The 72,089-nt window shown below is 36.5% G+C and overlaps 1 pseudogene; it reads right to left on the reverse strand.

Moving 5' to 3' along the window:
- Positions 1–15,465: 15,465 nt before the first annotated feature.
- Positions 15,466–36,900, reverse strand: LOC131758172 (kinesin-like protein KIF3C; annotated as a pseudogene).
- Positions 36,901–72,089: the final 35,189 nt, after the last annotated feature.

Below are 72,089 nucleotides of genomic sequence, written 5' to 3' on the forward strand. Positions count from 1 at the left end.
TCTAGGTAATTCTCAGAAAACATATTATTATTTATTAGTTTTTACTTTTATCTAGCCAGGGCACTAGATATGGAATGAATAACTGAATAAGCAATGCTGTGATGAAACATAGACATGTGCAGATTTACTCATTAGTTAAGTGAAACAAGCCTATAATAGAGTCTCAGGTGTTCTACCAAAATTTACAAATATATAAATATCACAATACAAATATACAAGGGCACTTAAACACACATACATCCTAGAATTCCTTAGTCTCTGCTCAATACTAAAACAGTTGTTTACAATGTCCTTGAATACCAAGAATGTAGTGTATTTGGATTTAACATATTCTTTTAATACAGGTTGGGTAGATTTCAAACTATTCTCATCCCTCTAGCAGAGAGCGTAAGCAAGTAGGCACTTGTTTCTGTTCCCTAACTCTGAGTCACACCAACAAAAGCTGGACTCTACTTATTTTACATATTTCTTTTACATAAAGAAGAAGATACACAATAATTACTTAAATATGGAACCCACTTGATTGAAATAGCAAAGGTACTATTAGTTTTTAATTCATTTTGGTTCTATATTATTAAATATTAATTTAAAAAGTAGACCCTCCTACCCCCAAATTTGATCACCAATGAGACAGTCATAGAACTCACAATTAGTTGAAGAATAGCTTTTTTGAATATTTATCAAGATTGTTTTATGCCCCAAATCAGGACTAGCAATATCTTTAAGTTTCTTAAAATGGAAATTAAATATGTCAAAGTTTCTAACCATATATTTTATTCTAAGCTCTTTTTATTTTGAAGACTCATATAGAGTAGGTTTGAAACTGTTCTTTTGCAGTCAAATGTTTTCAAACAGATTTAATTAGGTTATATTTCTGTACAGTATCAGCAAATATGCTCCAAGGAATCAACTCAAACCTTCCTGGTGAGGCTTCTAAATTTTTCCTCTTGTGCAGGGTAGTCAATGAGCTGAGCAACCAAGCATCTATTGTACAATATCTCTTCAAAATTTAATAAGCTAACAATCCCATTACCCATGTACTATAATAAGAACATCTGTCAAAGTGCATGAGTATATGAACTAATGGATTCCTGAGTATTTTTGTCATTCAGTTGAAGACTTGTCCTGAGATTTGGGGGTCAATTATTGGCAATATATTATTCAGTCAGATATAGGTTACAAATTTGTGTCTTGGCAAAGTCATTCTCTAGTCTAGACAATGGTCCTCAAATATAAACTTGTATTAGAATTATGTCAGAACCTTTATAAATATTTAGATGTTTCCCTGATTTACTGTGGTTTTTATTCAGCAGTTTGGGAGCTGTTTCACTATTTGACAAGTTCTCTCAAATGATTAGTTTGAATATAAACATTTGAGAACCTTTGCTCCGAAAGAAATGTTAACTATATGAGCTCCATATCAGGAGTCAGAAGAAACAGAATCAGCATAACTAGTCATTTCAAGTTTTGTTACTTTGCATGTATCTTAGATCCTCTTTTATCTTTTTTCCCCATGGGCCACAGTCTGGCAGTTTGATCAATAAGCAGTTTCTGGTCACTTGCTTCCTCCCACCCTCAGTTAAGAAGCTTGAGTGGGGTCCAAAATATTCATATATTACAAATTCCCCAGGTGAATCCTTATGATTCAAGTCTTCCAATGTTGAGGACAGGGTAATTTTTATTTATTCATTGAGTATTTTGACTTATCATTCTTAATATTTCCCTTGATTTCTCAAGGCATATAATTTTAAAAATCGTGTTAAGGGCCACATAAATTAAAAGGGTACATCCTTTCTCAGATTTATAAGGGCTCCTTATCCCAGTGAAGAAAGTAAAAGGGAAGGGAAATAGACACACTTTCATGCACCATCTGCTTCACATATTTAATCCTCCACATAATCTAGTCTTTATTAACCATGGTTTGCATTTGAGGAGACAGATCTCCCAAGAGTATGAGTAACTTGATCACGTTCATAAAGTCAATAAATGGCAGAAGTGGGATACTAATTGAGATCTTACTGATGCCAAGTCCCAAGAACTATTTACTACACTATGCTGCCCTCCCAAAATATGGTGATAACAGTGAAAAAATGAAAACTTCTTATGTAATGCTAGACTGGATTCATCATTTGACTATTCTCTTGGTAAAATTCATGCTGTAAATATCTGGAATATTTTAAAATACCAACATTAAAATCTGCAGCTATTTTATTTTTAAACTATATCCTCACTTTTGGATTCCATGTCCTAAAAAATTTATTATTTTATTATTATATTATGTTCCCAATTTCTTAGTATATTGAAATAAGAATTTTAATATTTTAGCAAAATGCAGGGTTAGCAGTAATTCAGGAAATTCTTGAGAGATGAATTTCAAGGGAAAGAATGAAATAAATCTGTAAAGGATTTTTCTAGAACATTTAGAAGAAAACCTACTAGCTTTTATCATAAGTATATAAGATCAGTCTCATGCTCATCCTTCCTTTATCAGATAGGCATATTCAATGTAACATAACACAAATGTATCAAATTATACAATACTTATGCTATAGTTTGATATAAAACTTGGATTGCCTTGATAAAGCACATCCTGACATTGTGTTTAATACTAAATTTCATCTAGAACCTAGTGCTACGCTTGAGTACATCATTTAAGATATCTCTAAAGGCACATTTTAGAGGATTCTTCTTTAAGGAAATGTTTCTATATCAGAAATGTTCACACTGTGTGTAAGTCTGCTCAAACCAATACTTTCCATTTGCTTGCAATCCACATTAGACTAATATAACTTATGCAGTCTTATGGCAGCAATTAGACCTTGAAGTCCATAAATCATTTGCTTCATTTTTCCTAAGAGGAAGAGCTTTCATTCTCATTTCTTTTCCTTTCTCACTTTCTATTCTATTCTCCTTATCTCATTTGCTTTTCATATTTCTGTCCTTTTTCCCAAAGAACTATGCTTAAGCAGAACATTATGCTACATTGGCAACATGTAGGAATCTCTATCAGCAGACACAAAATGTACCCTAGCTCTTGTCAGCTCTAATCACAATGACACTGTCAAGTGCAGTGAAGTTACAATAATTTAGTTTAGACCACTTCAATTATAAATCCTGACAGTGGTATGAATATTGGTTTACAGAAGAAGTCTCTAAGTAGATACTCTGTCATATAAGGGAGAAACCTTTAAAAATTAAAGCTAATGATAACTTTAATGAAAGAAACTCCCTGGATACACTCTTTAACCATATAAATTCAGTTTAGGTTAAATGTGAAAGTTTAGAATTTTTTTATTTTAGGTTAAAGTACTCTAGACTCTTTGTGATTATTGCTACATATATGCCAGGTTTGGTTTCCAAACTAACTTCATCATGACTAATTATTGTAATAATTTTAATAATGCATTTTATCACTATAATCAAATACTAGGCTCAATAAACAGGCAAAAAAGAGAAGCACATAGTATGTTGAAAAACTAATGGCTATTATTTTGCAATTAGTAGATTATTTTAAATATATTTTATATTAATGTTTAGCTTTTTTAATATACAATTTAAAGTAACTTATTCTTTTAGATTAACTATTCAATATAAATAAGATTCATTCTAACAAAATATAATGTATAGAAATATAATTTAAATTTTTGTTAAAATTGGGAACAGATATTAACTTTTAGAGAAATAAGAGGTCCTAGGTTCTATTACAGATTACAGTACTCTCCTCTCTAGTAGAGATTTTGGGAAAGCCATCATATATTATTTTCTTCTAAATTCTACAGCAATAAAATGAGGTATATTAAACCTTCTTAAGCAAAGTTCTATAATTTAAATTATAAGCAGTTTGAAAAAAAGTTTTACAATGCAAATAAATCGGCCTGAATAGCTAATTTTTGTTGCGCTATCTTTTGCTATTTCATTTTAACCTTTTGTTTACATAGACAAGCACTGTTTCTGTTTCTTTTTCATCTAACGAGTGTCCATTATTGGCATAGATTTGGAACAAATCAATTGTGTGAGAAAAAGTGTAACAGAAGGAAAGACACATAAGAGCCAAAATTTGCTATGCCTATTTTTTTTCCCTCTAGCACCTGGAATATAAGCATTGGTTTTTCCATGGGATAAAAGGGGCAAAATACTTAAGACCATAATAAATACGTTGTAACTTCTGACTGTTGCCTCTTATATTCAGATGTCTAATACACCATGTTCTCTCTGCTTTTGCTTATAATACCCAGTAGGGCTGTGCTCCTTTCTGGAGGCTCTAGGGAAGAATCTGACCCCAGGCTCATTCAACTGGCAGGATTCGTTTTCTTTCACCTGTAGTAGGAACCCATTTCCTTGCTGGCCTTCAGCAAAGGGCTGGTCTTTGCTCCTAGAGGCCACCCACCTTCCTTCATGTTTCCATATATCCCCACTTCCTCCAACCATGGCAGGTGGAATCTTTCTCATGCTTCATATATCTCCCCTTCAGGGGTACACTTCTGATGGATTCCCCAAATAAAAGGGAAAGTGTTGCCTTATTTTTTTCTTACCAATATTTAGTATTTTCAGTGTACAGTACTTGCATCTATTTTGCTACATTTATTTTTTTAATTTTCTATTTAAGATAACCATTTTCGCACAACAACTATAAATTCGACATGCTCTGCTCTTTTAAGCCACCACATTTGTGGTGATTTTTTTACAGATGCCTCGGGAGATTAATACATCATACATATAAAATTCTAGAGGAAGCAAAACTAATCTATAGTCACAGCAGATATCATCTGAGTCAGGGATAAGGGAAGGGTTGCCTGCAAAGTGACATACAGAGACTTTTTGGGGAGATGGAAAATGTTATGTATCTTGACTGTGGTTATGGTTACATCAGTATGTATATTTGTCATAACTCATGGAACTACACAATTAAAATACTGTTAATTATACTTTAATAAATTAGAAATATGATTCATCAATTCATTGATCATTTTAATCTTATAGGCAAATCATCACACTGCCTCTAGGCCATGTGGGTAGGACAAAATGCACAGAGGTGAAAGTCAGGTTTATCCTTTCACTATGGTCAAGTCCTATAAAGATATCATGGTCTCACCCTATTTATGCCTGAATATATGATACATCTCAAAGAGGTGCATAATCTGGGAAGCAGTGAGATAGCAACCCTTGGTCTCAGAGATGTTCTTTGTTGGCTCCGTAGTCGTTTGCTACCTTTATTTTGCCTTACCATTGCTGAAATTTGATTATAAATCACCCCAGTTTCTGAACAAATGAAAAGTCACAAACAATAATGAAACAATTTTCTTTGTTTTGGGTAACAAAAATGGTCAGTCAAAGCAAGTCAGTGGAGCAATAATCACTGCCAGCCTGTATTATTTTGTTTTAATAATGTTTCTGAGCATAGCTGAGGAATCAATTTACTACTCTAAAAATTTTGCAAGGGAGAGTGAACAACTGATTCTATCAATAATTTGAGGAACATTTATTAACTCCTGAGTGGGTGAAATGTCAGGATATTTGCTTATCTCTAAATCAGGAGGACATTGAGTTACTGTGATTAACTTTAACATGTGGGAGGGAACTCTTACACTGGATTGTGGAGGATATAAAAATAGCACAAAGACATAGATAACATTGTTCATGAAGCACTGTCAGAATGAAGAGGAGATCAGAGCAGGCAACAAGGAAATACTAATTAGCAAACAAGCCTCTTGCTTCACTTTAAGCATCTCTCCCCACTACCTCTCCCTTCACCTATCTTGATTCTGTTACTTTTGTGACACTAAACATTGCATTTTGGCATAACTGGAAAAATATCCACCCATTTATATAATTTTATAAGTTAAAGCAACTACATCATTGACCAGAATTATGAGAGATAGGGAAGTTACATAGTTTACCTTACAGAAGCAGTTACCTAACTGCTTCATCGTGTAACTTCTGCTAATGATTACATGAAGACCTTTGTCCTAAACTTTTAGTATCTAGAGTTCAGACTTGGGCATGTGGTCATATTCATAGGCATTTTAACCTCTTGGCCCTAATATGTGTTTTCGGTTTATTTTATAACGTACATATGCAATGTTGGGAGAAAAAAGGCAAAGGATCAGATTTAGAGTGTAACCGGAAAATCTGACCAATTGGCTGCCAGTTTTATTTTGGAGGAATGCACTTTCCAGAGTAAATGATATATGATAAAATAATACAAATGACTATATGTTAGCTTAGTGAAGACAAGGGGGCAGGTGATTCCAGCAGAGGGAAGAGCATATTCAGATGTCATGTGAAATAACATAGAATGAAGATGCAGACCTACTACAGAATGGACTTGAGAATACGGGGAGGGGGAAGGGTAAGCTGGGACAAAGTGAGAGGGTGGCATGGACATATATACACTACCAAACGTAAAATAGATAGCTAATGGGAAGCAGCCCCATAGTTCAGGGAGATCAGCTAGGTGGTTTGTGACCACCTAGAGGGGTGGGAAGGGAGGGTGAGAGGGAGGGAGAGGCAAGAGGGAAGAGATATGGGGACATATGCATATGTATAACTGATTCACTTTGCTATAAAGCAGAAACTAACACACCATTGTAAAGCAATTATATTCCAATAAAGATGTTAAAAATAAATAAATAAATAATGAATATGTAAAAAAAAATAGTACTTTTAAAGAACAAAATAAAATTCAATATTACTGAAGAATAGAGCTATGGAAGAAGAGTTTTTGAAAGATGTAGCTGGAGAGATAGAAGAACAAGAAAATAAACCAGAGAAAAGGATTGTGATTTGACTTATACTAAGAGCAATGAAGGACTCATGGGTTTTCATCAAGGCAATGGAATGTTCAGATCTTCCTGTACTGGAGAAACTGAGAAACTTTTAATCTTGGGACCTAGGGTAGACTTCTTCACATCTACTATTACTGAGTACAGGAAGTAGCAGAAGTAGATTGAGAGAGATCAAAGCTCCCATGACTGCCAGAGGTTATATGTGAAGTTTGAGGCCAAATCCCTGAAGGGGTGGGCTGAAGTCTGTAAGGCTAGAGAGTTAGAGTGTGGAAACTTAATATTATGAACTCTGAAAATTCAATATCCTTTTTCCTTATAATGAAAGCTTCTTTTTTTTTTTCTTTCACAAAAACTTACCTCTCATGACTACAGAGATGAACCTAAAACCCAGACTGACCAATCAGAGTATTCATAATGATTAGCTCTGAGGTAGAATATAAATTAAGCAAAAGCAGTTATCTGGGGCAATTAAGATACATACTGAGGGAGGAGATTAGCTCTCATTATTTTTTAATTGTCAGCTAAAAAAGCATTATAAGTCTAAAAGTTTTATTAGAAATTTCTGCCATAATATGGTGAGAAATTAATTGATTTTTTTAAGTTACTTTGAGATTTAGTGCTGTCACCACTGCAAATAACCTAACTGATATGTGTATTAATATATCCTAGCTGATATATATATTAATAGAAAAATAAGTTTACTTGGCATCAGAATGTAATAACATTTTAATGAATTATAAAACTATAATTTCATTAAATATATGTATATATGGTATAACTGAGGACAACTTATAATTTACAAGAGAAAATATAATAATCAGAGCATGTTAACTATAAACAAAGTAATTAAAATCATATACTGAGTATGCATTATGTACTGAAATGTAGAAATGAGATGAACTAATATATTTTAACAATTTAAGGTCACACCCTAATGGTATATACAAATATTTAAAGCACATGCAAAATCCATGAAATTTATTGTTGTATGTTTATTTAAGAACCTTCACTCACACCTTTGTATTGAAGTCCTGTTTTAGCATTAGGTCAAAAATATTTTGTCCTGAAGCAGAACAACCTTTAAAAAGTGTTATTTGCATTCCATACAACATTACTGCAGGGACCTTAGGATTTTTTTGAGTCTTCTGTGAAGACTGCTTTGAAGGCCAAAGTGCATATCATTGTATTCCAGGCAACATATCTTGCTCTCACTCACAAATTAAACATTATATGCCAACTCCGTAATGATGCATGCAGTGAATACACCTGAATAGTTCATTAATTGTTTGGTTAGAAGAAGCACATTGGGAAATGTATGTCATGGTATCAACATTATCTATTTTTTCTATTTCCCAAGAGAGTAAAATAAGAATATTATCTTCAGAGTCACCACCGCTGCCATCATGGGATCCAGAGGCAGACATGGGCCGCTGCTACAAGACAGGTAAGCAGGCGCCAAGTGCTGCCCCTGCTGTCCCAGAGTGCGCGGACAGCAAGCAGCTGCCCATATGAGACCGGTGAGCAGGATCCAAGCCCTGCCCCCACTATACCGGAAGCACACAAGGGCCACTGCACCTGCACACCCCCATATCAAGGGAATAACAGCCAGCACACGCTGAGGAGACAGCAAGCATCCAAACTAAAAGCAGCCCCTCAATTCCAGAAAAGATGGTGAAGTAGAAGGATTTGAGTTCACCTCCCCTCATGAAAACACCAAAATCACAACTAACTGCTGAACAACCATCAACAAAAAAGACTGGAACCTACCAAAAAAGATATTTTACATTTAAAAGACAAAGAAGAAGCCACAAGACTGTAGGAGGGGCGCTTTCACGACATAATCAAATTCCATCCCCACCATGTGGGCAACCCACAAACTGGAAAATAATTATATCACAGAGGTTCTCCCATAAGAGTGAGAGCCCTGAGCCCCATGTCAGGTTCCCCAGCCTGTGGATCTGGCATCAGGAGGAGGAACCACCAGAGCATTTGGCTTTGAAGGCCAGTGGGGCTTGAGTGCAGGAGCTCCACAGGACTAGGGGAAACAGAAACTCCACTCCTGAAGGGCACACACAAGGTTAACATACAGTGGGACCTAGCACACTAACTCTATATTGTGAAAATGACTATACTCCCCAAGGCAATCTACAGATTCAATGCAATCCCAATCAAATTGCCAATGGCATTTTTCACAGAACTAGAACAAAAATTTTTTTAATTTGTATGGAAACACAAATAGTCAAAGCAAACCTCAGAAAGAAAAATGGAGCTGCAGGTATCAGGCTCCCTGGCTTTAGACTATACTACAAAGCTACAGTAATAAAAACAGTATGGTACTGGCACAAAAACAGAAATATCAATCAGTGGAACAGGATAGAAAGCCCAGAAATAAACACATGCACCTATGTTCAATTGATCTATGATAAAGGAGGCAAGAATATACAATGGAGAAGACAAATTCTTCAACAAGTGGTGTTGGGAAAGCTGGACAGCTACATGTAAAAGAATGAAATTAGAACATTCTCTAACACCATACACAAAAATAAACTCAAAATGGATTAAAGACCTAAATGTAAGGCTGGACACTATAAAACTCTTTGAGGAAAACATAGGCAGAACACTCTTTGACATAAATCACAGCAAGATCTTTTTTGATCCACCTCCTCGAGTAATGAAAAAAAATACAAAAATAAACAAATGGGACCTAACTAAACTTAAAAGCTTTTGCACAGCAAAGGAAACCATAAATAAAACAAAAAAGACAACCCACAGAATGGGAGAAAATATTTGCAAATGAAGCGACTGACAAGGGATTAATCTCCAAAATATACAAACAGCTCATGCAGCTCAATTTCAAAAAACAAATAACCCAATCAAAAACTGGGCAGAAGATCTAAATAGACATTTCTCCAAAGAAGATATACAGATGGCCAAAAAGCACATGAAAAGATGCTCAATATCATTAATTATCAGAGAAATGCAAATTAAAGCTACAATGAGGTATCATCTCACACAGGTCAGAGTGGCCATCATCAAAAAGTCTACAAACAATACATGCTGGAGAGGGTGTGGAGAAAAGGGAACACTCCTACACTGTTGGTGGGAATGTAAATTGGTACAACCACTATGGAGAATGGTATGGAGGTTCCTTAAAAAACTAAAAATAGAGCTACCATATGATTCAGCAATCCCACTCCTGGGCATATATCCAGAGAAAACCATAATTTGAAAAGATACATGCATCCCAATGTTCATTGCAGCACTATTTACAGTAGCCAAGAAAAGGAAGCAACCTAAATGCCCATCGACAGAGGAATGGATAAACAAAGATGTGTTACATATATACAATGGAATATTCCTCAGCCATAAAAAATAACTAATGCCATTTGCAGCTACATGACTGTACCTAGAGATTAACATACTAAGTGAAGTGAGTCAGACAGAGAAAGACAAAAATCATATGATACCACTTATATGTGAAATCTAATTTTTAAAAATGATACAAATGAACTTATTTACAAAACAGAAACAGATATTGAAAACAAACTTATGGTTACCAAAGGGGAAATGTGGGGGGAGGTGGGAGGAATAAATCAGGAGCTTGGGATTAACATACACACACTACTATATATAGATAACAAACAAAGACCTACTGTATAGCACAGGGACCTCTACTCAATATTCTGTGATAACCTATATGAGAAAAGAATCTGAAAAAGAATGAATATATGTATAACTGAATCACTTTGATGTACACCTGAAACTAACAGAACATTGTAAATCAACTATAATCCAATAAAATTTTTTAAAATAATAAAAAATAAAATCTATTTCTTTTTGAAAGTCAAAAAAAGAGAATATCATCTTCAGTTCAATGAATTACACCTAACATGATATTCTAACAGCAAAATTCATTAAAAGTAATAAACACTGTCTGAATGTTCATGGATCTATTGAATCAATGACAGTGGGAGTCTATAAAAATATTTACTAATTTTACTCAAGTCTGTATGACACCAATGATGGTTATACATGTAGAAAACACAAAAGCAATATTAAGTATACTTTTTAATTTTTTTTTTTTTGTGGTATGCAGGCCTCTCACTGTTGTGGCCTCTCCTGTTGCAAAGCATAGGCTCTGGACGTGCAGGCTCAGCGGCCATGGCTCACGGGCCTAGCCGCTCCGTGGAATGTGGGATCTTCCCGGACCGGGGCATGAACCTGTGTCCCCTGCATTAGCAGGCGGACTCTCAATCACTGTACCACCAGGGAAGCCCTTAATTTTAAATAACCTAGTTATATTTATAAGAAATTACTAATAGAACTATTGCAAAAAACAATAACATTGTTTGAAGTTGTTTTGTTTTGATTTTAATGATCCATGAAATATTAATTTCAGTGGTTATGAGTGTTATCACACTCCTATGATTCAAAGTTCAATCAATCACAAATCAAATTGGGACATCCGGAATGTGCTCAGTTTTTTGTTTGTTTAGAACTTCGGTGTCGTTAGGGCCCAGACCACATCAACCATCATAAATTGCTGACCACCATGCTTCAGTTCATATTCATACATACCTTGGTCCTGGCTGGGGACCCTGCAGCTCCCTGTAAACTGGCTCTCATCCTTCAGCGTGGTCTGGGAGCCCCTGGAGAACACAGAGTTAGACCCAAGGATGAGAGCGCCTTTGTAGAAGTCCAGGAACCCTGTAGCGTACTTCCAGCATACTGTTGGAGGAAAAAAAAAAAAAGAGTTTGGATGAACTAGAGAGGGTAAAAGGGACAGTCTGACTTTACCTGCATAACCCCTCCCTCAAGGCAGCACAGATTAGTGCCAAAAGAGGCCATCTTGGCCCATGATTTCTCACATGGAGAAAGTGAAAGCATATGAATGAGTCCTCAGATTCCCCAGCCAAGTGAGATGCTGCCCAAGAGGCCCATTTCTTCTTCACCCCATGCAGAGAAGTGAGTCACGAGCAGCACTACTTGGGGTAGAGAAGATGCTGTGAGAGTGGCAGAGAGGAGTCTCAGACGGCCTTAGAGGGATGTGGATCCGGATCCTGTTTACTGCATCTTGGACTCCATCAAGAAGCCAGCCCAATAGCCACTGCGGAAGCCTCACTCGTGGATCTTCCCAACTGGCCCATGGACACCCCCAGTGCTCTGTGCAACTCACCACACACACCCTAAACTGTGTGGCCAGCTCCCTGTGCACACTCCTGATGGAGGCAAACAAGCTTTGGCAGATGGCTAGCAAGCACTGCAGAAAATCAGCCTCAATCTGCAGGCCAGGAAGCAACCACTAATTTGAGTTCTAGCATCACCACTGGGAAGGCAAAAGGGAGGCTGTTGGCAACCTGCCTGGTGTGCTGCAGGATGGAGAGAAGGCACATAAGCTTAAGAATTCTGCCACAAGGGGAAGCAAGAAGTGTGAGGCAGGTGTATCCACAGAAGGACTGAGAAAGCCTAAGAATCCCTAGCAGGCAGTGGGAAGGTATTTCTTTCCTAAAAATCGGTCAGTAAAGACTAGAAGTGACTGTTACTTCTAATGGAAGGACAGCAACTGCAAGAAGTACAAGAAACATAAAAAATTATGGAAACATGACATCAACAAGGAATCGCAATAATCTGCTAGTAACAGATCCCAAAAACATCCCTGATAAAGAATTAAAAACAGCTGGGTTTTGCCCTTGTAACGAGAACTTCTAAGATCCACTCTCTTGGTAACTTTAAATATACAATATTAACTCAAGTCACCATGCTGTACTGTTACATCCCTATTAGTAATTTATTTTATAACTAGAAGTTCGTTCTGGTTCTTTCCTGTCCTTGCCCAGCCACTCGGCTGCACAAGGTCAGAAGGGCCCAGCCAGCTGCTGACCCGCCACGCTGTCCCGCTTCCAGGGAGGCCAAGAAGGCAAGGACAAGGTTTTCCACTTCCCAGTGGCAGGGGTCCCGGCGTACTTCAACCGGCGAGCGCAGGTGCGCGCCCCGGCAGAGCGCAGCGTGGGGTCCAGTTGTGATACCCTTGCCCTCCCTCCGCACACCCCGCAACGCCCCGCAACCCGCCCCAATGCGGCGGCGCAGGCGCAGAGACGACCCCCCTCCCCCGCCTCGCGAGCAACAAGCCCGAACGCCAGCCCAGCTGAAGCCGAAGCCTGAGCAAGACGCCAGGCAGCAGCGAGCCCAGCCTCCTACAAGGGGACGGAAGGGGCCGGTGCCCGAAGAGAAAGCACAAGTGCCACTACGCAGGCTGCGAGAAATTTGGGGGGCTGAGAATTCACACAGGCACAGGGCCCTTCGCTGGTGGCTGGCAGCACCGCTTGCCTAAGTTCGAAGTCCGCGCCTCCGGCGAGCTGGCGCAGCACCGCCCCACTGCGCACGCGCGAGAAGTTGCTCGGCCTGGGAAGCTCTTCGGGCGCAGCCGAGGACCTCGTGAGGAAACCCGCGCGCCGCCGCACGGCTTTCAGCCCCGGCGGGACCCGTACCCTCTCTCTCCCTTTGCCCCGTCAGCCTCCTCTGCGAGCCCCGCGCTCCCCTCCCCTCATCCCGTGGGCCTGAGGCCTGAGGACCCTCCCCGCCTTGTTACTGCTGTGGGGAGGGGCTCTCCCTTCCTCTCGGGATTCCGTGTCTTTTCCTTCTGTAATGAGAAAGAAGGAGAACTTTATGAAGTCAACAACAATGAAAACAAGTTTCTTCACTTCAGGGGTCAAAGTAAACTTGTAAAACAACAGCGACGACCGCAAAAAACACCATGAGCAAAGAGCACAGCACACATACCCACGAAGGTGAGAGTCAGCTGTGTTGAACCCCACTTTCTCAGGGATGGACGTGTTCCAGGGGTCAGTAAAGACACTGTCCGCCCGCCCCCGCTTCCTGCTGCCTTACTGGGAACATAGAATGGCACTCCGGAGTTTCCTATTGTTTCGAGAACACACTGGGGACACAGCCTTAGGCCACTGCAGGTGGAGTTGCATGTCTACCCCAAGGGTCAGTGGATGGTCAGTTCGAAGGAGATATTTGTGCTCTCAGGGCAGATCCCTAAGCTGGGGGACCCTGTGTCTCCCTATTCTTGCCCACCTGCCCAGCCTCTAGCCACCACTCTCGTGCCCAGCCTGGCTCAGAATGCAGACTGTTGTGAGGGACAGGCCGCCTCAGAGGAATGCCTTAAACCATGGTGGGAAAAAAGAACACCCCCTCTGCCCTCCATGGCACCCTGCCTGTCTTCCTCTCCTGGACCGTCTCTCTGGGACCTTTCGGAGCACTGGAAACAGAGATGCAAACTCGGGTTGGGTAGACGATTGTAGGAGCCCATGTCCAATGTGGTAAGTCCAGGCCACCCACCTGACCCTCAGCCTACTTGAGGTTAAGTGTCAGCACAGGGACACCTGCTACTCTGAGTCCCTGTAGAAGGCAGATAGGGACCTTACACTATTATTCCACATGGATGTTGCCCTCATGGTCACCACCCACCCCTACATCAACATCAAGTTGGAACTTGTGTCCCTAAGCCGTGAGCACAGCCCTGCTTGTGCCCCTCCAGCTGTGTTCTGGGTTACCCTACCCCGCTCCCTTTTTGGTTGAAGTTTGCTTATCACCTGAGATACGTGGAGACATCTTGGGATGTCACAAAAGAAGGTGAGGAGTACTTACCTAGGGATCAGTTTGCACAATGCTGAAGAAAGGGTCAGTTTTCAACAAAATGATGCCCAACAAATGTGATTCAGAAACGGGTGATAAGCAAAGTTGTAGATTGTGCCTGGGTCTCAGACTCCTGTACTAAATGAGGGGGGAAAATCAACAGGTTTCAATACCTGTGTTTAGCCAGGGGGAAAATGATGTTGATCCATCCCGCTGTGAAGTGGGATCCAGGAAGCTGCAGGGAAAATAATCAAAGCAGAAAGGAGCAACATCTCAAACATGGGGAGTTGGCTTGATCATTTGTTGACCAAAGTTACTTCCTGGAGAGGATAGAAACAAAGGGACCTGGAGGAGGGACTTCCCTTTATGATTGTCCACATGTCTCCATTACTATTCCATTTCCAGGTCCCAAGGAGGCAGCAACTGGATGGTGCACAATTCCCACCCATGGGTTGGAAAGGTGAGCAGAAAGCAGTTTGGGAAGCTGTGAGTTCTTGCCAAGCATGGGCTGTGTGGTAAGGTCATTTAAATCCTTGAAAAGGTGCCTAAGAAGCTGAAAGAGGTTGTCTGAAGACAGGAAAGTTGAGAGTGACATTCTCTCTGTTGGGAGCACAGGCCCAACCCTGTCAAGATGTCACTTGTCCTAGACACCTAGATTTTTTTCTAGTCCCAGAAAGTGCTTAGGAGATGCTCACTGTCAATCTGAAGGAGATGGAGATTATGGAGTAAACCAGTTTGAAAAACTACTTTCTTCATAGACACTAGCCACCTTCCCTTCTGGGGGCAGATGGTGGGGAGAAGCTTAAGGTCTCACTGGGTGTGTCTAATGTCAGAAGAAAAGGAGGCTATGCAGTGACCATGGAAGGCCCAGAATGCTCAGGAAAGGACATCTTTTCCCACACTGAGCTCCACAAATACAACATTAATGAAATAAAGGGGGCTAAGAAGAACAGGTAGAGGCATGGTCTGCCAGATTTTCATCTTCTCAACCATATGCACACATACATGCACATATACACCAAGCAGGTGATGAGATGATCTAGGGTTGGCTGCCCCACCCCAAGAGTCTGTCAGATGGGCAGCCTGACTGCAGATTGTCATTTTGGTCTAGCACTGTCACAGGGTGCAGGGTAGCAGAGGCCAGTGAGATATGTGTGGTGGAGGGTGGAGGCCACTGAGGACTCTGGCACCAGGACCTGGACTTTCAGACTTTAGACCTGGATGTTATTTCCAGAAAGTTGTTTTAGCTGCATGAGCCTCTGCATATATAGTGCATGGGTTCTTGTTCTTAGTCATGAGAGGATTCCATCACAAATGCATCTGAAGAGGATATATCCAAGTGCATGGGTTCTTGTTCTTAGTCATGAGAGGATTCCATCACAAACGCATCTGAAGGGGATATATCCAACTCCAAAAACATTGTACTTTCAGGCATGTGGCTGGGGTGGGACCCCATTGCCATGGTAACTGAGTGTGCCAGCTGATAGGCCTCTTGTAGTCCACTGAAGACATGGGCTGCTGCTGCTTTGGGCTGTTGTTAAACACAGCTGGCACAAGTGGCTGGACCTTCTACTGCTCCTCCTCACAGTCTAGAAAAACCTGGTTTATGATCTTGTCCTTCTCCTCAAGGGAGATGAAGTTCTTGATGAGTAGGTACTTGAACTTGAGTTCCCAGGTCTGCTCATTCTGTGCCTTCTCCAGGTCCTGCTACATGCAGATATACTCATCATACTGGTCCTGGATCTCTGCCTTCACTGCCTGCTGATTGGCATGGAGCTCCTTGAGTTTCTTGGGTTTGACTTCTGCCCCAGAACTACATGGTCTCTTCATCTCAGATCATCACCTCCTGCTGTATTTCCTGCTACTGGCATTTCTGCTTGGCAGTCTCATCACTCTTCAGTTTCAGTATCTTCTGCTGCTGTTTGGTGTGATCCATGATGTTCTTGCCCCAATGGAGAAGCTTGCTCTCCATGGCCTTGTACTTGGCTGCAAGCAGCTCTGTGGCCTGCTGCTCCTGCTGTAGGTCTTCCAGCATCTTCTCCTTCATCTCCATCAGCTTCTGCTTCTCCTCACTCACCAGGCTGCAGTCATCCTCTACTACTTCTGCACCTACAGGTAATTATCCATGTTTTTATCCAAGGCTAGCTCCAGGAGGCTGGGTAGGTGGTGGTTGTTGTTATTGTTATCCTCCTCTTTGGCCTCCCAGACCTTGATTACTGGTCCTTCATGGTACCCCACCAGGGCTGACATGCTGCTTTTTATGCTGCTGCTTTTTATGGTATAGCTCTTTATGCTGCTGCTCTTCCTCCAGAGTCACATTTCCAGAATCTTCTTCTCCAGATGAGATTTCAGATGGGTGATCTCCTTGAATTCTTACAGCAGTGTGTCCTTGGGGTCCTCGTGCACTCAGAGCTTGTTCTTGATCTTCTTGGCCCGGTGGGCAAAGCTTGGTTTTGGAAAGGCTCTCGTTGTAGCCAGTAAGAAACTGGCCCCAGTGTGGCTGCCCCTAGCTTAACTTAGATTGCCTAGAAAATAGAACCTGAGACAAAAATATAATGTGCTAATACTTTATTAAGGGAAAGGTTATAGCTCCTGGGAGGTATCAATAGAAGCAAAGGACAAAAAGAAGTGAGGAAAGAAAGAAGGGAGAACAAAGAGAAGTACAATGCTAAACAGACTGCAGTTTGTTAAAAATTACGTTGTATTTATAGGTCTCATGTGGTATGTTCAGAGAGGTCATATTAACTACTGTTTCAGATGATTTCTTGCTATTAAAAAAAACTTCTAATGATTTGAGATATTGCCTTAATTATATCCTTAATTTTTATTTATATTTTCATTAGCCTCTTTTTTATTGTGTTCTATGGATCTGTCTGCCTATTTGTGTGGTACTTGCACACTTTTAATTACTAGTTTAATTGGATATATTTGGGCTAGTCCATCTAAATATTTTGTTCTTCTTTTGAAGAACTCCCTAAGGTAGTTGCTTGCTCATTTTTTCCCAGATGAATATTAGTATGGATTGTCTAATTCCATTTTCTTAAAGTTTGTATTTTTTTAGGATCACGTTCATTTTGGAAAATAAATATGAAGGACCTGAATCTTTATGACATTCTATTTGAAGGACTGTCATGAAAGTGCTATATGACAATTCTTCTCTATTCTCATTTGTTTAAAACGAAAATCATGTAGTCTCAGGATTCTTGTTTAATGACTTCAGACTGGACTTGCCTTGTGTGGCACTACACTTCTCATGGAAATCAACTATGGGTTGTTTGGGGTAACTCTCCTCATTCTCCTTAGATAACAGTATTACCAGGTGCTATGGTCTAAATGTTTCTGTCCCTCCGAAATTCAGATGTTGTAATCCTAACCTCCAGATGATGGTATTAGGAGGTGATTAGGCCATGAGTGTGGATCCCTCATGAATGAGATTAGTGCCCTTACAAAAGAGGCCCAGAAAGCCCCCTCACCCCTTCTACCATGTGAGGGTGTAGCAAGTAGATGGCTACCTAAGAATTAGGATGGGAACTTTCACCAGACATTCAATCTGCTAGTGGCTTAAATTTCCCACCCTGCAGAACAGTGAGATACAAGTTTCTGTTATTTATAAGCCACCTAGCCATATAGAAGCCCAAACAGACCAATACACCATGATATTCTATTCATGGGCAGTGACATGAAGTAAAGTAAAGCAAGTGGAAACATGTAAGATCACTTTATTTCTAGGATTGGAACTAGCATACTGTCACTTCCAGATATATGACGTTAGCCAAAGCAAGTCATAGTCAAGCTAGAAGTCAGATAGGGAAGTACACTATGACCACTTTGAGGCCATTGTGTGAATGCAGGAATAATTGAATATTGGATCAAAACATTCAATACACCACAGTCTGCCTCCTTGGTTTCAAGTATTCATGTCATTCCTGCATGTAAAACACACTCATCTCCATTCCATAACTACCACATGTCTCATCTAATCATGGCATCAAGTTAGAAATCTAAGATATTGTGAGTCTCATTGGGTGGAATGCAATTTCTCTTGGTCCATAGACCTATGAACTAAAAAAAATTATCTGTATTACACATACCCTATGTAAAATAGTGTACAGGGAAAGAATACACACATAATACACGCTCTCATTTTACAAAGGAACAGTCAGAGACTCATAACGGTCATTACTCTATATTAATTTTGAAACACTAGGCAAGTGTTACCAGGTACCCAGACGCTTGGGTAGTGGATATTTGCTTAGGCATTCAATTCTAAATCCTGGAATGATTTCCCAGATCCATATTTTTAAGGCTCTTGGCTTGACATCATGGAAAATTTCCTTTTCATCATTTTCCTTTTCATCTTACACAGCCACTTCTAAAGAATGCATCAGTGTGTGTGTGTGTGTGTGTGTGTGTGTGTGTGTGTGTGTGTGTCTTGGTGGCTCCCATCATCCCCTAATTCCTGACAGTTGAAATTTTGGGGCCCAGGCCAAGCATTTTTTGTTTTGGGGTCTAGATTGAAAGTGCTTTGCTTATAAAATTCTCTCTGAAACTTTGTAGGGTTTTATGTGTCTGAGCATACCCAGTTCTCTGCCAAAAGCCACATACACAATTTTTTTAAATGAGTCATTTTGTTGGACTTAGTTATTAGTACTCTGATAATATTATTCTTCTTTGGGACTTAATGTTTTTTAGGAGGCCTTTTGCCTCTCTAAAAGAAGAGAAAACTCATTCTTCTGAAACTGGTGTCTAACCAGAATATGTTCCTATCATAGTGTTCCTAGAGGGAAAGAGAAAGATATGGTCAAAGTAAGTTACTAGGCCAATCACAATGTGGAATGGAACCTTACATTCATGATGAGGCCATGACATTGATAGGAATTTAATGAAAGCTAAAGAATTGGTGCCAGTAATTGCATAAATCATAAAATCCCCCCCAGAGGTGGTAACTTTCCCATTTGTTCAATTATTCAGAGTCCTTTTTGAGTTCATTAAAATTTTACTTTTAAAAACATTACACATTTCTTTTTGGTTTTATCCTTAGACATTTTAACTTCTCGTTGCTATTTTAACTGGAGTTTCCTTTTGCTCTCTTCTACCCATTGTTTGTATAAATAAAAGTTGTTGGGTTTTAATATTAATATAACTTATCCTGCCTTTTATACTACCTTAAGGAGTTTCTCCTAGTAATTTTCAGTTTGTTGTCTTGGGGTTTCCAATCACATCTTTTCTACAGCGGATGTTCTCTGGCAGTCATTAATACATGAGACAAAGATCCTAACCTTTATGTCAACTCCTATTGGTTCAATTACATGTTTCTTCCCCAGATGTCCTTGAACTCAGTATTCCAATGTTACCTCTTCCATGCTCTTGGCCACATAGTCAAATAATTTTCCAATATTTATGAATCCAAGTGTGATGGTTAATTTTATGTGTCAACCTGACTGGGCCATGGCATGCCCAGATATTTAGTTAAACATTATTTTTGGTGTGTCTGGATGAAATTAACATTCAGATCATTTGACCGAGTAAAGCAAATTGCCATCCTCAGTGTGGATAGGCCTCATCCAATCCACTGAAGGCCTGACTGGAACCAAAACATGGATTAAAGAATAATTCTCTCTTTCTGCCTGTCTTTGAGCTGGGACATTGGTCTTTGAACTCAGATGAAAATGTACAGCTTTGGTTCTCATGGTACTCAGGCCTTTGAACTCTAACTGGAACTATACTGTGGGCTCTCCTGGATCTTCAGCTTGCATCTGCAGATCTTTAGACTTTTCAGTCTCTATAACCATGTGAGTTAAATCCTTATAACAAATACCTTTATATGTATGTATATATCACTAATATATATGTATATGTCATCTATATATGTATATATAATATATATAAGATTATACAATGATAGGTTAATTGTACAGTTTGAAAAAGGGGAGAAAAGTTATGAGTTATGCACTAAACTTAAAACCAAATCTTCTCTGATATTAGTGCAGGTCCAATTTTTTAAGTGTCCAACAATGGAAAGATACAGTAATATACAAAAGTTATAGACATTTAAAATTAGAAAATCCTGTGAAACACTTCAAATTACATAAATATTCAGAAAAAGTAATCATAGATTAACACCCATAAACACTTCAAGCATAACTTTTAAGGAAATAAAAGGTATCGGAAAGAAAATATCCTTCATTATGTATCCTAAGATAATATTTAAAGATAGGAATGACACTTGTAGAAAGCATAAAAAGGAGGTTATTAAAAACTACCATTCTGATGTGTACTCAGTGTTTGCTGGTCATTGGTGTTTCTGGTGCAACAATATCAGGCACTGTGTCCTAGATAATTATGCATTAAAATCTTTCACAGATGCTAATTATTAATAAGTATTCAAAATGTATTTTTGTCTCAACTAACTATATATAATGCTATGGAGATGTCTGCCAAGGATTTGTCTAGATTGTATGTGCCTTACTAATATTAAGAGGCAAGAGTTTAAAAAATAAATTTAAAAAACTTCCTCCCTGGAATCCAATAGAAAAGGATCGGGGCTCAAACCTTAAACTTTAGTGACAGGGTTGAAGGATGGTCAAATGAAAAAAGAAAGCATTGTCACTGTTTATAGAAACCATGAAACATACCAGAAAATAATTATTTCAACACAGTTATTACTGATTGTTTAGTGTTTTTGAGATTGAAGCCCTTCCACTGTGTTCACAAAAATTCTAGATTTTGGAATTTTGTCTTGAACAAAATCTACTGAGAATGCCTGTTCTAGAAATTTGAGCCAGTTAAGTTTTAAATGGTGAACATTTTATGATTAGGGGTAATAACATTTAATTTTCAATTAGAATGTTACCTTTTAGATGGAGATATAGCAGGCCCATTCACTGTCACTCAAACATCTGGCAAACCCTCAAATTATGCAGCAAAGATGCCAGCTGTAAAAATTCTCACTGACTAATTTGGAGAGATTTCCTTCACATTATTTAAGAAGTATGAAAGTAAAAATTGTACATCAGGACAGATGCTTAGTTAGTTCATATGTAACATTGTTTTCCTGGGATTATTCATAAAATAATTTTTGTTTCAGTTTTCAAATTAAATCAGAACAAAAATAAGAAGTTAAAAAATTTAAAAATCTGTGTATTATAGAATATATTTAAATTATTTATAGAAATTAAATCCTTTTAAAATTTATTAAAGTAAGACCACTGTAGATTAATTTTTTAATTTAAGAGAGAAAAAATAGCTTAGATAAAGCTTTACATTTTCGTGTTTCATTAATTTTCTGGGTAAAGATTTTTACCAGTCAAGAATATAAGCCTGTAAGTACAGGAATAAAAGTAATAAGATGAGTTTAATAAGAGTGTTGTCTCAAGTCAAATTAAAAAAGCAATAATTTTTCTTAATTTCCTTTTAACATTTACCTATTTGAGATTTTGCATTCATTTATTAATGGCATATATTTATTAAAAACTGTAATTCATGTAATGTTTCCCTCCTAATACAAGATCCTTGAGTAGGAAATGGTAATGTCTAATCTTAGCCAAAATTACCATTTGTGTATATTGGTGGCATCCATTGATACTTTATGAATTATTTAAAAATTTTATGTTTTTTAATATAATTTTCAAGGCTGATGTAAAAAATTAATTTTTCCCATAACTAACTGAAATCATTTGGTCTTACTTTGACTATATATCATAAAATAGTATGTGAGACTTACAGATAAGTCTGTTGTAAGTTATTTTTATTTAGAATTCTCTTCCAGAAAACGTATATTTAATTTGATGCTGACTTTATTTTATTTTGCTATATAGCTTAATTCAAGAAATGTTAACTTTAAGTATTAAAAATAACATTGGGAATTATGGAACTTTTGTAGATATTTTACCTTAAATACATAGGTGTAATGAGCAGAAGTCTGAAAAAGATTTTTCCAGTCTGTAAATATCAGTGAATTAGAGCTAGCATTGATTTATAAATGATAGTTGGTATTATATTTGCTTGTTGTTACATTTTATTTGTGTTCCAAGCCACAAGCTACTTGTCAACCCATCATATATGATATGTAATAAACAGAGCAAATGAAAAAGCCCATCTGACATAATGTCATAGAATCTTAAAATATATGTGAAAGTTTGGTATGTAGACCATAAATATTATTGTAGGAATGGTCAAGCTATACTTTTTTTTTTTGACACTGTGTTTTTTTAAAGAAAGATATAGTATCTCATACTGTGGGAATTTTCTACTTAACTTGAGCTATCTACCTGATATAATTATGCTGACTGGGAGTTTACATATTTTTACCTATGATGTGATACTTTGAACATCTTCTGACATGGCACGCATGCAGGACATCATTACTCCTTTTATTGTAGGGTAATCTCAGAAGGGTGAAAATTCTGGATAAGTATTTTAGAGTAACAATGTGGGCTTCCAGATAGGTTTAAAAGTACCCAGTGCTAATGATTAGAACCAGGAAAAAATTGTATTACAAAACCTATTCTTAAAGAAAGATTGTGTGCTTTCTCCAAATGGCTGGAGTTCAGGGCTATTTGGATTAATATGCATTATACATACTCTGTAGATTAAGCTAACGCCCCCGGGAAATGGATGGCCAATGAACCACTTAATCTGTACGCTGCAGGTACCTTGAGTAGTTTGCTACCTGCAGCATAATTATAATAATATTTTGATGTAGGCAGTGGTACAGTAGTTAAATCATTTTTGTTTCTTCCCAGAATTTCCCTCAGAGAAATTCAAGGTAATGAAGTCTATTTTAAAACAATATTGTTTCCCTGGATTTAAGCCATAAGATGTAACCATAATTCAGAACCAGCAAATATGTCCTTCAATAGAAAAGGGAAGAGTTATTGTCTATGTTGAGGAACAGGTACAGAATTAAATGTAGATATTGTGAGAGTCCCTTGACATTTCATTAATGAGATTGCTTTGGTGACTTTTTTTCTTTTTTAAGTAGAGGGAAGGATTATTTATTTATTTATTTATTTATTTATTTTTGGCTGTGTTGGGTCTTCGTTTCGTGTGAGGGCTTTCTCTAGTTGCGGCAAGTGGGGGCCACTCTTCATCGCGGTGCGCGAGCCTTTCACTGTCGCGGCCTCTCTTGTTGCAGGGCACAGGCTCCAGACGCACAGGCTCAGTAGTTGTGGCTCACGGGCCTAGTTGCTCCGCGGCATGTGGGATCTTCCCAGACCAGGGCTCAAACCCATGTCCCCTGCATTGGCAGGCAGATTCTCAACCACTGAGCCAGCAGGGAAGCCCGCTTTGGTGACTTTTTAAATCAAAATCATTCATTCAAAGATGTTTGAATTATTAAAATATGTTTTGATTTTTTGCACACACTTAAATGAAATGTAGGGTTGAAGCAGTTAGGAAGTAGATGGAAAAATATATCTTGGCATCAATGATTTAGACATTTGGGAGAAATACATGTGCACATGAATTTATATGAACATATGTATATATACATATGTAAATAGTTTACATGCACTCAAATTTAATTTGGGTAATTTTATTTTGTTTTTAAAAGTATACTTAGGAAATTTGCTATATGTATATATCAGAATAGACTTACAAAGGTGTCTATACCAAAATCCCTAGAATTTATGGATTATGTTACATTTATATGGCGGAAGGAATTTTACAATTGTCATTAAGGTTATGGACCTTAATATAAGGAGATTATTTTGGATTATCTCACTGAGCCCAGTCTAATCATGTGAGTCCCTAAAGGCAGATAACTTTCTAAACTGGAGTCAGATATAGCAAGATGTATATCAGAGATATTGAAAGCATAAGAGCAGCTTGATCCAGTCTTATTGGAGGCCACATGGAAAGTGTGAGAAAGACCACAGATAGCATTTAGGAGCAATTACAAATCTCTGACTGACAACCAGGGAGGAAAGGGGGACCTCAGTCCTACAATCACAGGGAAATGGAATCTGTCAACACCTTGAATTACTTTGGAAGCAGACTATTCTCCAGAGCCTCCATTAAGGAAGGCAGCCCTGTCAACACCTTGATTCAGCCTTATGAAACCCCACCCCACCCTAACTTCTGACCTACAAAATCTGTGAGATAATAAATTTGTGTTGTTTTAGTCCACTAAATTTGTGGTAATTTGTTACTGCAACAATAGAACCCTAATACACATGTTTTAACCTGACAGACAGAGATGTAATTTAGTCTGTTTTATTTAGCTAATTTTCATGTTAGTTCCTCAGCACTGTGGAAGTATATAGTTCATGTGATAATTACCTGTAGGAGCATGGCCCAAATGGAAGACCATCCATAGTCATTACTGTTTCTACCCTTCTGTTAGTTCCCCCATCACAACTCCTATACTGGACCAGTATAGGTGGCTGCATCTCTATACCTCTTTGCCTAATCATCTTGATCTCATTCTGGAAAATCTGTATATTTTTTTCAGGATGAGTTGAAGACTAACCCTCTCACCCCCCCCCCCACAACAACAACACCACCACCAACAACAAAGAAACAAAAATAAAGAAATGCATGCATTATTGGGGGAAAAAAAGTCTTTTTAAAATTTGACCTCAAGGAGAGTCCAATTACATACTGTTTGGATGACCCTGTTAATAGTTTCCAGGCTTAGTTCTTTTAATCTTTTTAACTTTGAGAGTGTGTGTGTGTGTCAGCTAAAGCCCAACCTTGGTTTGGGACATATGATTTCTACATATGATAGGCTTTCTAGGCCTCAGAATTTGTTTCTCATTACTCTCTTCAAATACAGTCATTTGATATACATCTGTTAGGATGGTACTGTTGCCATGCAAGGCTTATTGTGTCATCTTGCCCTAGAAGAAGAAAATTATTCCCCATATTCCACCCAAAGATATAGACCCTCAACTAAAATTTGTAATATATGACAGCCATAGAGGTGTGCCTTGCGATTGCTGGTAAAGAGAAAACCAGCGGGGATTGAAACCACGGTCTCCAGCTGTGATTGCCTTAAGGGTCTACCTCAGCTTGCCAGCTTAGGCCTTGTGCATCCCGGAAAGTCCTCGTCAATGAGTGAGTACCACAGTAGTACAAGGACTCACCATTTCTCGTCAGTTAAGAAATCCACTGTGGAGTTGCAAGGTGTTTTGAGGCTCTTGTACTCAATTCTCCTTTCCTCCCAGTCTCCTTTCAGTGATATTGGAAATTATTTGCTTTCCTTGTAATCATTTTTCTCTTTAATTTGGCTTAATCTGTATGATACTACTGATACTACTGATCATTTGTAAGATGCTATAGTCTGAATGTTTCTGACCCCCAAAATTCATATACTGAAATTTAACCATAAATTGATGGCATTAGGAGATGGGAGATGATTAGGGCGTGAGAGTAGAGCCCTCAGGAATGTGATTCGTGCCCTTATAAAAGAGGCTCAGGAGCTCCCTGGCCCCTTCCACCCTGTGAGGACACAGCAAGAAGGCTTTGTCTGTGAACCAGGAAGTGAGCTCTCACCATACACAGAATGGGCTGGTGCTTTGATCTTGGACTTCTAGCTTCCAGAACTGTGAGAAATAAATTTCTGTTGTTTATAAGCCACCCAGTCTGTGGTATAAACTGACTATGACAGAGGCATATTTCAGTTTTTCTTTCTGGGGGGAAAAACACTAAGTTGAAAATATATGTCTAATGATTAGGATTAATCTGTGCAAATATATTTTTCTTCAGGATTCATATATTCATTTCACCCATGTTTATTGAGCACCTGTTAATAGGTTATATGCTATTCTAGGTGGTGGGATATAGCAGTGGACAATACAGACAGAAACTTTGCCTTCACTGAGTTTATATTCTACTGAGTGAAAACAAAAAATAAATTTTCAAAAACGTAAAATATATTCTATTTTAGATGCTTTTAGGTAATATGGAGAAAAATAAAGATAGAGATTTGGTGCAGAGCATTTCCTTATTCTCCATAGAATTATAGGGAGTTAGAATTTAGAGGCTTAGGAATGCCTTGGGAGCCACGCAGTTATATTTTGGGATGGATATAATAAACAGAGATAAAAGGCATACTGAGATTAATAATGATGATTACAAATTAAATGGTGACCATGATATTACTAGTGTTATGAGGGAGAAAGGAGTGAAAGTGTAGACAGGAGCACACAGATTTAGTAATCCAGTACGAGTCTAAGCTTTCTGTGTATTCTAACCTGAAAGACTCTGAAAATCACTTTTGTTTGTACATGATATTACAATGATGCAAAACTTTTAAAAACCAATATTTAAATTTGATGTGTACTGAAAAACATGAGTTTTCTTGTATTTCTTATTTAGCTATTATCCCTAGGTCTCTTCAATTGAATTACGTTGTTCCAAACTCCCACATTCAGAAAGCTCTAATTCTAAGATATTTTGGCAATATCAAAAAAACAAACAACCCAATCAAAAAATGGATGGAAGACTTAAATAGACATTTCTCCAAAGAAGACATACGGATGGCCAAGAGGCACATGAAAAGATGCTCAACATCACTAATTATTAGAGAAATGCAAGTCAAAATTACAATGAGGTATCACTTCACACAGGTCAGAATGGCCATCATCAAAAAAATCTACAAACAATAAATGCTGGAGAGGGTGTGGAGAAAAGAGAACCCTCTTACACTGTTGGTGGAAATGTAAATTGATACAGCCATTATGGAGAACAGTATGGAGGTTCCTTAAAAAACAAAAATTAGAGCTACCATATGACCCAGCATTCCCACTCCTGGGCATATACCTGGAGAAAATCATAATTCCAAAAAATACATGCACCCCAATGTTCATTGCAACACTAATTTTTGCTGTTTTTGATTGTATCACCATGTGCTCAACTGGTAACATCCAAATGCTTGGCAGTTTTATTTCAAAGGTGCTTCAGAGTTTAAAATTTTTGAAGATATTATGTCTCATTAAACATTCATATTTAATTAAAAGGAAAATATCCTGTGGTACTATCAATACAAATAAATGAATTCAGATGAAAGATTCACATATAAATTCTATGAATTAATAAGTTAGCAAACACATAGGAAATTCACATATTACACCTGTGTCTGGAACATTTGTTTTGGCATCAAATGTAAGATATGTTTGGCTTTCATCAATATTAAAATATTAAAAACTGCATCTCTATATTGCCTCTATATAAAATTATTGCTCCAATTTGCATTTGGACCTAATCATGCTAATGGCTTATGTGACCTAAAAAAATGCCATTTTCCCTTTTAAGGCATAACTTTTTCACTTTCCAGTGACTAATTACAGAGTCCATGTGCATGTATTTGCAATGGGTTTGATTCATCTTAGACTGCATTCCTCTTTGTGTCTAAGAAATACCCCAATTCTCATTTCATTTCTAAAGAGAGATAGACTGATGAGTCCTAGTCAAATTAACAGTCAAGGTAATCACTTATTGTCTACTCAGTCTGTTTTTATGTCATATGATTCATCTGTTGGATGGAACCTCTTACCTAAAGGAAGCAAACTTCTGTCATTAAGTTATTATTTGTTTTAAAGGTTAATACTGCTACATATTCAATATCAGCAACAGACTGAATTTCTAGTAAAAGTAATGAGAGTCATTTTCCCCCAGCACCAAATATAATGTATAGATTGTTTATAAATATTCCATTAGTTTACTACAAAACGATATAGCTTGTGTCAGCTCAATTAGTATGCATTAAAATCTGAATGAATATTTGAAAAATGTGGCTTAGGGGCTTCCCTGGTGGCGCAGCGGTTGCGAGTCCGCCTGCCGATGCAGGGGACGCGGGTTCGTGCCCTGGTCCGGGAAGATCCCACATGCCGCGGAGTGTCTGGGCCCGTGAGCCATGGCCGCTGAGCCTGCGCGTCTGGAGCCTGCGCTCCGCAACGGGAGAAACCACAACAGTGAGAGGCCCGCATAGTGCAAAAATAAAAAAAAAAAATGTGACTTAATTGGTATCTAAACAGTATAATTCTTATAGCCAAAACTATTGTGAATATTACTAGTAATTTCCTCAATACACAGTGATATTTAGTTTTATTTTACCTGTAACTAGATCTAATATTTAGAATTTGAAATAATTAAATCATACAAGTAAAAACTAATGGGAAGTTGCATGTTGAAATTACAGATACTTAAATTATGAGATATCATTTGAGCATCACAAGTACTCTTACATATTTTTGATGAGCATACCTATGTACTGTGAAGAAAAAACAAATACATAAAAGGAAATCTCTCAAGCTAGCATAATTAAAAATACATTGGAAATGTTATAATTAATAAAATTAGAAATAAGTTATTGTTTAAATGCTACTTAAAATAGAAATTCCATAGAAAAATTAGGACTATAAAAAAGAACCTTTACAAATTATTATTTTTTGATTATTGAAATATATCTGAAATATAACATTATGCAAATTTAAGGTGTACAATATGTTGATTTGATATATTTATATGTTGCAGTATGATTTCTATTGTAGTGTTAGCTAGCATCTCTGTCACATTACATAACTATCATTTCATTTTTTGTTGTGGGAATAATTACAATCTAGTTTCTTAGTAAGTTTGAAGTTTATAATACAGTACAGTTGACCCTTGAACAACACAGGTTTAAATTGCAGGGGTCCACTTATATGTGAATATTTTTCAATAGTAAATGCTGCAGTACTGCCTGGTAGTGATTGGTTGAATCTGAGGATGTGGAGGAACTGTGGATAAAGAGGACTAACTATGTTATTTGCAGATTAAACTCCACATTGTTCAAGGGTCAACTATATTTTTACCTATAGTTGCTGTACTGTGCATTAGATCTCAAGGACTATTTATCTACTAATTGCAAGTTTTTCCCCTAAACACCATTTCTTCTATTCTCCCACTCTTCATCCCCTGGCAAGTACAATTTTACTGTCTTTAGGAGTTTTTTTTTTAGATTACACATGCTAGTACTACCATACAGTATTTGTCTTTCTCTGTCTGACTTCTCTCACTTAGCATAATGTCCTCAAGGTCCATCACTATTGTGGCAAATGGCAGGATTTCCTTCTTTCTCTTGGCTGAATAATATTCCATTGTATGTAAATGCCATATTTTCTTCCTCTACTTCTTTTTTTTTTTTTTTTTGGCTGCACTGTGCAGCTTGTGGGATCTTAGTTCCCAGACCAGGGATTGAACCTGGGCCCACAACAGTGAAAGCTCCGAGTCCTAAACCACTAGACGACCAGTGAATTCCCAATGCCATATCTTGTTTATCCATCCATTCATTATGGGCACTTAGGTTGTTTCTATAGCTTTGTTATTGTGAATAATTCTGTAATAAATATGGAAATGCATATATCTCTTCAATAACCTGTTTTCATTTCCTTTGGATATATATCCAGAGGTGGGATTGCTGGATTGTTTGGTAGTTCTATTTTTAATTTTTTTGAGGAAACTCCATATTGTTTTCCATAGTGACTGAACCAATTTACATTTCCACCAACAGTGCACAAGGGTTTTCTTTTCTCTACATGCTCACCAACACTTGTTTTGTGTCATTTTTTAATACCCATTCTAACATTCCTTTTATTTTCTTTTTTTTTGTAAAGCTTTGGTTCATGTTTCACCTGATTGAAATAAGACAGTGTAATGTCCTTTAATTCGTATAAGAACACACTTAACATTCATTAAGAAAACAAAAAAATGGTAATTCATTCTCTCCAATGCTGATAATTAGAAACAAATGTTTCAGAGGCAAATTAGCCCTTTATATCTAGCAATCAGGCCAACAATATTATAATAATTATTACAACAAAATTGAAAACTTTATTATGTAGGGTTTAAGGCACATACCATCTTTGAAATGGAAAATACCTTTCGTATATCCCCAAATCACTCTTTATGATTAATGAATCTCTTGAGATTTTTCTTATATTTGATTTCAGCAGATCACTAAGGACTTTCTGTTTATATCTTTCATTTAATGAATTCTAATTTCACTATTTCTTCCTATATTAAAATGAATCATCCAATTAACATATACTGCAATGCCACTTAGAATTAAATAGTCTGTAAAATCATCCTTGCATATATCAGGCAAGTTTGCCACAGTTTGTGTCATTTGTGATTATGCTTATATACCTGCATTAACATAGTGTATGTGTAGCCCACTAGAGAATGTTTTAATTTATTGACCCATGTTACCATTAACAGAAAGTGTCAGGATAATAAAGTAGCTACTTCTACATTTTTGTAGGGACCTTAAAAACAAGGTCCTTCATCTCACAATATGATTCATCTTACTCATCTTTTCGATAACATACACATTACCAGTAAAGTTGATTTCTCTGGGGCTTCCCTGGTGGCGCAGTGGTTGAGAGTCCGCCTGCCAATGCGGGGGACACGGGTTCGTGCCCCGGTCCGGGAAGATCCCACATGCCACGGAGCGGCTGGGCCTGTGAGCCATGGCCGCTGAGCCTGCGCGTCCGGAGCCTGTGCTCCGCAACGGGAGAGGCCACAACAGTGAGAGGCCCGCCTAGAACAAAAAAAAAAAAAAAAAAAAAAAAAAAAAAGTTGATTTCTCTGAATATAGTATTACAGTATTGGTGTTCTTGCTTGTTATGCTCAAGACACATATTAGTGGTTGGATCAGAGACACAAGACACATGAAATAGTTCAGAAACTGCACTGCTACACATAACTGTCTTTAAATTTGATGTGTTGGCCTATAGAGGTATTAATAACAAACAAAGGTAATATATTTAAAGTCTCTAATTATTGTGGTATCTACACAATACCAAAAATTCAATTTAAAAATTCATTTTGTAGGGACAAAGAAAATATTTGTTCTCTTCCTTTGTATTTAGAAATCAGGTAACATAGCTTTCAGGAAACTTGAAATAAAAATAGAAATAACAGTAAAAAGAAAAAATGGTGTTATCATAATATTGACTGTTTATAAAGTAAATACTTTATTTATTTTAATCCCATTAAGTGAAGGATTACTAATTCCATTTTAGAGAGGAGAACATTGTGGTTCATAAAGGACTAAAACTTGGAAAGGGACACTAAGTTAATAATAACAGCTGAGATTCAAGCCTTGGTTTGTGTGTATTAAATTATGCCATGCTACTTTGAAAATATTATTTACCTTGTCTTTAAGTAAATTTTATATGTTTTATTATTTATCACTTTATAGTTAGGACAGTTTTAGATCTTTAACAAATTGAGTTTGGACTCTCTCTTCCATGAGGAGTGTATAAGAGGATCAATGAATAAAGAACCTACCAGTCTTGTAATGAATGATACGAAGTAAAGGGCAGGTAGTCACAAATTTTGAGTATATAATTACTTTAAAGCCAGTTATTTGAGGTACATTAAATAGGAGTCAACTAGATATCTGATTTGCACAAATAAAACAAATCAAAAAACAAAAACTATTTAATATATAAAAACAATTTTAAACAATTTTTAAAATCTATTAATAAGTGTGGGGCCTTCTGCTAATGAATATGATGGCTTAACTACAACCAGATTTGATCTCCTGCAATACAACAGGCAAACAAACAAACAAATGTGTAATATAACTCTTTTCAGACATTGGAAAACAGGCAATGCAGGGCTGTGATCCCTGAGAGAAGAGAGACAATGGGATAAGACCTGTAATCATCCTGGCTTTCATCTGTATGGCATTTTCCAGGGCACAGTGCAAAGAGGGGAATCTCAAGCTGAACAAGAAAGCTTTACTGAGGGGACCTTCAAGATGGCGGGGGAGTAAGACATGGAGATCACCTTCCTCCCCACAAATATATCAGAAATACATATACATGTGGAACAACTCCTATGAAACAACTCCTGCAGAACCCCTGCTGAACATTTGCAGAAGACCTCAGGCTTCCCATAAGGCAAGAAAATCCCCATGTACCTGGGTAGAGCAAAAGAACAAAGAAAAAACAGAGACAAAAGAATAGGGACAGGACCTGCACCTCTGGGAGGGAGCTGTGAAGGAGGAAAAGTTTCCACACACTAGGAAGCCCCTTCACTGGTAGAAATGGAGGGTGGGCTGGTGGGGGGAGCTTCGGAGCCATGGAGGAGAGCACAGGGGTAACAGGGGTCCAGAGAGAAAAGCGGAGAGATTCCCACACAGAGGATCGGTGCTGACCAGCACTCACCAGCCCAAGAGGCTTCTCTGCTTACTCGCCAGGGCGGGCGGGGGCTGGGAGCCGAGGCTCGGGCTTCGGAGGTCAGATCCCAGGGAGAGGACTGGGGTTGGCTGCGTGAACACAGCCTGAAGGGGGTAGTGCACCACGGCTAGCCAGGAGAGAGTCCGGGAAAGAGTCTGGACCTGCCTAAGAGGCAACACTTTCTATTATTAAGATCTTAACAGCATGTGTATCTATGACTACTACTTTCATGATGGTTAAAAGAAAATATTAAAATAGAGCTGAGTCATTTTCAACTGCTGAGATAGATAATGTAATACTTCATTTCACTGGAGTATTAAATAAAAGGCAAGTTCCCACACCTTATTATACTACCCGACAATGGACACTTGTAATTATTTAGCACTATTATTTGAGTTTCTTCTTCAACTTCTGATTTGATTTCAAGAATAGCATATTTTCCACAGACATAAGAACTCTTTCTAGTCTAATTTTATGTTCCGATTCTACAGAGATAAATAATATGCTCCCCACCAGAATAACAAAGAGAAATTACTCTTTTCATGCACCATCTTTCTCCCTTTCTTCTCTTTTGCTTACATTTTTGTTTCTTTTTTGTTAAATTTGACACAATTATATGTTGTGTAAGATTAAGATAGATAGCATATTACTTTGATACATTTATGTGTTGTAATATGATTGCCAATGCAGCGATATTTATTGCATTTCATATTTTTCTATAGATGTTTTAGGCCTGATAATTCAGAGTTGAGGGAGCTCTTTAAAAGTTTATATCAGGCAGTCCATGGGGAAATATTTTCAATCCAGGGTAAAACCTCAATTCTACCTGCAAATCCTAACCTTAAGGAAATAGTTACAGAAAATAAGTACATGTATTTATTAAAGCAGAAAGATTTTATTAAAGCTTAGCATATCCCCGCTTAGCAACCCTAATATAGCAAATAAACTCTGAGGACCTAAAATTTTTCTCAAGCCTGAAGCCAAAATCAACTAATTGTAAAGAACTCTCTCCATGGCTTTTGTAACATTTTCATGTATTGAATATTCTATCAAAACATCTTTTTAACTTAGTAGAAACTTCTGTTGAAGATCTGTGGCTGTACAGATAAAGTGTTATATCTTGGAAAATATTATAGTTGACAAATTGGATGACATAGCTTGAAAGCTCCTTTAAAGATAGGCATTAAATATGATCTGTTTATACATTTCTATGTTTTAACTGATCTTGTTTGAATATTTGCAAATTTGATTGGAAAGGATGGATGACATATGCCTAGTTTATACCTTCTCCCCCTCTGGCTTGGACCTGGTTGGAATGGCTTGTCAAAGAATTTGTTTTCTGTACAAATTCTTCATGTAATGAAATTAGATTATTATTTTTAAAATTCTAATTTTCCACGTGACATATCATCTTTAGAGAAAGCAATTTGTATTCCAGGTTTTTGCCACTAGCAACAGATATTTAAGTCAGTAATCTAAACATATTAGATTGTGGAAAATAATCAGTGCTCTTTGGGGAAAATAAAGGAAATTGATATTTCTATAAAAATGAAAAATTTTGAGTTTCTACATTTTAGGGAGCTACACATGGCCTTGAGTAAATTATTTAACCTACCTGGATTTCAGTGTCTGCATTTATAAAATAAAAATAAAATTAATACCAGTCCCATAGCTTATTTTGAGGAATAAATTAGAAAATATTTGTAAAATGTTTACCACACTTCCCAGCATCTATTATATGCTATATAAATTTTAGCTATTATTGCTACTAACATAGAATTCTACTCAGGTTAATTATTCAAAAAATTAAACTTGCTATTCTCTAATGAGCCTACATTACTTAAATCTTTTGTTACTTTGATTTGAAGATAAGAGCAATTATGTTAAACTGTTAGTTAAATTGACATCTTGAGCAATTAAGACACTCAATTTTAAGATAGAGATTAATAGAAATTTATATTTCTATAATACTCAGTGTGTATTATGATTAATAAATAATATTTGTTAACTTAATAAACTGGCAAGTAGAACATGAGGCTTGAAAGTGAAAATAATAGCTGTTATATGTGTTCAAAATGAATTGTTCTGAAAATAAACTTGGATGGAAATAAAGTAGTAAAAAGACAGACTTACACCTACAATCTATCAACATTTATTTTAGAAAATAGTGCAAACGTTTATCTCAGTAGCTGCTAGCAAGCAATAAAATATAGAAAACAGTACCAGATTAGAGTAAGGAACTCAGATTTTATTCCTCATCCTTTCCCCTACCCCAAACTTTTCCATTAACTATCCAGCTTTGTCATCTTCTGAAAGTGCTTTGTTTTTCTAGGATTAGTCTCCTCACCTGAAGAAACAAAATGAAAGTATTAGTTCTAAAGGTTTCTAGGGTAACTTTCAGTCTAAATATCTATGATAAACTTTCTGATGAGTAATACTTAGGTCTAGGCATAGATACCAGGAGTTTGGTAAAAATTAAAGATAGATACCAGAACCAGAGAAAGACTTTCAGGAGAATTGTAATTAGGTAAGAATTGTGATAGGTACCTTAACTGACAGTTTTAATGTAAATTATTGAGAAAAAAATAATTCTTATGATTTCCAAAATATTTGGAAATTACAGGAAACAGCATCTCCGAAGCTGACTACAATTTTATATTTAACTATCTTCAGCCTATGGGAAATACATAAACTGAAGAAATTAGAATAGCTAATTGACTTGGGTAATGCAATTAAATAATCTGTACCTCAATTTCTTTTGTTTTTTGAAACATTTTTTGTACCTCAATTTATTCATTAGTAAAATGAGAGTAAAAATATATATCATTGAGTAGCATGAAATATGGTGATATAGATGATGCCAGTTGGTAACATATAAGAATTCAACAGATGCTAGTTATTATTCTCTCTCTCTAGACTGTGAACTTTTCGGTTATTTTCAGGGGGAAGGAGTGGGGGTTGTTTTCATTCACCATTGTCATAGGGTTTTAACCTGTCCCATAATAGGCACTCAATAAATGTTGCAAACTCACAGACTTTGCTCTCTGCGTTGGTAGATTTTAAATCTGGTTGTGCAGCCTTGATTTTCCATGATTCTATTTTTGTCTGTATGGAATTGTGATTGATACTGTCAGCCAAGACTATTGAGAATAAGGTGAAGAAGTTTTATTAACTTTTAAACAGGCTCTCAGCCTTTCTGGAGAGCCACTGGTGGTGAGTCATCATGCTATTTCTGTATGGTTATCAAGTCTGAGTTCAGCATAGAATCTCTGGTTGTGGCATGCCTCATTTTTATAACTTTTTATATAATGCTAAAATGATAATTAAATTTATATTGTATCCCATAAAAGAATACTCCTGAAGAAAAGAGCAAAAGAAGCTTAAAAAATGTTACTTCTGGAAAAGAACTACATAGCTTCATAAGATAAATGCAGTCTTCAACAACATGTTGTCACAGAAAGCTATAAATTAGGAGTTAGCAGACTCAGATTCTGGTCTTGATTAATTTAGTAACTATTTATCTTGGACAAATTGTTATCCTTTTAGAAGCTGAGCTTCATTAAGAGGAAGATTTTTGAAGCTGACAGTTTCCAATATCCCTCACAGCACTGTGAGTATAAACACTGAAAAGAATTTTCATTGCATTCTCTTCTTGATATTCATGACAAGCTGTTTGGTTCAGAAAAAATTTAAGGCTTACAGTAACATACATTCTAAGGTCATACCTTCTAATTTTTTAATCTTTATTTATCACCAGTGAAAAAAATTCAGTTTGTTTATTGAGAGATTCTGTTTCAGGGCTTTTAAACTTTAAACCATCATAATAAATGGACTCTTTTAGAAATATATTAGGTAAACATAATTTATTCATTTGTTTTGTGGGTAGTGCTGGTGGTATCATGTAACAGTCATATAAACACAGACTAAATTCCCTTTTTGTAGGAATTTAGGAGTTATTCCTATATCTTTTTGTGTGACACACTTGACCTCTGGATTAAGAGCCTCTAAAAAAATGCAACTTTTATTTCAGGATTTAAACCAATGTCAACATTTGTTTTGATCACCAAAACATAAGCTTACATAATATAAAAATATTAAAAAGCCACATTTAAAGTGTTTAGTGCCATCCAGATGTACTCGATGATGGTAAGAAAATTGTAATTAGAACCATTTCAGAGTAGTGCTAGGTGAAGCATCTCTGAATGCTAGCCAGTTCACCTGGCTCATGCCCAAACTGTATACATCAAAATAATTTCAATTCCCAATTTACCTGAGGCACTGTGTTTTACTGTGTAAGACATTTTCACGATTATAAATTGAACTTACGATAGTAACATTTAAATTAGTACACATGTAAACTTCCTATTGTAACAAGTTGTCTTCTCTTTAAAAATGACTTCTTCACACAATGGATGGTTTTACAGTGAGCATTGCACATGCTTAGTACATGTTGCCTGTACTTTAAAAGCAAATTTCACAGGCTGAGTGTAATGAAGGATTCATGGAAAGACCATTATTGACAAGGGAAAACAAATTATTAATCTGAAACATCTCTCTAAGGGATCCATGAGTGTATTCACTAGGTCTACAAAACAACAAAATTAAATCAGAAATGGTATTCCCTCACATTGTTATCTGAACCCAGCTGATCACATATCACATATAGCTATTGACATATACCTAGTTCCTGGCTGAACATTTTTTCCTCTGCTATTCAAGGAAGCATTTTGGTTGCAAGTTTCTATGTTACTGTAGAAAAAACCCTCACATTTACTCTAATTAAATTTATCTATATAATTATTTCTGTTAGTGTATTTTTAATTGGGAGATATATGCATAGAATAGTGAGTAAAATCTAAATGAGCAGACTAATGTCTAATATAAGAATATAATCACACACTACCGTCCAGTCCACAAATTAGAAACTTCCCAATAACCCTGATGTTGTTTTTTATTGTTTGTTTTGTTTTAATTTTTTTTGTTTTTGTTTTTGTGATCACATCTGCCTACCACTCCTAAAAGTAATCATTGTGTTGACACTTGGATTACATTTTTTTTGGCTTTGTTTTAGATTTACTGTCTCTGTTTATATCCCCTAACAATATCTAGTTTTCTGTCTCTGAAGTTTATACAAATGGAATTACACTGTACACATTTATGTTTATTTTTTTCTTAGCTTTGTGTTACATTTATAAGAGCCATCTATGCTGTTATGTGACTGTTGTTCATTCAGTTTCATTGTTTTAACAATGATGATGATGATACTATCATATTAACTGTAGATATTATTATTAAATATAATAATATCTAGTTGAGTTTATTTGAGATGGAGCTCAGATATGAATCTCTGTAATTTGGCTCCAAGTACAGTACTCTTGTTTTGTTATACACCATCTCACTAGACTATTTCATAGTATAAAGTAGCATGTTTTCCATTCTGTTATTGGTGGAGGCAAGTTGTTTCCTGCTTTTCCTGTAACAAATAATGCTGTTTTGTATACTCTTGTACAAATACCCTAGTGCAGATGTATGAGAACTTACCTAAGGTATAAATTTATGACTGAAATTGATGGTTTGTAGTGTATGTGACAATGCAAATTTATGAGATGACTTCAAACATTTTCCAAAGTGACAATAACAGTATTTATACTCACAACAGCATATAAGTGTTTCCCTTGATCTACATTCTATTCAGATTAGAATTTTAAATCTGTTCCCGTTTGATGTTTGTGAATAGATTTACGTTGTGATTTTAATTTGAATTTTTACTAACTTGTTGACATCTTTTCATTTGTTGGTTGTCTAATTGGATTTCCTCTTTTGTTAAGTGGCGATTTAAGGCTTCTGCCTATTTTTAAATAGATTGTCTCCTTTTTCCAATTAAATGTAGTTTTCAATATATTTTAATTGTCAGTTAATTTGTTGGTTAAAGATGTTGCAGATCTTTATTCATAGTGTTTTTACACTCTTTGTAAAAGAAAGACTTATAATGCTATTGAATGTATTAGTCCTTTCTTTCATGATTAGTAACTAATTGTGTTTAGTTTTAAGAAATTATTTCTTACCTTTAAGTTATGAAAATATTTTTTATTATCTTCTAAAATATTCATAATTATTCTCTTCACTTGTAGAGCTCTGATGCACAAGAAATTGATTTTTATGTATGGTGTACAGTAGGGACACAGTTTAATTATTTTCATATATGAATACCCAGTATTTGAAGGAGATTTTTATTGAAAAATCCCCTTTTTGTCAGTGATTTCTAGTACCACCTGTCATATATCAAGTGACCATCTGTGCATGGAACTGTTTCTATTTATATGTTATTGTCTTTATCAGCACCTTATTCTTCTCCAAGGGTTCCTTGGTTATTCTCATCCATTTTAACCTCCAAATGAATTTATAACTCAGCTTTTCTAGTTTTTCCAATTTATATTTTAAAATAAATATTTCACAGCATAGGTGCCATGGCTATTATTAGTAGCTAAACCATGATACATAATTATGGGAAAGGCAAGCCTCAATATATATCTTAGGCCATTCAGACTGTTATAGCAGAACAGCATAGACTGGGTGACTTATGAACAACAGAAATTTGTTTTTCAAAGGTCTGGAGGCTAGGAAGTCCAAGATCAGTGTTTCAGCAGATTTTGTGTCTGATTAGAGCTTGCTTCCTTGTTCATAGATGACTATCTTTTCACTGTATTCACATGGCAGAAGGGACAGAGTAGCTGGACTCTGTTTTATAAGGGCACTAATCCCATTCATGAGAGCTCCACCGTCATTACCTAGTAACTTCCCAAAGGCTCCACCAGCAAATGTTATTGTGCTAGACATTAGGATTTCAACATACAAATTTTGGGGGGGTACAAACATCCAATCTGTAGTATTCTACACGTGGTCTCCCAAATTCATGTCCTTCTTGCATGCAATATACATTTATTCCATCTCAGTAGAAAAGTCTTAACTCATTCCATAATCAACTTTAAAGTCTTAGTCCAAAGTCTCTTCTAAATATCTAAATCAGATATGGGTAAGATTTAAGGTGCAATTTATCCTGAAGCAAATTGCTTTCCAGCTGTGGACTGGTGAACCCAAATAAGTTATGTGCTTCCAAAATACAATGGTATGACAGGCCTAAGATAGACATTCCCATTCCAAATGAGAGAAATGAGAAAGAAAAAAGGAGTGACATTTCCTTTAAGTTCAAAACCTAATGGGGCCAACAATGCTCATTAAACCTTAAGGCTCAAGAATAATCCTCTTTGTCTTGATGCTCTACCCTCCAGGCTCACTGGGATGGAAGAATCATCTAGACACACTGAAGTGGCAGTCCTGATCATGTAGCTTGCTGGGCAGCCCTGAGCCCCAGCTTTGGGTGGCCCTACCTTCAAAGTGCCTCTGTTTCTAGGCCTTGCCCCCATGATGTTTCTCTGAAGTGATCCCATCTGGAAGCAGTTCTGTGCCTGGGTTGCAAACCTGTGACTCCAGGCAGCTCTATTCTTGAAATGAAGGTCGAGCTCCCCAGGGCTCATGTATCTCCTTGATGGAAAAATGATGCCACACTGAAGCTACCAAAGTTTGCTGCTTGCATCCTCCAGAGGGGTGGCCACTGTGACCCATCTCACAACAGAGCCTACCAGAACCTCACCTGGAGTGGCCAAGGAACATGGAACCAGAGTGCAGGAACCTGTGATGGGAGGCAGTGCCAGGCCATGCTCACTGAGGTCCCACAGGCACTGGCAGCCCCTCCTTTGAAATTGCTCTGTTTCTTGCGTGCTTGCTTGCACTCTGAGCCTATGATGGGAGTGGCAACTTTGGTGATCTTTGAATTGTTTTCAGGGCCATTCTTCCACATTTTAGAGAATAGCTCCTGGCTTCTGTTGAAATAGCTGATCCATACTAATCTCATTATCAAAGGATCCTTGGCCACACCCTTAGTGTTCTCATTTTTTTGCAATATTGATAAGCTGAGAATTTTCCAACTCTTGAAATTCTGCTTCTCTTTTGGTTAACAATTCCATCTTTAAGTCATTGCTCTTTTCTTGAGTGTTACTGGAAGGAGTGAGGAGAAGCCAAGCCATGCTGTCAACACTGCTTAGAAATAGCTACAGATAAATATTCAGTTTCATTGCTCACAAGTTCTATCATCCAGAAGGGCAAACACAATTCAGCCAAGTTCTTTGCCTGTTTATAACTAGTATTACCTTTCCTCTAGTTTCCAATAACATTTTCCTCATTTTCATCTGAGACCTCATCAGAATGGTCTTTGCCATCCATATTCCTACCAACACTTGAAAATGTCTTAGATATTCTCTAGGAAAGTTGAGGCTTTTTCCTTAGCTATGTCTTTTCTTTCTGAGCTCTCATTAGAACCATTTTTAAAGGTCCGTTCATCAGCCATACAAAGGAATGAAATTGGGTCATTTGTAGAGACATGGATGGACCTAGAGACTGTCACACAGAGAGAAGTAAGTCTGAAAGAGAAAAACATATACTGTATATTAACGCATATATCTAGAATACAGAAAAATGGTACAGATGAACCAGTTTGTAAGGCAGAAATAGAGACACAGATGCAGAGAACAAATGTATGAACACCAAGGGGGGAAAGCGGGGGCGAGTGGTGGTGGTGGTGGTGGGATGAACTGGGATATTGGGATTGACATATATACACTAATATGTATAAAATGGATAACTAATAAGAACCTGCTGTATAATAAATTAATTAAATAAAATTTTAAAAAAAAGGTCCATTCATGGCTATGACAATTTCTGTCTTTGTTGATTCAGGCTACTATACCTGAATGGAAAAGTGATGGAGTAGTAGTTTATGCAAAAAATAATTAAATACAATTTTATGTGACCATTGACTAACACCAAACTCATTGGACACACTGTATTATTTTAAAGTATTAGAAGTGACCACAAAGGCCTTAAAGGCCTCAACTTGATTAAACAGGAAGAAGCCTGTCTTCCTTTTCTTAGAGCACTTACTTTAGAAAACCTTTAAGTACAAATTCTTTGTCTGCCTTTTTGAGATATAAATGTTCTCTCAATCTCTTGCCAGTTTTATAACCCAGGAATATCTTTCTGAAGGACCTGGGTTATCTTTTCCAATATAATCATCAAGGAAGATAGTGCCCCTCTCTTTCTGTCTCTGAAGGAGAGTAGGAACAAAACTAAGTGCCAGTTGGCAAGTATAGATGGCCTAATCATACTGACCAATCTCCCTCCCTCAACCCAGCATCCTCTAGTACTGTTCCACTAACTCAGGCAAGCACTTAAAAGCCCATGAGCCTTTTGTTTCTGTGGGATAGAATTCAATCTCTCTTCCCTATTATGATAGTCTCAAATTCAGTCTTCCTTGCCTGTTTAACTTGTCTGGTTCAATTTTTCTTTTACCAGAGGGTATTTAATTAATAAGCATCTAATTTTGTAAGAACCAAGACATTAAAAACAGTTTTGGAAATATATATTTATTTGCTTTAACTTACAGAAGCAAATTTCTAGGGAAGATAACTTGGAAGTAGTTGAATATATATAGTTAAAATTTAAAGAAATTTAATAGTGAATTTCTCTTGCTGTGACTTAACATGTTATAATGAAATTTGTAAGATGCTACAGATAGTATTAGCTCAGCTCTGAAAATAAGTTCTCTCCAGCACTGGAAGTCTTTTGCTAGCATATATAGATCTAGTCTACAATATCATGGAGTTTAAAATATTCAGTTTCATCAAGGTCTCAATATGTTATTTTTGTTTGTAAGGAAGCTGAAACTGGCTATTATTAACTAAGGAGCAAATCAGGGACATCTGCTTATTTAAGGATCTTAGCTCAGAAAAGAACTTAGGCAGAACTAATGCATTTTTCAATTAAATTATTTTCTTATTCATAAGTACCTTCTACAAATATAGGGAACACAGTACAGATATCTTTGAAACTGTCAAGGTATGAACATGAAATAATTGCTCTCTTTTTGCTAGTAGTCTTACTTTTTCACATATTTTGTTTGTCTTCATAAAGTTACACTCACTGGTGTGCTATAAATGTTTAACAGTTGGCTCTCGGGGGAGGAAAAAGCCCTAATTTGCCAATATTCATGATATAAACATCCAAGCTTCCAAAGATATCACTAAATAAGGGGTTGGGAAGAGATTCGCAAAACCAACTCTTCCAAACTGCTATGAGCAAATTTCAGCATACCTCTGGTTACAGATATAATTTAACGTTAATGAATTATCTACTTGCCAATCAATTAATTCTGGTTATTTCTCCTTGGAGAGACTAGACTGAATTGAGCTTTCTTGCCCCCTTGTGATTGAATGAGCCCCTCTGATTATTTCTGGTCAATGAGTGATAACAGAAGTGTTACATATCACATTTGGTCCAGATTATGTATTTGCTTTTGCAAGACCCTCCAGGACTCTCTTTTCCCTCTACCAAGGTCATGAGCATCTTCCAGATAGTGACTTGTCATCACCTTCAGTCCTAGAGTAGAGATGAAAATCACAAAAGCAAAACTGATCTATGATAGACATTTGATATCAATGAGAATTAAACCTTTGTTATATTGAACCACAGAGTTGTGAGGATTGTTTTGTTATTGCAGCATAATCTAACCTATCCTACCTGATAAATCCTATTACCAGTGTTTATAAAATGTCTTTCCATTCATAGACTTTAAAGTACTAAATGAGCTTATGTCAGACATTGCAATTTGTTAAAAAATACATTTCCAGATACCAATTGGACACAGTCAACCTGCTCTGTTTACCTCAGCCATTCTGTTTCCAGTAGGTATTTTCATCTTGTCTTTTTGCCAAAAATATCAATTTGAACTAAAATTTGCTGTTTCAAATATTCAGAGTCAGGTAATGTTTTTATTTACTTAAACATCATTTATGCAAATAACTCATTTATAATTAATGGATACCACTGAATATGAAAGAAGTATCATTTTCCTAGAAGCACATTTATTTGTGTATAAAGAAAGCAAGAATGAAAGAAACTGGTCTGCATACAATCCTGTGAAAGTCAAAGCCAATAATAAAGACCAGTTTTAGATGGGGTGGCCTGAGAACAGTTTTCACATGCTGTTTAATGAAAATACATCTTAGAATAATTGTATACATTTTAGGTATAGGTAGATATCAATATTAAACACACAATTGGATGAATGTCTTATTTTTATAAAACTCTCAGTAATAACAAAGTTAAAACTCTCTTGATCTTAAGGAAACCTCACATTCATTATTGTCTTTACTTCTTGTGAGATGTATGCCCTTATGCTTCTATAGCTATATGGTTGTGGAAAAAGATTCAAATATATGGCTAAGTTAAAAAACATAACTAGATTACAGATAAGAAGATACACTAAGATACTGTTTTTTACATATACACCAATAATGAGTGTAAAAAGTTTTAATTTAATAGCTGATAATAGAAATTTCTATTAGGAACTTTGAGAAGGATGTCTAGATGAAACTAACACTGGCAGAAGAGAGAAACCTAAAGGATCTGGAATTAGCAAAGAGGATAAAAGAGCCAACCTCTTCACAATGTAAACTCTACATTGGATAGGAGAGGAAGTGTATAAAGTCAGACAACTATTTGGGAACTTCTGGGCCTGGGACAGTCAGACTATGGGACAGTAGGTCACCCGGGAAAGGGCAAGTGAGAGAACCATAGGTGTGACATGACCAAAATAAAAATTAAAACACATGAATAGTTTTTATTACATGTCCGACACTGTTCTTTATCTTCCAAATAACTTCAATAAAAATAAGTGCATAGTATTGAAATTAAATCAATTTGCATTGCTAAGATATAAAATGACTTTAGCTACATATTCTACAAGTCCTCTGTCCTCAACATGCATAAATTTTTTGAGAGAGTCTACTGAATTCAAAATTTTTTAGTGAATGACTTTTTGTATGGAAAGGCCTGACTTTCAAATCTGGGTTGATAGATTGCAGAACAGAAATTAAATTTCAGAATAAATACACTATGTGGTATTTGGAAACAGGACCCAGAGGCAAAGGTGACCATGTGAATTATAACAACACTTCAGACATATTCACAGACATTAATGGGTCAGAGGGTGGCTTACCTAGATCTCAAGGCTCTCATAAAAAACCCATCTCAATTTAACATTTAACTATAATAGTAATAGTTCTAGGTGGTAAGAATGAGAATGGTTTGTGGTTTTTTATTTGTATTTTTTGATTATCAGATTACAAACATGGATAGCTTGTATAATTTTTAAATTATTTATAATCTTTGGAAATTAATGAAAATGATTATAGAATCACAGTAGCAATAATAGGAAATAAAGCATAGCTTTGTGCTACTAAAATTTTTACATAAACCATTCCCTAGTTTGGAGATATTTTTTCCCCTTGTAGTTTAAAAGGACACACATACTGATAAGTCTTCCATGACTATAGAAATATATTTTGTTCTAAAATAAGTTTGCCTTATTTTGACAAGCAGTTTTTAAAATTGTTCTAGTTTAGGGGAGATACTTGTGTGCTCAAATTATAGCCCACTGGAAACCCGTAGGTGATAATCATCCATTAGTGGAGGAGCAAGGTAAATACAGAGTTTGTTTAGAAAAGCATTCTAATTTTATGGGAAAATGTGGCAAAGTGGAGTCAACAAATTTGTGTGGAGTTTCTGACTGTCTTTGTTAATCTTTAAGTCTGATGCATTACACATTCTCATTATAAAAATATTATTGCATATATTTCCTTATAACATATGTTATAAAAATGGGATTTTAATTCTCTGGAGAAAATATATATGGCAAAAAACTTATACCTTAGTTAATTTCATTTTTATTTTAATAATTTCATATGAATTGTATAAGACTTAGGAGAGTACATTTTAATACATTAAAAAAAATGTATCCAGCTTCTGATGGATTGATGGTGCCAAAAATGCACTTTTCCTCTCATCTGACCTAATGAGAATTCACTAATGGACTGAGATAGTGTGTGTGTGTGTGTGTGTGTGTGTGTGTGTGTATGTATGAGTGTGTGTTATTGGCAATTTTAGCTTGGAAAATGCAAGTAAGCATCATCTATCTTTTGCCTTGATTTGAACTTACCTAGTTATAAACAAAACATTTTGCGAATGGTTATCCTTCTTCACAGTGAGGGGAAAGGGCTTTATTAGGAGATCTTACCACAAAAACAAATAAAATTAGAGGGGATAAACACTGTGCTTTGGGAATGTGTCTAAGAAAAAAAAAAAAGAAAAAGTCAGAATTAGACTACCATGGCCCAATTTCAGTGCAATACCCAGAGGCATGGATCAATGAATACAGACTTGCACTGATACACATACTTATGTGGATTATGCCTCACTTTATATATTTGAAGAGAAATAGACATTTTTAAACAAATACTATTTAATTCAGAACTCCCTCCAGAGCAGTGGACAAAGAACTGAATGCCTGCTAAGGAAATTAATGGTAAGGTGAATGAGAATTCCTTCTGAACACTCCCCATCATATTTTCAGAACGCTGGGGTTAATAACCAAACCTAAGGTCAACCTGGACCTGTGCCCACTTGTGGGAAATAAATAACTACTTACCAAAAGTCATGGCCCAACTCTGGGACTCCTCTCCCTATATCTACCACAACTTCTTATTTATTTTTCAGAACCCCTGTAGGCCTATTCAACTGTTGTCTCCAGAAAGCTGAAGTGAATCATATACCACAATTTTACCATGCATTTTGTTTCTCATCTCACTTAAAAGCAGCCATGTTATTCAATAACTCACTTGTGTTGGTTATATAACTCAAATAATATCATAATATCTTAAATAATATGACACAAGTAATAAAATGATTCTCAAACTTGAGGACTGTGAATTTCCCATCATTAAACTTATAGAAATAAAGTATAAAATATCTCCTCTCCTCCTTGAAAATTGAAGTTCAAAAAAAATCAATGTTTATAATTATTTTTCAATTTCTTTATCTGCTCGGGTCCAATGATATCATCTTATTCAGAAGACATTTATTTATTTGTTTGCTTATGTACATATGCATGTATGCATGTATTATAGAAACAGTTGCACCTTCAGCACACTCCTGTGAATTACCTCCAACATTAAATGATCTCTCACCTAGGCTTCTCTTGTTCCCTCCTTTACCCTAGGGTCAAATGGCTATATAGCTTCAGAACCAAAAAAACTTCACTGGACCCATCAACAAGTGCAGTGAAGGATATTTTATTTTCCCTTTCACATTTGTCTAAGCTGGTCTTTGAGATTTTTACCAGTCCCCTAAGGATTTTTTTTTCTTCTGCCAACATAATTAGCTTGTTTGCTTAATTCCATTTCCCCTTTTCACTGCTGTTCCCTTTTTGAGTTCAACAAAATTTTTTCTTTAAAAATATTCACCCTTTAATCTTAAAACAAATTTGATTCTTAGAAACACATTCAGACTCTGTACTTTCTTTTTTTGAAATATGGTTGATTTACAATGTGTTAATTTCTGCTGTACAGCAAAGTGATTCAGTTATCGACATTCTTTTTCATATTCTTTTCCATTGTGGTTTATCGTAGAATATTGAATGTAGTTACCTGAGCTACACAGTAGGATCTTGCTGTTTATCCATCCTATATATAATTGTTCACATCTGCTAACCTCAAATTCCCGCTCCATCCCTCCCCATCTCCACCCTCCCCTTTGGCAACCACAAGTCTGTTCTCTATGTCTGTGACAGACATATATTTTCAATAACCTCCTGTGCCTTTGCATTTCTTATAAAACTCTAGAGATTTACTTCTTTAACTCATGAAATGATATATATCTTTTACAGGCAGTTTCTTCTCCCACTGTCTCTATGTATTCATTGATAAAAATTTTCACACCCTATGACTGAAACCCCAGAGACACTGGGAAATATGTCTTATAAATCTGTGGACTCAAGGCATGTTTTACTACCACTGCTCCATCCTTAGTCTTAGATGCAGTTGCTGACAGGGAAAAGAAACACAGTTTGGAACAGGTGTTCAGGCATTGCCTATCAATGACTAATACAGTCATTAAGCTCAATTTCCCTTTCTCGCTTTTTTTCCCATTTTGAATTCAAGAAAAAATATTCTTAAAAAGATTTCCACTGGGTAGCATCTTCCTTATCTTATACAAATTAAGAGAAATTAATTATTTCTCAAAATACTTTGCAGCTATCTGCTGAAAAAAATTATACAATAAATATCCAACATTGTCACAATCACTATGACATAAAGAGCACTCCCTAGCATTGCATTGTATACATTCAACACTAAGGTTCTTAACCACATTGACTTCATCTGATTTCATGGTTCAAATACCAGGCTTTAGATTAAATTTAAGGAGAAAAAAACACCAAATTTATTGTACTTCTAAGAAAATGCCCAATAATCCCCAAATCACTCACTGTAAGCATCAGCTAATACTCACCAGAGTCACAGTGACTTTCCATATAGGATTTGAAAATCCCTGGAAAAAGTAAATTGCTCACCTGCTAAAGGATCATGAGAGAACATTTCCTTCACTTCACCATACTCCTACTCATTCATTTGAAGTAATATATTAGCTTATCTTGACACTCAAGAGATATCCCTTTTCTAACCACGCAAACTCTGTAGCCATATTCCAGTGGACACCAGCCAATGTTGCTCTTAATGTTTATACTGCCAATATGGGACTCAAAGCCACATAGTTGGTACATGATAGATCTATCACCATTGCCTTATTCAAAGCCTTGGGCTTCCTGATTGGTATTTTGTCTCTAAGATGCTAGAGATTCTGAAGATATCTTGGGTAATGGTCCTGAAGATATCTCAGGTAATGGTTCATATTTTGGACGTTAAGTACTACCTGCTCAGAAGCCCTTCATTCCAGATTCTAATCAATTGAGAACATTTTTAAAAGGTGCCAAATGATACCACAGAAAATGACACAGTAGAAAGCTGTAATGGTTTGTCCTCTCACTGAAGCAACCATTTATCTGGAAAGATCAATTGGAATCAACTACTTTGGAACCATGGAACCTGGATGGACAGTTATAACAATCAGGGTAGTGCTTTATGATGGGAGAGAATGAACCAGGAGCTACCATAACCCATTCCTCAGCCTGCTGTGCCAATAGGAGCCCACATTCCTGGAGCAGGTGGCCAGTACCAGGGTGGACATTAAGGACCTTGTCCTCCAAGAATTTGGGATTATACATTTTGGTTGGTCTGGAAAATAACAAGCGTTGTGGATGCAGAGGAAAGGAACCCTCATGCATTGCTGATGAAAGTGGTGCAGCCACTGTGGAAACAGTTTGGCCATTTCTCAGAAAACCTAAACATAGATTTACATATGCAACAATCCCCTTCCTAGTTAATTATATACCCCCAAGTAATTAAAAACAAGGACTCAAACAGCTACTAGTACACCAATGTTCATAACGGCATTTTTCAAAATAACCAAAAGGTGGAAACAACCCAAATGTCCAACAATACATGATAGATTGGAAAAAAGTGGTATATTCATACAGTGGGATAAATTTCAGCCATATAAAGGAATGAAGTTCTGGTACATGTTATAACATGGATGAACCCTGAAAATATGCAAAGTGAAATAAGCCAGACACAAAAGAACAAATATGATTCTACTTACATTGGGTGTCTATTAGAATAGGCAAATTCATAGAGATAGAAAATAGAAGAGAGGTTTGTACACCAAAGGCTAGAGGTGTGGGTAAATCGTGAGTTATTGCTTAGTGGATATAGAATTTCTTTTGGGGATGATGAAAAAATTCTGAAAACAAATAGTGTTGGTTACACAACATTGTAAATGTACTTAATGCTGTAGAATTGTATACCTAAAAATGGTTAACATAGAAAAAAATTATGTTATATATATTTTACCGCAAAAAAAATAAGGTATATAGTGGAAAGTGTCTCTCTAGCCCTGAACACTCCATACCACAATCAGGTAACCACTCATCATTTTCTTCTACATCCTTACAAAGTTTATTCCCACTTTTATTTAAGCAATAATTTAAATATTCTCAAATTTTAACATTAGAAAAGTAATAAATGCTGGCAATGCCAGCAGCAAAAAAAAAAAAAAAGAGAGAAGAAAAAAATACCATTATACATTCAGTTATACTAATTAAGCTATGTTAAACCCAGCTGTGTCTGTGTTGAATCAAGACAAAAACCACACAGTGAGTAAAACAGGGAACACTTGATATAAGGAAACTCTATTTGTTACCTTACAGCTGAGGGAGAGAAAAAGGAGAAATTTAAAAGAGAACCTCCCTACTCCTGAAGGCCGGGATCCTAATTTTATTAGAGAATGTGTAGTTCCACCTACTGGGAATCAGAAATGTTCACTGATTTGCCTAGGCCAGAGCTAGTCTGAAGTCACTGGGCAAGAAGTCTGGGGGGGGGGTACCATTCATCAATAATTGTGCAGTTAGCAAAAAGGGGTAGTGGTTTGGAGGGAACCCTCTGGACTGCAGGCAAGCAGTTCAGGGACATGCAGAAGGAATCAAGAGTGCCAGTGTGGGTAGAAGGTCTTTGGGACACTGATTTCTGTGTCAAAAGGACCACATGAAGGTAATCACTAGACACATTGGGCTGCAATGTCACTAAGTGAGCTTGCTCACTGGCCACAGGCTTGGGCAGAACTCCAACTGATGTCTTCACCCCCCACACCACTGCCTTAATAAGCAACAACTGGAAACCTAAGGTGAGGTATTTCTTTTGCAGTGTCCCTCTAGTGCCCTCTATTGAGAAAACTTGATATGTATTGTGCTTATTATAAAGGAGAGGTGGTTAAAAGGAACTCTACATGATGGAAAAACATATATATATATATATATATATATATATATACATATAAATAATATGTATTGTATATTATATACATAGGCACACATATATTATACATACATACATGCATGCATGTGTAATGTATGTGTGTGTATTTTGAGCTGAGAGGCAATAAATTGATAACTGACAAATAACATGACAAAGCTTCCTACACCCACCCGAATTCAACTTAAACACTGGGATTGAGTAGTGTGGTTTCAAAAATAGGGAAATAAGATGATGATTTCTTTTTGGAAGCAGATTCAAATGAGTGTTGAGTTAACTGGGTTAACTATGTTGTTGCAATGATGCTAAGCAAGGAAAACAAGTCCTAATAAGTGTTAGGCTCTCACCAAAATTCTGCTTAGTTAGTCTCTCCTCCTTTCAAGGGAAAGAGTAGGGGACACCCTTGAGAAACAGACCAGGATTGATCTATTTCCTTCTGCTCCATGAAAATGTTGAAACAGAGGAAAGTTTTCCCCCTGCTGACTTCAACAGTCTTTGAAGATCACATGAATAATGAGATTCACGTGACAAACTTTTTCCATCCTCAACTAGAGTATAATTTTACAAACTCAGGGCTGTTTCATAAGGCTTAGAATAATTCACATTACAAGGAATAGCATTTATCATATGAAAAATAATCTTGAGTAGTATACCATACAAAAGCAGCAGTTAACCCTTTTTTATGCTGTTATAGGAGATCAGATTCTTAATTATGATTCTATGTGAAATAGAGGCTACACTTTGTGATTTTTAATTGTTCCATAGGTTATAATGAGTATCTCATTCATCAGGAGCCTTCTCTGTTTACATGACAGGGAGCTAGAAGCAGCAATTTATGAAATAGGCAAAGAATTTATGAGATTGGAAGATAATGTGTACTAGTTGCCTAAATTTTTAGAGATAAAAATGATAAGAACAATTTGCTCCTTTTAAAGCTTTCTTGAAGTATAATTTATATACAATAAGAATAAAATTCAATATCTTTAGTAAATTTATAAAGCTATGTAACCAGAACATCATCTAGTTTTAGAACATTTCCATCACCTTGAAATGTTCCTTTGTGTCTATTTTCGGTCAGTCTCCACTCCCATCCTTAGCTCCAGGCAACTACTGATCTCCTGTCTCTATAGGTTTGCCTGTCTAGGAAATTCCATGTAAATGTAATGTCTTTAGTGTCTGGTATCTTTCATTCAGCATAAGGTTTTGAGATTTATCCATGTTAGACTACATATCTATAGTTTGTTCCTTTTTTGCTAAATCATATGCCTTTACATAGACATGTAACATTTTATTTATCCATTCACAGTTGATAGCCACTTGAGTTATTTTCTGATTTTTTGCTACTCTGAGTTATCCTGCTATGAACATTCACATATTCAGGCTTCGTGTGGACAGTAGACATATATTCATTGCTCCTAGAAATCTAGGAGTGGAATTACAGACTCATATAGTGAGTTTCCATAAAATCTTTTTTTTTCTTTTTTCTTTTTTTGAATTTTATTTTATTTATTTTTTTATACAGCAGGTCCTTATTAGTCATCAATTTAATACACATCAGTGTATGCATGTCAATCCCAATCTCTCAATTCATCACACCACCCCCACCCCCCACCACCACTTCCCCCCACCCCTGGTGTCCATATATTTGTTCTCTACATCTCTCTCAATTTCTGCCCTGCAAGCTGTTTCATCAGTACGATTGCTCTAGGTTCCTCATATATGTGTTAATATATGATATTTGTTTTTCTCTTTCTGACTTACTTCACTCTGTATGACAGTCTCTAGATCCATTTACATCTCTACAAATGACGCAATTTCGTTCCTTTTTATGGCTGAGTAATATTCCATTGTATATATGTACCACATCTTCTTTATCCATTCGTAAGTTGATGGGCATTTAGGTTGCTTCAATGACCTGACTATTGTAAATAGTGCTACAATGAACATTGGGGTGCATGTGTCTTTTTGAATTATGGTTTTCTCTAGGTATATGCCCAGTAGTGGGATTGCTGGGTCATATGGTAATTCTATTTCTAGTTTTTTTTTTTTTTTTTTTTTTGCAGTACGCAGGCCTCACGGCTCACGGGCCAAGCCGCTCCGCGGCACGTGGGATCTTCCCGGACCGGGGCACGAACCCGTGTCCCCTGCATCGGCAGGCGGACTCTCAACCGCTGCGCCACCAGGGAAGCCCTATTTCTAGTTTTTTAAGGAACCTCCACACTGTTCTCCACAGTGTCTGTGTCAATGTACATTCCAACCAACAGTGCAAAAGGGTACCCTTTTCTCCACACCCTCTCCAGCATTTGTTGTTTGGAGATTTTCTGTTGATGCCCATTCTAATTGGTGTGAGGTGATACCTCATTTTAGTTTTGATTTGCATTTCTCTAATAATTAGTTATATTGAGCAGCTTTTCATGTGCTTCTTGGCCATCTGTATGTCTTCTTTGGAGAAATGTCTATTTAGGTCTTCTGTCCATTTTTGGATTGGGTTGTTTGTTTCTTTAATATTGAGCTGAATGAGCTGCTTATATATTTTGGAGATTAATCCTTTGTCCGTTGATTTGTTTGCAAATATTTACTCCCATTCTCAGGGTTGTCTTTTCGTCTTGTTTGTAGTTTCCTTTGCTATGCACAAGTTTGAAGTTTCATTAGGTAACATATGTTTATTTTTGTTTTTATTTCCACTACTGTAGGATGTGGATCAAAAAAGATCTTGCTGTGATTTATGTCAAAGAATATTCTTCCTATGTTTTCCTCTAAGAGTTTTATAGTGTCCAGTCTTACATTTAGGTCTCTAATCCATTTTGAGTTTATTTTCATGTATGCTGTTCGGGACTGTTCTAATTTCACTCTTTTACATGTAGCTGTCCAGTTTTCCAAGCACCACTTAATTGAAGAGATTGTCCTTTCTCCATTGTATATCCTTGCCTCCTTTCTCATAGATTAGTTGACCATAGGTATGTGGGTTTATCTCTGGGCTTTCTATCCTGTTCCATTTATCCATATTTCTGTTTTTGTGCCAGTACCATAATGTCTTGATTACTGTAGCTTTGTAGTATAGTCTGATGTCAGGGAGTCTGATTCCTCCAGCTCCATCTTTCTTTCTCAAGATTGCTTTGGCTATTCAGGGTCTTTTTTGTCTCCATACAAATTTTAAGATTTTTTTGTTCTAGTTCTGTAAAAAATGCCAGTGGTAATTTGATAGGGATTACATTGAATCTGTAGATTGCTTTGGGTAGTATGGTCATTTTCACAATATTGATTCTTCCAATCCAACAACATGGTATATCTCTCCATCTGTTGGTATCATCTTTAATTTCTTTCATCAGTGTCTTAGAGTTTTGTGCATGCAGGTATTTTGTCTCCATAAGTAGGTTTATTCCTAGGTATTTTATTCTTTCTGTTGTACTGGTAAATGGGAATGTTTCCTAAATTTCTCTTTCAGCTATTTCACCATTAGTGTATAGGAATGCAAAAGATTTCTGTGCATTAATTTTGTATCCTGCAACTTAACCAAATTATTGATTAGCTCTAGTAGTTTTCTGGTGGCATCTTTAGGATTCTCTTTGTATAGGATCATGTCATCTGCAAACAGTGACAGTTAAAATTCTTCCTTTCCAATTTGTATTCCTTTTATTTCTTTTTCTTCTCTGATTGGTGTGGCGAGGACTTCCAAAACTATGTTGAATAATAGTGGTGAGAGTGGACATCCCTGTCTTGTTCCTGATCTTAGAGGAAATGCTTTCAGTTTTTCACCATTGAGAATGATGTTTGCTTTGGGTTTGTCCTATATGGGATTTATTATGTTGAGGTAGGTTCCCTCTATGCCCACTTTCTGGAGAGTTTTTATCCTAAATGGGTGTTGAATTTTCTCAAAAGTTTTTTCTGCATCTATTGAGATGATCATATGGCTTTTAATCTTTAATTTGTTAATATGGTATATCACATTGATTGATTTGCGTATATTGAAGAACCCTTCTATCCCTGGGATAAATACCACTTGATCATGGTGTATGCTCCTTTTAATGTGTTGTTGGATTCTGTTTGCTAGTATTTTGTTGAGGATTTTTGCATCTATGTTCATCAGTGATATTGTCTTGTAGTTTTCTTTCTTTCTGACATCTTTGTCTGGTTTTGGTATCAGGTGGCCTTCTAGAATGAGTTTGGGAGTGTTCCTTCCTCTGCAATTTTTTGGAAGAGTTTGAAAAGGATGGGTGTTAGCTCTTCTCTAAATGACAGAATTCACTTGTGAAGCCATCTGGTCCTGGACTTTTGTTTGTTGGAAGATTTTTATCCCAGTTTCAATTTCATTACTTGTAATTTTTCTGTTCATATTTTCTATTTCTTCCTGGTTCAGTCTTGGAAGGTTATACCTTTTTAAGAATTTGTCCATTTCTTCCTGGCTGTCATTTTTTTGGCATATAGTTTCTTGTAGTAATCTCTCATTATCCTTTGTATTTTTGCAGTGTCAGTTGTTACTTCTCCTTTTTCATTTCTAATTCTATTGATTTGAGTCTTCTCCCTTTTTGTCTTAATGAGTCTGGCTAATGGTTTATCAATTTTATTTATCTTCTCAAAGAACCAGATTTTAGTTTCATTGATCTTTGCTATTTTTTTCTTTTTTTCTATTTCATTTATTTCTGCTTGATCTTTATGATTTGTTTCTTCTACTAACTTTGGGTTTTGTTTGTTCTTCTTTCTTTATTTCCTTTAGGTGCAAGGTTAGATTGTTTATTTGAGGTTTTTGTTGTTTCTTGAGGTAGGCTTGTATAACTATAAACTTCCCTCGTAGAACTGCTCTTGCTGCATCCCGTAGGTTTTGATCGTCGTGTTTTCATTGTCATTTGTCTCTAGGTATTTTTTTATTTCCTCTTTGATTTCTTCAGTGATATTTTGGTTATTTAGTAATGTATTGTTTAGCCTCCTTGTGTTTGTGTTTTTTACGTTTTATTCCCTGTAATTGATTTCTAATTTCATAGCATCGTGGTCAGCATAGATGCTTGATATGAATTCAGTTTTCTTAAATTTACTGAGGCTTGATTTGTGACCCAAGATGTGATGTATCCTGGAGAATGTTCCATGCGCACTTGAGAAAAATGTGTAATCTGCTGTTTTTGGATAGAATGCCATATAAATATCAATTAAATCTATGTGGTCTATTTTGTCATTTAAAGCTTGTGTTTCCTTATTAATTTTCTCCTTGGATGATCTGTCCATTTGTGTAAGTGAGGGGTTAAAGTCCCACACGATTATTGTGTTACTGTCGATTTCCTCTTTTATAGCTCTTAGCAGTTGCCTTATGTATTGAGGTACTTCTATGTTGGGTGCATATATATTTATAATTGTTATAGCTTCTTCTTGGATTGATCCCTTGATCATTATGTACTGTCCTTCCTTGTCTCTTTTGACATTCTTTATTTTAAAGTCTATTGTATCTGATATGAGTATTCCTACTCCATCTTTCTTTTGATTTCCATTTGCATGGGAGATCTTTTTCCATTCCCTCACTTTCAGTCTGTATGTGTTCCTAGGTCTGAAGTGGGTCTCTTGTAGACAGCATATGTATGGGTCTTGTTTTTGTATCCATTCAGCAAGCCTGTGTCTTTTGATTGGCACATTTAATTCCTTCATGTTTAAGGTAATTATCAATATGTATCTTCTTATTACCTTTTTTCTAATTTTAATCAGTTTGTTTTTGTAGGTCCTTTTCCTCTCTTACGTTTCCCACTTACAGGAGTTCCTTTAACATTTGTTGTGGAGCTGGTTTGGTGGTACTCATCTCTCTTAGCTTTTGCTTGTCTGCAAAGCTTTTGATTTCTCCATTGAATCTGAATGAGATCCTTGCCATGTAAAGTAATCTTGGTTGTAGGTTCTTCCCTTTCATCACTTTAAGTATATCATGCCACTCCCTTCTGGCTTGTAGAGTTTCTGCTGAGAAATCAGCAGTTCACCTTATGGGAGTTCCTTTGTATGTTATTTGTCTTTTTTCCCTTGCTGCTTTTAATAATTTTTCTTTATCTTTAAGTTTTGCCAATTTGATTACTATGTGTCTCGGCATGTTTCTTCTTGGGTTTATCCTGTATGGGACTCTCTGTGCTTCCTGGGCTTGGGTGGCTATTTCCTTTCCCATGTTAGGGAAGTTTTAGACTATAATCTCTTCAAATATTTTCTCTGGCCCTTTCTCTCTGGCTTCTCCTTCTGGGACCCCTATAATGCGAATGTTTTTGCTTTTAATGTTGTCCCAGAGGTCTCTTAAGCTTTCTTAATTTCTTTTCATTCTTTTTTCTTTATTCTGTTCCATAGCAGTGAATTCCACCATTCTGTCTTCCAGGTCACTTATCTGTTCTTCTGCCTCGGTTCGTCTGCTATTGATTCCTTCTAGTGTAGTTTTCATTTCAGTTATTGTATTGTTCATCTCTGTTTGTTTGTTCTTTAATTCTTCTAGGTCTTTGTTATGCATTTCTTGCATCTTCTCGATCTTTGCCTCCATTCTTTTTCCGAGGTCCTCGATCATCTTCACTATCATTATTCTGAATTCTTTTTCTGGAAGGTTGCTTATCTCCACTTCATTTAGGTTTTTTTCTGGGGTTTTATCTTGTTCCTTCATCTGGTACATAGCCCTCTGCCGTTTCATCTTGTCTATCTTTCTGTGAATGTGTTTTTTGTTCCACAGGCTTCAGGACTGTAGTTCTTCTTGCTTCTACTGTCTGCCCTCTGGTGGATGAGGCTATCTAAAGGTCTTATGTTGGGAGTTTTTAAATCACAGATGCAACTTCAGTACTTGTAATTGGTCTGTTCAAATTTTCTATTTATTTCTGACTCAATCTGCGGAGATTGTACCTTTTTAAGAATTTATCCATTTCTTCTAGGTTGTCCATTTTATTGACATATTCTTTCTTGCAGTAATCTCTGTATTTCTGTAGTATTAGTTGTAACTTCTCCTTTTTCATTTCTGAATTTATTGATTTGAGCCTTCTCTCTGTTTTTCTTTATGAGTCTGGCCAAAAGTTTATCAATTTTGTTTATCTTTTCAAAGAACCAGCTTTTAGCTTCATTGATCTTTTTATTGTTTTGTTAGTATCTATTTCATTTATTTCTGCTCTAATCTTTATGATTTCTTTCCTTCTACTAACTTTGGGTTTTGTTTGTTTTTCTTTCTCTAGTTGCTTCAGGTATAAGGTTAGGTTGTTTAGTTGACTTTATTTTTTCTTGTTTCCTGAGGTAAGCTTATATCACTATAAACTCCCCTTTTAGAACTGGTTTCCCTGCATCCCATAGGGTTTCAATCACCATGTTTTCATTTCCATTTGTCTCTAGGTATAGCGAAGACAAGGAAGCAATCTAGCTGTCCACCAACAGATGAATGGATAAAGAAGGTGTGGTGTATTTATACAATGGAATATTACTCAGCCATAAAAGAGAATGAAATAATGCCATTTGCAACAACATGAATGGACCTTGAGATTCTTGTATGAAGTGTAGTAAACCAGAAGAGAATGACAAATATTATATGATATAGCTTATATGTGGAATGTAAAAAAATTGATACAAATGAACTTATATACGATATAGAAATAGACCCAGCGACATAGAAAACAAACTTATGGTTACCAAAAGGAAAAGAGGGGAATAAAGTATTCATGTGGGATTAACATATACATACTACTATATATAAAATAGATAACCAGTGAGGACCTACTGGGAACTATACTCAATATTTTATAATAACCTATAAGGAAAAGAATCTGAAAAATATATATATATATATGTATGTATAACTGAATCACCCACTGTACATCTGAAGTTAACACAACATTGTAAATCAAATATATGTCAATAAAAAAGCCAACATTGACATATTACTATTAATGAAATACATACATATATATATATATATATATATATATATATATATATATATATATATATATGAATGTAAAAGTGAAAATTCCATCGCCTAGAGAAAACCACTATTATTTTGGTACACTATTCCACTAGTTTTTCCTGTACATATATGTAAATATGTAATTTACCTAACCTAAAATCTATTCAAAAATGCTTTTTCACTTAACATTATATTGTATTTCCAGGTCATTTTTTTAAAAAAAGAAGGTAAGACTAAGAAAAATTGGTGTTCTATTTGATATGGGATTTCAAAGTGAAGGACATGCCAACTATGATTCCTGAGTTTGCACTTATGGATACATATAAATACCATTCAATAGGCTAGGGACCATTGGAAAATAGGAACAAAGTTATGAAGACAAAAAAATATTGCCTGCTATTCCAGTAAATAACGAATGTTGCCCACCATCAAACCATCAGCCACTGCAGCTATCCCTGACAGTGTGCCCTGAGGGAGATTCAGGATGGAGAAAAACAGGATAGTGGTCCTAGATAGTTAAGATGCACATCAAAGGAATAATTTGAGCCCAGATTCTTGCATTTTCCCATATACAGAAAACTATTAAAATTATTGAGATGTCTGTTTTTCTGATTAGCAGTGATCTTGGGATGTCTGACTATATATTTTGTTTTGTTTTTCAGCAAGAAACTACTATATATCCTGGCTCCTCCCTTACCTCTTTGGAACAGCTCCTCGGAGCTATCTAAGAGGCTGTCTCCTGGGCTTTAGTCCTCAGCAAGGTCCTGGGATAAAACATAACTCACAACTTTTAGACTGTGCTTGTTTTTTTTTCAGTTAACAGTTATTGTGAGGGGTGTAAGAAAGGGAAAGATGGAGGAAATGATTTTTATCATAGAAATGTTTGGATTTGAGGTACATTAAAATAGTCAAGTAAATATTATAAATTTGCTATTCATAGTTGGAGCTAAGAGTAGAAATTTGGGATGCAGATATAAATTTAGTACTTATAAATATCTGTATCTTAATTGAAATTATGGATATGACACATGGAAGAAGGATGGATGTAGAATATTTCAGGCATGACCTCTATTTTTGAAGACATTCTGATTCACCTTGCTGCACACCTGAAACTAACACAACATTGTAAATTAACTGTATTTCAATTTTTAAAAGTTTAAAACAACAACAACAACAAAAAAAAAACCCAAAAAGCAAAAAAAGTGAAATAAAGACATTCAACTAACTTTAAAATATTGAATTTTCTGGCTTAATTAAGTTAAATATTCAATAAAAGATCTCCTTTTAATCCTGGCTTAATGCACAGAGTCACATCATATTCCAAATCTACCTTTTCAGCTCTGACTTAAACTTTGCAGTTTTAATTTTAGGCAGGCATTATGCATATGTGATGATGTCCTCAGTACCTCCAGGATTACATGTGGAAAGAGGAAAAAAGTTTTCTCTTCAACCAAAACTTTGCACTGGAAAAATAACTGTGGTGACAACCCCAGTTCATGGGGAAATCATGACCTGTTGATTGAAATCTCTGTCTGATAACAGATGAGAAGTTCCTCAGAGAATAATTGGCTTGTATTTCCAAAAGACAACAGAAGGTTTGTTGGACAGGGAAAAGCAGACATCTACCACAGATTAATTCAGAATGTCAAATTCCATGGGATTATGTGCTTGGGGAATTAGATAAATAGGGCTTGAAGCAAACCCTGAGCAACTGGAAATGGTAAAAACAATTATTTATAACAGATTCATATAAATTTTTATAAAGATCTCTGAATCAATCATTTTACTGAACAAAAAGAAAACTAACTTGATTTGTTCTCAGTGGATTATTCAAAAGGTAGTCTTAATGAATAAATATTTTCAATATCTTTAACAAAATCAGAAATTACTACTTTTATCAAACAATTATGACAACACTATACTCAAATGATTAATCACAAATTCTGCCTAAAAATGAGGTTACACTAACATTTTTTAGTGCTAGCACAATTGTGGACCAGATAAACTAACAAAAATGCTGGATAAATACAATAACTGCCCTTTCAGTCTATTGTTGAACTGAAAAGAAAGAAAATCTGCAGATGCCAAAAATTTGAAGTAATTTAAAAGCAGAGTGGTGAGCTTAAATTTCAGTTACCCTGCTGATGGCTGAAAATACTGGGCTAAAAATATCTGAAGGTTACACAGAAACCACTCAGGAGAGATAAGTCATTTGGCTCATGAAAAGATGCAGTAAAAGGAATTGAGACTGAGATCCCCTATTTAATGTGGAGACTCCTTGATGTGCTACATCTTCAGTCAGTTCATAGGCAATGACAGCTATATATTTTTTACAAAATTCTAGGCAGTGAAACACAAATAAACAAACAAAAAGATTATCATGTGAGGGTTTAAAACAACAGCACTGTATTCGTGGGGTTTTGAACTATGCATTTACAATACCTATAAAGTCTAGGAATCTTAATCTGGAAAATTTAATTTTTAAAGGCCTGTGTTTGGGAGCCTGAGAGGAACTCCTGAGAGGAATAAAAGAAGAGAATAGAGTAATTCACTGTCAATTCAGGCCCTAAGGATTTCTCAAGATTGTATTTACCTTAGGAAATGCTTTGAAGCCTCCTTAGTTACCTCAGACCTTTAACTGTCCTCTCATTAAAACTCTACCAATTTATATGACTGTGTATGACCTTGATCATTTATGTACAACCAGAAAAAGCTAGGTATTTATTCATGACACAGGACAACAATTGAATAGTGTGTAGGAAAGAAGCATTTTCCAGATAGTCTCTCATAACCAAGGTATTCATGATACTCAAACACAGAGACATAGCTGTGTTCCATTTTCTTTCAGTTCAAATTTTCCTTCTTGTAAACTGTATTTAAAGAAAAGTTCTATCAACTTGTAAACTCAAAAGTGGCTTAAAGCAGTACATTGCATTTCTTCTAATTCCAAATTTAGTCTTTTTGGTGAATATAAAACAGCAGAGAAAGTTATAATTCCTAAATCAAATAACCATAATTTTTTAAAGCAGCTCTACGCTTATTTAATGACAATTGGTATATTATACCATTTAATTGAATTCTCATCGATTGTAAATGTCTTAGCACTAACTCAAGTGAAGCTACATTGCTCTTTTTTAGCTCCAAATGATAGATAAAAAATAACATCATTCTAATTCATAATAATAGCAGTAATTATAACGGTATGTTCTTCTCTTCTATGTGAACTAAAAGATTTATGTGACAATAGAAATGAAACAGATTTATGAAATATTTTTCTAAATTAATTTCACTGTGAGACTTGAAATGTCATATATATTTTTATTCAACAAGTATTGTTTTAATCTCTACTATACGTCAGACATTGTGCTAATAAGTGGGAGATATTCTTCTGAATTAAGTCATTACTTGTTTCTTTGCATTTCTTTCAGTGAGTGTATGATTCTGAAATGTCACTAATTTAGGTATTATTTCACACCTTTTCAAGTAGGGATCGATTATGGGTTCATCATCATGGCTTAGCACATATTCAAATATCAGTAGAAAAGTTGCAATTTGGAAAGCAAGTGCATGGTGCCTGGGTCCATATAAAACAGGGATATTTTAATTTCTGTGCCATAATGTGATACAGCTTCACAGGTTAGGAAATTTCACTGTCTGTTACAAAGGTCAAATTTAGTTGAGTCATGAGAATATTTTGAAAGACTTAATTTGAAAAACATATTCATAATAATTCCATAATGTGTCACCTAAGAATATTCCAAGTTATTGAGATAGAAATAAAGTATAATTGGAGAATATTAGATAAGACTGAAATGTGGGTCTGATACTAGCTCGTTCTATTAGTTTTCAATTGCTGCAACAAATTACTACAAAATTAGTAGTTTAAAATAAATTTATTTTCTTAAATTTCTGGAGATTTGAAGTAGAAAGTGGGACTTACAGGGCTAAAATTAAGGTGACGGCAGAGCTGCTTTCTTTTTGGTGGCTGTACAGGAGAATCTGTTTCTTTACCTTTTCCAGCTTATAGAGGATGTCTATATTCTTAGGCTTGCGGTCCCTTCCTTCATCTTGAAAGTGTAACATCACCAAATCTCTTTTCCTCTAATTTCTCCTCTTCTGTAATCACATCTTCCTTCTTCACAGAGCATCTTTCTCTGATCCTCCTGCTTCCTGTCTTATGAGAATGCTTGTGATTATATTGGATCCACCCAGATAATCCAGGATAATCAGTCCATCTCAGGATCCTTAACTTAATCACATCTTTTGCCATAAGATATTCACCCCTTTGCCCTATAAGGTAAATACTCACAGATTCCAGGGATCAGAATGTGAACATCTCTGGGGAATTATTCAGTCTACCACACTGGTTGAACTTGCACAAGCCATTCAGTTTCCGTGGTCTTAATTTTCTTATCACAAAAATGAAGGTATTTAATAGCACTGATGTTCTGAGTAAAGAATGAGGATATGTGTATATATACATGTATGTATATCACTGATTACACAGCTATACATATATGTATCTCTCTATCTATATTTCTGTATTCAATATGTCTAGCTAGCTATCTATTGTCTAGCTATCTGTCATAAAACTGTGCCGGACTCATACTGTGACCTAAGGCGTATGTAATTGTTAACTTTTTTTTTTTTAAACATCTTTATTGGAGTATAACTGTTTTACAATAGTGTGTTAGTTTTTCCTTTACAACAAAATGAATCAGTTATACATATACATATGTTCCCATATCTCTTCCCTCTTGCATCACCCTCTCTCCCACCCTCCCTATCCCACCCCTCTAGGTGGTCACAAAGCACAGAGGTGATCTCCCTCTGCTATGCTGCAGCTTCCCACTAGCTATCTAATTTACATTTGATAGTGTATATATGTCCCTGCCACTCTCTCACTTCGTCACAGCTTACCCTTCCCCCTCCCCATATCTTCAAGTCCATGCTCTAGTAAGTCTGTGTTTATTCCCATCCTACCACTAATCTCTTCATGACATTTTTTTTCCCTTAGAGTCCATATATATGTGTTAGCATATGGTATTTGTTTTTCTCCTTCTGACTTACTTCACTCTGTATGACAGACTCCAGGTCCATCCACCTCATTATAAATAACTCAGTTTCATTTCTTTTTATGGCTGAGTAATATTCCATTGTATATATGTGCCACATCTTCTTTATCCATTCATCTGTTGATGGACACTTAGGTTGTTTCCATGTCCTGGCTATTGTAAATAGAGCTGCAATGAACATTTTGGTACATGAGTCTTTTTGAATTATGGTTTTCTCAGGGTATATGCCCAGTAGTGGGATTGCTGGGTCATATGGTAGTTCTATTTGTAGTTTTTTAAGGAACCTCCATACTGTTCTCCATAGTGGCTGTATCAATTTACATTCCCACCGGCAGTGCAAGCATGTTCCCTTTTCTCCACACGCTCTCCAGCACTTATTGTTTCTAGAGTTTTTGATGACGGCCAATCTGACCAGTGTGAGGTGATATCTCATTGTAGTTTTGATTTGCATTTCTCTAATGATTAATGATGTTGAGCATTCTTCCATGTGTTTGCTGGCAATCTGTATATCTTCTTTGGAGAAATGTCTATTTAGTTCTTCTGCCCATTTTTGGATTGGGTTGTTTGTTTTTTTGTTATTGAGCTGCCTGAGTTGCTTATAAATTTTGGAGATTAATCCTTTGTCAGTTGCTTCATTCGCAAATATTTTCTCCCATTCTGAGGGTTGTCTTTTGGTCTTGTTTATGATATCCTTTGCTGTGCAAAAGCCTTTAAGTTTCATTAGGTCCCATTTGTTTATTTTTGTTTTTATTTCCATTTCTCTAGGAGGTGGGTCAAAAAGGATCTTGCTGTGATTTATGTTGAAGAGTGTTCTGCCTATGTTTTCCTCTAAGAGTTTGATAGTGTTTGGCCTTACATTTAGGTCTTTAACCCATTTTGAGTTTATTTTTGTGTGTGGTGTTAGGGATTGTTCTAATTTCATACTTTTACATGTAGCTGTCCAGTTTTCCCAGCACCACTTATTGAAGAGGCTGTCTTTTCTCCACTTTATATCCTTCCCTCCTTTATCAAAGATAAGGTGACCATATGTGTGTGGGTTTATCTCTGGGCTTTCTATCCTGTTCCATTGACCTATATTTCTGTTTTTGTGCCAGTACCATACTGTCTTGATTACTGTAGCCTTGTAGTAGAGTCTGAAGTCAGGGAGCCTATTTCCTCCAGCTCCATTTTTCATTCTCAAGATTGCTTTGGCTATTCGGGGTCTTTTGTGTTTCCATACAAATTGTGAAATTTTTTGTTCTAGTTCTGTAAAAAATGCCAGTGGTAATTTGATAGGGATAGCATTGAATCTGTAGATTGCTTTGGGTAGTATAGTCATTTTCATAATATTGATTCTTCCAATCCAAGAACATGGTATATTTCTCCACCTATTTGTATCATCTTTAATTTCTTTCATCAGTGTCTTATAGTTTTCTGCATACAAGTGTTTTATCTCCTTAGGTAGGTTTATTCCTAGATATTTTATTCTTTTTGTTGCAATGGTAAATGTGAGTGTTTTCTTAATTTCACTTGCAGATTTTTCATCATTAGTGTATAAGAATGCCAGAGATTTCTGTGCATTAATTTTGTATCCTGCAACTTTACCAAATTCATTGATTAGCTCTAGTAGTTTTCTGGTAGCATCCTTAGGATTCTCTATGTATAGTATCATGTCATCTGCAAACAGTGACAGCTTTACTTCTTCTTTTCCTATTTGGATTCCTTTTATTTCTTTTTCTTCTCTGATTGCTGTGGCTAGAACTTCCAAAACTATGTTGAATAAGAGTGGTGAGAGTGGGCAACCCTGTCTTGTTCCTGATCTTAGTGGAAATGGTTTCAGTTTTTCACCATTGAGAATGATGCTAGCTGTGGGTTTGTCATATATGACCTTTATTATGTTGAGGAAAGTTCCCTCTATGCCTACTTTCTGCAGGGTTTTTATCATAAATGAGCGTTGAATTTTGTCAAAAGCTTTTTCTGCATCTATTGAGATGATCATATGGTTTTTCTCCTTCAGTTTGTTGATATGGTGTATCACGTTGATTGATTTGCATATATTGAAGAATCCTTGCATTCCTGGAATAAACCCCACTTGATCATGGTGTATGACCCTTTTAATGTGATGTTGGATTCTGTTTGCTAATATTTTGTTGAGGATTTTTGCATCTATGTTCATCAGTGATATTGGCCTGTAGTTATCTTTCTTTGTGACGTCTTTGTCTGGTTTTGGTATCAGGGTGATGGTGCCCTCATAGAATAAGTTGGGGAGTGTTCCTCCCTCTGCTATCTTTTGGAAGAGTTTGAGAAGGATAGGTGTTAGCTCTTCTCTAAGTGTTTGATAGAATTCTCCTGTGAAGCCATCTGGTCCTGGGCTTTTGTTTGTTGGAAGATTTTTAATCACAGTTTCAATTTCAGTGCTTGTGATTGGTCTGTTCATATTTTCTATTTCTTCTTAGTTCAGTCTCGGCAGGTTGTGCATTTCTAAGAATTTGTCCATTTCTTCCAGGTTGTCCATTTTATTGGCATACAGTTGCTTGTAGTAATCTCTAATAATCTTTTGTATTTCTACAGTGTCACTTGTTACATCTTCTTTTTCATTTCTAATTCTATTGATTTGAGTCTTCTCCCTTTTTTTCTTGATGAGTATGGCTAATGGTTTATCAATTTTATTTATCTTCTCAAAGAACCAGCTTTTACTTTTATTGATCTTTGCTATTGTTTCCTTCACTTCTTTTTCATTTATTTCTGATCTGATCTTTATGATTTCTTTCCTTCTGCTATATTTGGGGTTTTTTTGTTCTTCTTTCTCTAATTGCTTTAAGTGCAAAGTTAGGTTGTTTATTCGAGATGTTTCCTGTTTCTTAAGGCATGATTGTATTGCTATAAACTTGCCTCTTAGAACTGCTTTTGCTGTATCCCATAGGTTTAGGGTCGTCGTGTCTCCATTGTCATTTGTTTCTAAGTACTTTTTGATTTCCTGTTTGATTTCTTCAGTGATCACTTCGTTATTAAGTAGTGTATTGTTTAGCCTCCATGTGTTTGTATTTTTTACAGATCTTTTCTTGTAATTGATATCTAGTCTCATAGCGTTGTGGTCAGAAAAGATACTTGATACAATTTCAATTTTCTTAAATTTGCCAAGGCTAGATTTGTTACCCAAGATATGATCGATCCTGGAGAATGTTCCATGAGCACTTGAGAAAAATGTGTATTCTGTTGTTTTTGGATGGAATGTCCTATAAATATCAATTAAGTCCATCTTGTGTAATGTATCATTTAAAGCTTGCATTTCCTTATTTATTTTCATTTTGAATGATATGTCCATTGGTGAAAGTGGGGTGTTAAAGTCCCCTACTATAATTGTGTTATTGTCGATTTCCCCTTTTAAGGCTGTTAGTATTTGCCTTATGTATTGAGGTGCTCCTATGTTGGGTGCATAAATATTTACAATTGTTATATTTTCTTCATCGATCGGTCCCTTGATCATTATGTAGTGTCCTTCTTTGTCTCTTGTAATAGTTTTTATTTTAAAGTCTATTTTGTCTGATATGAGAATTGCCACTCCAGCTTTCTTCTGATTTCCATTTGCATGGAATATCTTTTTCCATCCCCTCACTTTCAGTCTGTAAGTGTCCCTAGGTCTGAAGTGGGTCTCTTGTAGACAGCATATATATGGGTCCTGTTTTTGTATCCATTCAGCCAGTCTGTGTCTTTTGGTGGGAACATTTAATCCATTTACATTTAAGGTAATTATCGATATGTATGTTCCTATTACCATTTACTGAATTGTTTCGGGTTGTTCTTATAGGTGTTTTCCTTCTCTTGTGTTTCTTGCCTAGAGAAGTTCCTTTAGGATTTGTTGTAGAGCTGGTTTGGTGGTGCTGAACTCTCTCAGCTTTTGCTTGTCTGTAAAGGTTTTAATTTCTCCATCAAATCTGAATGAGATCCTTTCTGGGTAGAGTAATCTTGGTTGTAGGTTTTTTTCCTTCATCACTTTAAATATGTCCTGCCACTCCCTTCTGGCTTGTAGAGTTTCTGCTGAAAGATCAGATGTTAACCTTATGGGGTTCCCTTGTGTGTTATTTGGTGTTTTTCCCTTGCTGCTTTTAATATGTTTTCTTTGTATTTAATTTTTGACAGTTTGATTATTATGTGTCTTGGCATGTTTCTCTTTGGGTTTATCCTGTATGGGACTCTCTGTACTTCCTGGACTTGATCGACTATTTCCTTTCCTATATTAGGGAAGTTTTCAACTATAATCTCTTCAAATATTTTCTCAGTCCCTTTCTTTTTCTCTTCTTCTTCTGGGACCCCTATAATTCGAATGTTGGTGCGTTTAATGTTGTCCCAGAGATCTCTGAGACTGTCCTCATTTCTTTTCATTCTTTTTTCTTTCTTCTGCTCTGCAGTAGTTATTTCCACTATTTTATCTTCCAGGTCACTTATCCGTCTGTCTGCCTCAGTTATTCTGCTATTGATCCCATCTAGAGTATTTTTCATTTCATTTATTGTGTTGCTCATCATTGCTGGCTTCCTCTTTATTTCTTCTAGGTCCTTGTTAACTGTTTCTTGCAATTTGTCTATTCTATTTCCAAGATTTTGAATCATCTTTACTATCATTATTCTGAATTCTTTTTCAGGTAGACTGCCTATTTCCTCTTCATTTGTTAGGTCTGGTGTGTTATTATCTTGCTCCTTCATCTGCTGTGTGTTTTTCTGTCTTCTCATTTTGCTTATCTTACTGTGTTTGGGGTCTTTTTGTAGGCTGCAGGTTCATAGTTCCCGTTGTTTTTGGTGGCTGTCCCCAGTGGCTAAGGTTGTTTCAGTGGGTTGAGTAGGTTCCCTGGTTGGGGGTACTAGTGCCTCTGTTCTGGTGGATGAGGCTGAATCTTGTCTTTCTGGTGGGCAGGTCCACATCTGGTGGTGTGTTTGGGGATGTTGGTAACCTTATTATGATTTTAGGCAGGCTCTCTGCTAATGGATGGGTCTGTAGACCTGTCTTGCTCTTTGTTGGGGATAGGTTGTCCAGCACTGTTCGTTGCTGGTCCTTGAGTGAAGCTGGGTCTTGGTGTTGAGATGGAGATCTCTGGGAGATTTTCACTGACTGATATTACGTGGAGCTGGGAGGTCTCTTGTGGACTAGTGTCTTGAGGTTGGTTCTCCCACCTCAGAGACACCACCCTGGTGCCTGGCTGGGGCGCCAAGAGCCTTTAATCCACACGGCTCAAAATAAAAGGGAGAAAAAATAGAAAGGAAAGAAAAGGAAGAAAGGAAGGAAGGAGGGAGGGAGGGATGGAAGGAAGGAAGAAAGAAAGGGAGAGGACATGCCCACTCTCACCACTCTTATTCAACATAGTTTTGGAAGTTCTAGCCACAGCAATCAGAGAAGAAAAAGAAATAAAAGGAATCCAAATAGGAAAAGAAGAAGTAAAGCTGTCACTGTTTGCAGATGACATGACACTATACATAGAGAATCCTAAGGATGCTACCAGAAAACTACTAGAGCTAATCAATGAATTTGGTAAATTTGCAGGATACAAAATTAATGCACAGAAATCTCTGGCATTCTTATACACTAATGATGAAAAATCTGAGAGTGAAATTAAGGAAACACTCCCATTTACCATTGCAACAAAAAGAATAAAATATCTAGGAATAAACCTACCTAAGGAGACAAAAGACTTGTATGCAGAAAACTATAAGACACTGATGAAAGAAATTAAAGATGATACAAATAGGTGGAGAAATATACCATGTTCTTGGATTGGAAGAATCAATATTATGAAAATGACTATACTACCCAAAGCAATCTACAGATTCAATGCTATCCCTATCAAATTACCACTGGCATTTTTTACAGAACTAGAACAAAAAATTTCACAATTTGTATGGAAACACAAAAGACCCCGAATAGCCAAAGCAATCTTGAGAATGAAAAATGGAGCTGGAGGAATTAGGCTCCCTGACTCCAGACTCTACTACAAGGCTACAGTAATCAAGACAATATGGTACTGGCACAAAAACAGAAATATAGATCAATGGAACAGGATAGAGAGCCCAGAGATAAACCCACACACATATGGTCACCTTATCTTTGATAAAGGAGGGAAGGATATACAGTGGAGAAAAGACAGCCTCTTCAATAAGTGGTGCTGGGAAAACTGGACAGCTACATGTAAAAGTATGAAATTAGAACAATCCCTAACACCACACACAAAAATAAACTCAAAATGGGTTAAAGACCTAAATGTAAGGCCAGACACTATCAAGCTCTTAGAGGAAAACATAGGCAGAACACTCTATGACATAAATCACAGCAAGATCTTTTTTGACCCATCTCCTAGAGAAATGGAAATAAAAACACAAGTAAACAAATGGGACCTAATGAAACTTAAAAGCTTTTGCACAGCAAAGGATACCATAAACAAGACAAAAAGACAACCCTCAGAATGGGAGAAAATATTTGCAAATGAAGCAACTGACAAAGGATTAATTTCCAAAATTTATAAGCAACTCATGCAGCTCAATAACAAAAAAACAAACAACCCAATCCAAAAATGGGCAGAAGAACTAAATAGACATTTCTCCAAAGAAGATATACAGATTGCTAACAAACACATGAAAGAATCCTCAACCTCATTAATCATTAGGGAAATGCAAATCAAAACTACAATGAGATATCATCTCACACCGGTCAGATTGGCCATCATCAAAAACTCTAGAAACAATAAATGCTGGAGAAGGTGTGGAGAAAAGGGAACCCTCTTGCACTGCTGGTGGGAATGTAAATTGATACAGCCACTATGGAGAACAGTATGGAAGTTCCTTAAAAAACTACAAATAGAACTACCATACGACCCAGCAATCCCACTACTGGGCATATACCCTGAGGAAACCATAATTCAGAAAGACTCATGTATCAAAATGTTCATTGCAGCTCTATTTACAATAGCCAGGACATGGAAGCAACCTAAGTGTCCATCAACAGATGAATGGATAAAGAAGATGTGGCACATATATACAATGGAATATTACTCAGCCATAAAAAGAAATGAAACTGAGTTATTTATAATGAGGTGGATGGCCCTGGAGTCTGTCATACAGAGTGAAGTAAGTCAGAAAGAGAAAAACAAATACCGTATGCTAACACATATATATGGACTCTAAGAGAAAAAAATGTCATGAAGAGATTAGTGGTAGGACGGGAATAAAACACAGACTTACTCGAGCATGGACTTGAGGATATGGGGAGGGGGAGGGGTGGGCTGTGACGAAGTGGGGGAGTGGCAGGGACATATATACACTATCAAATGTAAATTAGATAGCTGTTGGGAAGTTGCTGCATAGCACAGGGAGATCACCTCTGTGCTTTGTGACCGCCTGGGGGGGTGGGATAGGGAGGGTGGGAGAGAGGGTGATGCAAGAGGGAAGAGATGTGGGAGCATATGTGTATGTATAACTGATTCAGTTTGTTGTAGAGGGAAAACTAACACACTATTGTAAAACAATTATACTCCAATAAAGATGTTAAAAAAAAAAAAAAAAGAAAGGGAGAGGACAGAGTAGGATAAAGTATAGTTATTAAAATAAAAAATAATTATTAAGAAGAAAAATTTCTATTAAAAAAAAAAAACAGAAAAATGGGTCGGTCTAACCCTAGGACAAATGGTGAAAGCAAAGCTATACAGACAAAATCTCACACAGCAGCACACACATACACACTCACAAAGAGAAAAAAAGGGAAAATAATAGTATATCTTGCTCCGAAAGTCCACCTCCTCAACTTGGGATGATTCGTTGTCTATTCAGGTTTTCCACAGATGCAGGGCACTTAAAGTTGATTGTGGAGCTTTAATCCACTTCTGAGGCTTCTGGGAGAGACCTCCCCCTCTCCTCTCTGTTCACACAGCTCCTGGGGTTCAGCTTTGGACTTGGTCCCACCTCTGCGTGTAGGTCGTCCGAGGGCGTCTGCCCTTCGCTCAGACAGGATGATGTTAAAGGAGCAGTTGATTTGGGGGCTCCAGCTCACTCAGGCTGGGGGGAGGGAGTGGCACGGGTGCGGGGAGAGTCCGCGGCGGCAGAGGACGACGTGACGCTGTACAGGCCCAAGTCGTGCCGCGCGCTTTCCCGGGGAGGCTGTCCCTGAATCCCGGGACCCCGGCAGTGGCAGGCTGCACAGGTTCCCGGGAGGGGGTTGTGGAGAGTGACCTGTACTCACACAGAGGCCTCTTGGTGGTGGCAACAGCAGCCTTAGCGTCCCACACCCATCTCTACTGTCTGTGCCGACAGCCGCGGCTCGCGTCCGTTTCTGGAGCTCCTCTACGTAGTGGCAGTGCTCTTAATCCCCTCACCTCATGCCTGAGGAAGCAAAGAGGCAAGAAAAAGTCTCTTGTCTCTTTGGCAGCTCCACGCCCGTTTCTGGGGCTCCTTTAAGCGGCACGCTTAATCCCCTCTCCTCGCGCCCAGGAAGCAAAGAGGGAAGAAAAGGTCTCTTGCCTCTTCGGCAGCTCCAGACTTCAACCGGACTCCCTCCCAGCCAGCCGTGCCGCACTCCACCTTCAGGCTGTTTTCACTCTGCCAACTCCAGACCTTTCCCTGGGATCCAACTGAAGCCCGAACCTCAGCTCCCGGCCCTGCCCGCCCCGGCGGGTGAGCAGACAAGCCTCTCGGGCTGGTGA

This window comes from Kogia breviceps, chromosome 6 (genome assembly GCF_026419965.1).
Source record: "Kogia breviceps isolate mKogBre1 chromosome 6, mKogBre1 haplotype 1, whole genome shotgun sequence".
NCBI classification, from domain to species: domain Eukaryota; kingdom Metazoa; phylum Chordata; class Mammalia; order Artiodactyla; family Physeteridae; genus Kogia; species Kogia breviceps.